This window comes from Pipistrellus kuhlii, unplaced genomic scaffold (assembly GCF_014108245.1).
Source record: "Pipistrellus kuhlii isolate mPipKuh1 unplaced genomic scaffold, mPipKuh1.p scaffold_m20_p_1, whole genome shotgun sequence".
Lineage (NCBI taxonomy): Eukaryota > Metazoa > Chordata > Mammalia > Chiroptera > Vespertilionidae > Pipistrellus > Pipistrellus kuhlii.
Window position 1 is genome coordinate 17334491 of NW_023425404.1, and position 70441 is coordinate 17404931.

Consider the following 70441-nt stretch of genomic DNA (forward strand, 5'->3'; position numbering starts at 1 on the left):
ATACCTTGTTTGATCTTCCGCTGTAAATCACTGTGGACATTGGAGGTTCAGAATGTGCCTGAGGTGAATGAATGCCTTAACTTCCACAGACCTCAGTTTTTCCACCTTGACCATGGGGCCAATGAAAACAACCTTGCCGGCGGCTGTTTCCATGGACGAACTGCACAGGACACAATGCTGGCACACAGTGGGTCATGGCTTGCAGGGTACCTACCGTGGATGTTTGTGCACGAAGTCAGTCCCCACACCTCCTGTGAGCTGGGAGGTAATGCTCTCCTCCGGGGGTTCCTGCAACACCTCAAACACAAGGGGCCTTGAGGGCCCGGGAGCTCCGCGCTGCAGCCACCTGCGCCGCGGCCCGGCGGGGGGCGCGCTTCCCGGCGCCCGGGGCGCGGCCGCCGGACTCCCGGCTGCGAACGGCGGCTGCGGGGCCGGCGAGGGAGCGCACCCGGCGGCGGCCGACAGGCGAGCAAGGAGTTAACGGGGCCGGAGGCCGGCGCCTGTCAGACGCGAGCATGTGCAGTCTGCCCGCATCCGTACGATGGGTGAGTGCCGCCGCCGGCGCCGCCGGGGGCTCCGATCAGCCCGGGCTGCGGCGGCTGCAGCCTCCGGGCCCCGCGGCGGGCACCGGCCCCCGATGCGGGACTGGGCGCGGCGCCCGGGCCGGGCGGCGGGAGCGGGGGGGGGGGGGGGGGAAGGCCGGCCACTCGACGCGGGGGGAGCCCCAGCCCGGCGTGGGGGCGGGGAGCGGGCGGCGCGGAGAGCGCCCCGGTCCGGGCGCGGGAGGAGGAGCGGGAGCCAGCCGGCCGATCGGCGCTCCCGGCCGCACCTGCCCGCACGCGGCCCGGCCCGGCCTCGCCCTGCCCCGGCCCCGGCCCCGGCCCGGCCCCGCACGGGTAGGTGCCCCCGATGCCCGCAGAGAGGCCGGCTTTTGGCCCCGCGGGGCGGCCGGCGCGAGGGAGCGGTGCGGGCGGGTGCGGGGATGGGCAGACCGGGCGGGAAGACCGGGCGGGGGGCGCTGCCCCGTCCCGCTGCTTCCTCTTTGCTTTCGGTTTCGAAGCGGCTGCCGCCCCGGCGGGAGGGGAGCGCCGGCGGCAGAGGAGCGGTGCGCCGCCGGGGCTCGGCTCCCCGGGGGAATGGGCGCCCAGGGGGGCGTGTTGGGAAGGGGGTGCGCGCCGGCAACTTTCCCCGCCGGAACACAAAGGGGCGCGGAGGGGATGCCAGGGGAAGGGGCCGGGCCGGGAGCTCTGGCTGCAGAAGGTGGACACCCCTTCCTCTGGGAGGAGGAGAGCACCCCACGAGGCGAGGCCACCTCGGGATGACAAAGGGGGGAGGTGTGCCAGTCTGTTGGAAGTTAGGGAGCCAGTGCTTGGGAGTGGAAATCACAGACCTTCCTTCGTGGGAGGCGGAGGACTTGGCCGAAGGGAACCGTCCAGAAGGACCCTGCTGCCTTCTCTCCGGGGTGCTTGGAAAAGATGGGTGATGATGGACTGCACACCCTGGGGCCCAGCCCGGCCCAGCCCCCTGGCTGCCAGCTCTCTCCCTCCCTCTCTGATCCCCAGGCATCGGGGCGCGGGGGTGTGTGTGTGTGTGTGTGTGTGCAGGGCTGAGATGAAGACCGTGCATCCCTGCTCCTGGCAAGGGCAGAGAGATGCTGGCCTCTTTCCCAGGTGTCTTTCTTCCCCTCTTTCTGTGTGTGCCCAGGCACAACGGACCCTTTCCCCTTCCTTCTCAGGACTGTGTCTCCCTCTCCCCCCAGTTTCCTTGAGGGGGAAGTCTAGTTGCCTCGGGCACAGAGCCCGGGGTGGCAGGTGGTTCGGATGCTGCTTCCTGCCCTCCCAGGAGGGAAAGAGCGGGACCCCGGGAGATCGGGGCCAGTGTAACCTTGGGGGCTCTGCTCACCCATGCTACCGTGTTCACAGCACTTAGTAACAACACATGCGCTGTTCCTCTGGCCGTCCGGAGGCCTGGGTCCTGTCTTTGTGTAACCAGGAAGAAGGATCAAGGGGCGGGCTGAATGGAGGTGGTACAGTGTCTTTCTAGAAAAACAGTGGGCCAGGTCCCAGGTCCCTGGTCCCTGAGCTTGTGTCTTCAGGGATGAAGGTACCTCCAGCTCTAAGCCGCTGGCATGTGACCATCAGCTTCTCTCCTGCGGCAGGACTGCCCATTGCCTTTCTCTCCCTCAGAAAGGATTGCCCTTTGAGAGGTGAGTTTTCCCTCCGGTTGCAAGGCCGAGCTACATCCGCATGCCTGTAGAGACCGAAGATATTGGGGCAGGGGTTGGAGGGGTAGCTGGTCTGCTGGGATTCTCTCCTGCCTGATCCTGTGAGTGAACCAATGATACAAGGGATTGGGCCAGCAAGCGGGGTGTGTGTGTTTGTGTGTGTGTGTGTGGGGGGGGAGGGGCTGCAGGACATCTTGGTCTAGAGAGGCATGGAGGGGTGGGCTGAGATGAGGCTTTACAAGGTTTTGTATTTGGAGACAGAGATGGGTAAGTGGGAGACAGCGGGGGCTGGACCAGTGCATTTCAGATGATCCTTGGAGGGAGATAACTTGGGTCACTGGAAGGGTACAGGAGCAAGGGATGTTTCAGGACCACCACGGAGCAGCAGGAGAAAAAGACGTCTCCTGAGCTCTGGACCTGCAGACCTGGAACTGTGGCGAAGGTCAGGTGCAGGTTCTGGACAGAGAGCACCCCCAGTCCCACTTCTAGGGCCCTTTCCCCGCTACATGGGCAGGGCGGCTTCTGCTCGCCTCCCCCCACCCTTGGGCTTTGTCCCAAGCTCCTTATTTATAGCTGAGGGTGGCTCCTCCGATGTACAGACTGTAACAGGAGGATAATGGTACAGAGTCCCGACCCCCGCTACCCCTGACGATAACAGAAGGGGGTTTTCCGTGGGTTGTTCCTCAAACGTACCGCCTGTAACGTGGGAAAGTGACACTTCCCCTGACTCCCTCCTTTAAAGTGATGAGGTGTGAGCTTTTACATTTACAAAGCGATTTAAGAGCCTCGGGTCATGGCACGAGAGATGTCAGATGCGTTCCGGAGCCTTACCCTGTCTCTGTTTCACTGGTGTCGGGTTTGCATCGTGTCTCTGAAGGGAAAGGTGTCAGTTTGGGGGGAAGGGCTCCGTGACAGTTTTGGGGATAGGGAGAGCGCGGTGTGGGCCTTTAAAAGGGTAGTTTTTCATCAGAAGGGGGCTTGTGGCAGCACACGGGCAGCGAGTGTCTCTGTGTCTGCCTCTGCTCCCAGGTGTCTGAGAGCGCCTCCCTAGCAGGGCTCCCCGGGACAGGGTCCGGTCTGGCCAGCAGGACCAGCGCACCCTCCACGCCTCTGAGGACGTGAGGGACGCTGATGTGAGACGCGGAGACCTGGGTGAGGGCCGTAAAGTGAAGCAGCTTGGTCTTATCAGCAACCCTAGGAGATCTGGCTGTCCTTGAGGGAAGGGAAATCGAACCCTCCAACGAGAGCCAGGCTGTTTTCAAATTTGTGTCTCTTTTACTTTCCTCCTCCCTCCTCCCCCTCCCACCCTCCCAATGTACAGACAAGGCTGCTGGGGCTTTATGTTTTTCGTTGCAGGAACATTCCTTTTAAGGTGCGGGCAATTTCTTAACTTGGCAAACGCTCAGCGCTTTTTGTGGCGACACCTGGCCGAGGAGGGAGTGCTGGGAGGGATTCCGGGCAGGAAGAGCCAGCCTTCCTGGTCAGGTCTCCTGCTTTCTCCACCACCGCCTCCCTCTCGGGAACCAGAGGCTCCGTGTTTGCAAAGGCAAGTGTGGCTGGTTTCTAGGGAAGGCCTAGGAGCTGGCACTCTTGTGTACCATTTCCTTGGGGGGAAACTGAGTCACGTTGAGCGTTAGCTCCCTGGCTGTGGTTGGACCAGATGCCTCTGTTGGGGAAAGTTTTCCTTTCCTGGGATTTCAGAATGTTTGGACTCAAGCGCTGGGAGAGACCGGTGTGTGTGTGTGTGTGTGTGTGTGTGTGTGTGTTATACTTTTTCTTTATCTTTCTTTCTTTCTTTTTCTAAAATATATTTTATGAGTTTTTTACATAGAGGAAGGGATAGAGAGTTAGAAACATCGATGAGAGAGAATCATCAATCAGCTGTCTCTTGCACCTCTCCCCCCCTACTGAGGATGTGCTTGCAACCAAAGTGCATGCCCTTGACCAGAATTGAATCTGGGACCTTTCAGTCCGCAGGCCGACGCTCTATCCACTGAGCCAAACCTGTTTCGTCGGGGTAATACTTTTTCATTCAGTTTAGGGGCTGACAGCATTCAGGCACCCAGATGCTTGGTTTCAGGTGGATGCTAGCCTGGGACTCTGAGCTGTGGGGAGCTGCGCGCTGCCGTGGCTTAGGGAAACGGTGCGGTTTTTCACCCCTGCAGCTCCCATCCATGGATAGGCCTGAGGCCGAGTAAGGGATCACATTTCCGGGCCGAAGGAGGCCGGCTCCCTTCCCTCCGCTCTCGTCCATCCCGCAGGTTGGACTCCCGCTCTGTTCCACCCTGAGGCTGTCCTCGAGGCTCATTCTAACATCAGCTCCCCCGTGTCTAATTCAGTGGGGCGGAGGTCACATCGGGCCTTGGCCCCCTGCTCCTTTGAAGGGTGGCTCCAAAAGGTGACTTCCAGTTGGCTGCTGACATTGGTGCTTCTACGTTGGCGTCGGTCATAACCCAGTGTGACAACCTGTCACCAAGGGCATTGCCGAGCCCTGTTTCTGAACATGGGGCTCCCCATTATTCTTTCCTCTGCTGGCTCCCCTACAGGGAGTTTGATATCTGTACAAGGGCTCTTGGCTCCCAGTGTGCGTGGTGTTGTAGAAGGGACAGCGTCCTTGATGTGAGAGCACACCGTCTACACGGACATGCCCTCAGATGGTGCTTTCCTGCTGCTCCATCCTCTAGGTGTTTCCCAAACTTTTGACATATGTGTACCCCTTCTATAGTTTTCGTAAGGCTGAGTACCCCTCGTACTCATGAGAACGTAGAATTAGGCGCAGCTAAGCACTGTGCAGTGCATATCCCCACCAAACTCCGGTGCAATGCGTACCCCCACCGGACTCTTCCCGTACCCCTGGGGGTACGCGTATCACACTTTGGGAAACACTGCTCTAGAAGCACAATGGATTAAAAAGGAAAAAAAAAAGGACTTGCATGGCCAAATACGAACTTGACGTAGGGAGATGCAATAGATGGGGGCTGAAATCAGAAAGTGCTCTTTCTGCTGTGCTTCCCACTCCAGAGGCCCTGCAGCCAGAGCGCGCCAGCCGTTTCTGATTGGACGTGAATGACAAATGCCTCCTCGCTGGTTCATTCATTCATTGTTTCCATTTTTTAAGAGACACCCGTCACATGAGTTTCTGGAATGTTTCATTTCTATCAGAAAGGTCACTCGGCCTGCGTTTTCGTAAGGCCTTGAGGAAGGAGGGATGGCAGCCAAAAAGGAGATGGAAGGGCCACAAAGAGAGGATTTTTTCCTGGGCCTCCGAGGGTGACTCATGCTTCAAGATCAATGTGCTTCCTGGGGCGTCATGGTTCCGTGGCTTGTGCCATCCCTGGAGGGGCAGGTCCTGACGGGGCACGAAGCCCACCTTGCAGACAGTCGCTGCCATTCTTCGGAGCAGTGGCAGGGGCCTGTATCTGGCTCACTGCTATCCCCTTCTTTTTCCCTGCTGTCCTTAGCCAGGCCCCATTTTAGTCCTTGGCCCCTCGGATCTCTCTCCCTCTTATTCCCCATCAGAAGTGCCTTTCCGAAGCTGGGGAAAAGGCATCCAGGGCTTGGTCTTACTGTCATCTACCTTCTTAAACATGGACCAGAAGTATTGTTATCACTGGGCAACACAAGCAAGCAGCAGCTCTAGACTAAAAAAAAAATAAAAATGTTTTGTTGAGTTTAGAGAGAGAGGAAGGGAGAAGGAGAGCAACATTGATGTGGGAGAGAAACATCGAAGCGGCTTCCCATATGAATCCCGACCAGGGATCGAACTCACAACCTGGGCACGTGTCCTGACCAGGAATTGAGCCAGCAACCTTTCAGTGCATGGGACAACACTTAACCAACTGACCCATCAACCTTTCAGTGTATGGGACATCACTTAACCAACTGACCCACACCGGCCAGGGCAACAGCTCCAGATATATATATATATATATATATATATATATATATATATATATATATATATATGACAGTTCTCTCTTTTTAAGAAACATGTTTTTTATTGATTTCAGAAAGGAAGGGGAGATGGGGAGAGGAGGGTGAGGGGAGAGAGAAAGAGAGAGAGAGAGAGAGAGAGAGAGAGAGAGAGAGAGAGAGAGAGGTGACAAGAATCATTGATTGGCTGCCTCCTACTGGGGATCGAGACTGCAACTCAGGCATGTGCCCTGACCAGGAATTGAACCGTGACCTCCTGGTTCATAGGTCAGTGTCCAACCATGGAGCCACACCGGCCAGGCCATATTTTTGTATTTTAATTGTGTTTTTGCCTGTCATAACAGGAGATGACTTTCCTGCCTTGATTTGTAGAAGCCTTAAAGCTTTCATATAACCTACACGGTTTCTAGAACGTGGTGAGGGCTTATTAACCAGGTGTGGTCCTAGGATGTGGTCAGACACCCAGATTTCTAGGTCATTGGGCAATGATGTTGTTTGTGTAGGAGCAGACAGGTGGCAAAGGCTTCTGGAATGAGGACATCTGGATTCCTTCCTGTCTCACTTGTGTGACCTTGGACAACCCATTTCGGCCCTCTAAGACTTAATCCCACAAATGGAGCTTCAGCCTGTTTCAGTGCTCTTAGCAATAATAGCAGCCACAGCCGTCATTTATTAGATACTTACTATCTACCAGGCACTGGGCTAAGCACTTGATATATGTTCTTCTTTCATAGCAATGAGATAGCTACTTATTTGTCCCCATTTTACAGCTAGAAAAACTGAGGCTCGCTGAGAGTTAAAATGATTGCACGTGTCACACAGCTAGCACTACTCCCACTTTTGCCTTCTCCCCAACATGCAATTCATAGAACACAATGGAATCAGGCAGAATCCCAGTTCAAATCCCAGTTTAGACACTTGCCCCTTCTTATCATTTAACTAACACTACCTCCACTTTTGCCTTCTCTCCAACATGCTGTAAAATGGGGACAAATAAGTAAGGAGGGCTTATGTGGATTAAACACAGCTAGTTAAAAGGAGTTGGCATTCCAGATTCTTGTTTGAAAAACATCCCAGTGAATGTCCGGGAAGAAGAGAGAGGTCAGTACCCTGCCTGGGGAAGCAGACCAGATGGCCTGGGTGTTACTGTAAGGAGAATAGAATGTACAATATCTCATAAACCCCGTTTTATTTTGATGCCAAATTTTTTCTCTTGCTTAACAGGCTCTCCGGGCAGCGTTTTTCTTTCTATTACTAGTCATAGCAACTTATCTTTTCAGATTCTTGACTCCAGTCCTCATCCTCCAACCTCATTTCTGGGCCTTCTTCCCCTGCCCACTGTTACCGTTCAGCTGTGGAGACCTATCGTGACTCTGGGTCCCAGGAACTCTCTGCAGAGTACAGCCGGCGATCCTGTTCTTCAGAGAAAGGATTTGTGGCCACTGGTTAGTCTCTTCAAGGGTGACCAGCTAGTTCGTTGAGATGATTCTCATCTTGTCCATCCCGGTTTGTTTCGGGCACGTTAACGCGAAGGCTCTCCTACCATTTTGAGGTCACACAGCTAGCAAGTGTCTAAACTGGGATTTGAACTGGGTTCTGTCTGATTCCGTTGTGGAAGAAGAATGAAGGTTGAGGGGGTGGCCTGGTGGCGGTGAGCTGGCCCCTTGGCGAGTCAGCATGATGGTGTATTATGCAGTATTGTGCTGGGGGTCAGGGGACTTGGGCTCCTGCCTCAGCTCAGTGACTCTGGGCATGTGATCTGAGACCTTTAGTTTGCTTGTGAGTAAAATAATGTTGGCACAGTAATGCTGGATGATCCAGTAGAATCTGATTAATTTGGCCCCGAATCAGGGAATAACTCAGAAGACAGAGCTAGGGAAACAGAGAGTTTGGGTTGAAGGAGAAACCCCGGAAGAGAGAAGCCAAATTGGATGTGAAGGAGCAAAGTGGGAGCTGGAGTAAGGACCTTCTTGCAGAAGGGGGCTGGGCCAGGTGATTTCTCCCCTGACTGTGTGCTCGAAAACAGGGCAGCTGCGAGGTGTGTACACTCCGTCTCCTAAACCAGTGGTCGGCAAACTCATGAGTCAACAGAGCCAAGTATCAACAGTAAGACGATTGAAATTTCCTTTGAGAGCCACATTTTTAAAACATAAACTGTATAGGTGGGTACATTGTTATTCACTTAATTAGGGTATTCCTAAGCTGGCCTTTGCTAAAAACTCAAGGGGCCAAAGAGCCGCATGTGGCTCTCGAGCAGCAATTTGCCGACCACTGTCCTAAACCATGGGGAGCAAGCACCCCTTGTATCTTATCTTAAACGTAAACTTCACCCCCGTGTCCCCGCACGTTCCAGCCGCCCGGTGAAGGCAGCAGGGAAGTTGTGCAATGGCGTGTTTTACATTCTGCACTTGGACGTGGCAGACTCCAGGGACCGGTTTGGCTCCAGACCCCTCCAGGGCCTCAGGCTTCAGGGACATTGGCTGATGCATCCCAGGTGACTCCGTGTCCCGAGAGCGTGCTGCTTCTCTGCTGCCTTGGCTTTGGCCTAAAAGAGCGAGATGGTATCATAAACTCATTTGCGGAACCCAGGGGTCACAGCTTCTCTGTACATGCAGTGAGGCCACCCGGATTTCCCTGTGAACAAAGCCATTTGTCTAAGGACTCCTGGGCTCTGCTACGCATTGATACGCTTCTATTTTTATTCCATAATATTCATAGCTGAGGAGCAAATGAGTTCCCACTGAACCCGCCAAACTAATCTTTTCTGCCTCTGCCTGCCTTGCTTTTTCCCCCCCTTAGTTCCTTTTTACCCTATACCAGTTATTTCTAATGGTGGTTCCTATGCCGGTGGGGATATGAAAGATGATTTTAGTTGGTACAGGGACACACATCCCGTTTTAATAACTGTGTTTCTAATTAGTGTAAAGAAACATGACTCATTGGGATGTGTTCATAAAGTGACTTAATTTTGTCTTCTACTGTCCCTTTATGATTTTCCAGCAGGATTAGTCCTTTCTCTGTCCTGGGATGAAAACTCCATGAGTCCCCATACCTTTATGGCGTTCTCAGGCAGTAGAAGGTCTTGTGGTCACTTTAAGTCCCAATTCAGCATTTCATGTGTCCAGTCCTTTGCCAGTGGGCTGGGGAGGGGGACAGAAAAGGGTTCACTTGAATTAGCACTGCTTCCTGGGCCTGGAAGTATATATTTATTTTTTGTTTGATTGTGTGTTCATTTGTTGTCCATATAAAAAATATAACTGAGGTGTGTGTTTTTAAAAATACATTTTTTACTGTTGATAGTATTGCAGATATCTCCCCCACCCAGCTTTCTCCCCTCCTCCCAGCCCCCCCCCCCCCTTCCCGGCTCAAGGTCTTCAACACCCCATTGCCTGTGTCCATGGGCAATGCATATCTATATATATAAAAACCTAAGCAGCCAGCTGACCGTCCAACCTGTAGCTATGATGTGCACTTACCACCAGGGGGCAGGCACTCAACTCAGGCAATGCTGAGCTGTGGTGACTTGGCAGCTGAGGTTCTCGGGTGATGCACCTGGAACCCGAGAAGAGGGAGCCAGATTCCCACCCAAGAACCGCCCTCCGCAATCTGGAACCCCTTGGGGAACGTTGGAGAGCCAGTTTTGGCTCTGCAGGCCGGGCCGAGGGCTCCAGGCCTCTAGTAAGTATATAATTTCTTTGGTTTAATCTCTTCTTATCACCCTAACCCCACCTCAAGGTACATCAGTCTTCCCCCGATTCTTTCTCTTCTGGCCACATTCATAGTTTCTCAGACATCTCTCCCAACTGCGAGTTGCTGAGATCATTCACTTCCATTTGTCTTGAAAAAAACAAGTTATCCTTTATTCTAAATCAGTCTTCTTTCCTTAGCCTCTAAAATTTAGAGATTCACCTTCAGCTTCTTTTGGCTAAGGTCCTTCCGTCTGTCGGAGGGGCCCTTTTGGACAAGGGGGTCTCTCTTGCAAGTGGCCCATATAAATCCAAGGAAACAATCACACATTTGTTGGCACAGTGAACCTGGGCATGCAGGCTGACCCCCCAGCTCAGCCATCTCCCTCGGTTCCTCCAGTAGCAGTGTCGAGGCTGTGTCTCATACCTTGGGTGTTCCAGGCAGTGGTCAGAGGCCGGTCTACCCCATCCTCCCCATCGCAGGGTCAGGCATCAAATTTCTTGGTCCTGAGGAAGCCTCTCTTGTCAGCTTGGGAGTGTCAGACCCATTGTGCTTGGTCCCTTAGTGAACACTTTTGATTTGACCTCTTGTAATAGGTGTATCATCAAAGCCATGACTGTCCTGAGAAGCCCATGATTTCTTGGATATTATTGCTTAGGATAAGGCTACAGTATATACTTAACTAAAACTTTAACTTCAATAAAAAGTGTAATGACATCTAATCTTAATTTATTTATTTAATATATTTTATTGATTTTCTACAGAGAGGAAGGAAGAGGGATAGAGAGCTTACAAACATCAATGAGAAACATCGACCAGCTGCCTCCTGCACACCCCCTTCCAGGGATGTGCCCCACAACCGGAATCAAACCTGGGACCTTTCAATCCGCAGACCGACGCTCGATCCAATGAGCCAAACTGGTTTCGGCTCTAACCTTTAGTACTTAGAATACTAGGTACTGTTTTCAGTACAATCAACATGCTCTTGCATTCAACCCTCATGAGGGAGGCACCTGCATTGGTCTTGGTTTTACAGACCAGTAAACCGAGGCAAAGAGAAGTGAAGCAGCTTGTCCAGAGTCACAGTTGGCAGCAGAGCCTGGGTTCAGAGGGCAAGGCTCTGACCTCAGCATGGACGGCTGGAAGCCACCACACTCCAGCTCCTCCCTCAGGGGTGGTGGGCAGGCGTGGCCAGGCGTGGAGTGGGAGGCAGATACGTAACTGGGAAGTGCTGCCTCGGACGTAGTCATCAGTTCTCCATTCTGGCATGTGAGCTCTCCCTGCATCGGTTTTACCTGCTTCCCCAGCTCCTTCTATGCCCTTTGCCAGAGCCTAATCCACAGGCCTGGCTAAGCTGCCACGTACATGCCCACCCTGGATCTCATATCATTCTCCTGCCCGGACAGCCCTCGCCTGCTTTGCTGGCTCCCCAAACACAAGTTCTTTTTCAAGTCAGAGGCCATGTTCGCTTCAAAGGTACATTTGACCCAAACTTCTTGAGCTGGCATCTTTTACTCCTCTCGTAATTTCATCCCTACGTGGGCAGTGATTATGCAAGACGCAGGTGGAAGGAGCAGTGAAGGCCCTGGCCCGGTACCTCAGTTGTTGGAGCATTGTCTCCATACGCCAAGGTTGCAGTTTCGGTCAGGGCACATACGAGAAGCAAACAAGAAATGCACAAATAAATGGAAGAGGAAGTTGGTGTTTCTCTTTCTCTACCTTTCTCTCAAATCTATATCTATCTATCTATCTATCTGTCATCTATCTACCTTTTAATAGGGCGTTTAGCTAATCCAGATTCTGTTCTCCTTCTGCCTGGTTTCATCATTTCTAAAGTGTGAGTGTGGATTAGTTCCTTTCAGTTGCCAGAATTGTATGGCTTGTGTTCTCCTTCTTGTCCCTACTACCTGTAAGCTCTTGAGGCCCAGGACTCTGCACAGGCTTTAAGCACGGATGGTATTTAATAACAGTGGTTGCTTGGCGGGTGGGAAATGCCGCTGCGAGTCTGCTCTGGGCGTGACTAGCTTTTAGAAAGTCCTTCTTAGAGGGTCACTGGTGAGGACGTTGCAGTTTTCTTGTCTCCATACGTTTATAACAAAAGATTTGGGCTAAGCTGCTGCCTTTTTTTTTTCTATAAGAAAACGAATGTAATGCTATTAAGACTCACACTCCTTTATAGTTTTCAAAATCCATGATGGTCTAAAACGGAAAGCTTTTCTTTAAGCTCTCGTGTCGGCAAAACCCGACCTGGACTGATGTGAGGGCTCTGGCTGTCTATTCTGTGGATGTGAATATTCCTAGATGTGGCCGAAGAAATGTTCTCTCATTTGATGGAGGTCGGGGGTGGGGAGGGGGCAGGAGGGGTTTTCTGCCCACACTCTGCTGTGGGACTGTGTAATCTGTGAGATGTACTCCACGTTCCCTTTTTAAAACATCCCGAATTATAGCACGAGCTCAGTGTGTGGCAAACCGCGGCTCGCGAGCCACACGTGGCTCTTTGGCCCCTGGAGTGTGGCTCTTCCACAAAATACCACGCCCTGGGCGAGTCTATTTTGAAGAAGTGACGTTAGAAGACGTTTAAGTTAAAAAAAAAAAAATTGGCTCTCAAAAGAAATTTCAATCGTTGTCCTGTTGATAGTTGGCTCTGTTGACTAATGAGTTTGCCGGCCACTGCCATAGACTAAAGGTTCTCAGGTTTGATTTGGGTCAAGGGCAAGTACCTTGGTTGCAGGCTCGATCCCTGATCCTGACCCTGGCGGGGACTCATGTGAAAGGCAACCAGCGAACCAGCGGGAAGTGTCTCTCTCACATCGATGCTTCTCCCTCTCTGTCTCTCTCCCTCTCCCTTCCACTCTCTCCAAAAACCAATGGAAAAATATATTCGGGTGAGGATTAACAACAACAACAACAACAAAATCCTGAATTGTAAGGGTTTTGGATAGGGTGTTGTGCCTTGTTCCTCCACAGAGGTGTGATGGGCACCAGAGGGGTGGGACCGGGCTTCGTGATGTGCAACGCTGTCAGCATCACAGGACCTCGCCTGACCCTGCCTCACTGGCCTGGCCCCGTTCCTGGCCCTGGTTCCCGTACACCTACAGCCTGCACCTCAGCTGACCAAGTTGATTTTGTAAAATATTGCATTGCGATATCATATATCTTGATTACTAAGCCTTTTTTTTTTTTTTTTTTTTTTTTGGCACATCTTACATTAAAATTCTGTGCCTGAAGCAAATGGCTCTCTTGCTTCACCCTGGCCCCGAATGACTCTGAATCCTGGAAGGGTTTTCCGCTTCCCGTTGCCTCATCTCGGAGATGAGCTGGTGGGCCCTCGGAGGGAGGTACCGGCCGGCGTCCCTGTTTCACGGGTGTGGGCCCTCTCGGCCCCTTGGCCGCGCCAGCTCCCCGGAAGGACTTGTGCACTGATTCCTGGTTGTGCTTCCTCCTGTGGGTGTGCCTTGCGAGTTCCTCTGAGCCTCGTTCCTCTACGCTCTCCTGGGGTGGGAGGCAGCTACTCATTTATTTGAGAGTCTGTCTGCTTGTTCATGCCTACAGCTGCTTTGACCTGATGTTTAAAAAAAAATTTTTTTTTTAAATATACAAGTGCTTCTGGAAAAATACGAAAACAATGGGAAAATGATGGAATCTAAAGTGTTTTATTTATTTTTTGATGAGGAAAGCGAGAGGAGAGGAGAGGAGAGGAGAGGAGGAGAGTGGAGTGGAGGGGAGGGGAGTGGAGGGGAGTGGAGGGGAGGGGAGGGGAGGAGACAAGTGGTGAATGTAGTGGAAGAGCCTGCTCTAGACCGCCCACATGCACTCCACGCTGTCAGGCCACCCCTTCCTCTCTCCCCAGGCCCCCTGCCCTCCGTATGGAGATGCCACAGGAGTCAGTTAGCTGCCTGAAGGGCACATGTATTTCCCCTGTGTCCCTGCTTGGCAGTGCCAGGCACACCCATGGGATGCCTCCTTATCCCCACCATTAAATAACCAGCCCCGCTCAGAATCTGAGCCCTGAGTATATCCGGCTTGCCTTGTTAACTATCGGAGGTCCTCTGAGATGATGTCTCTCTCCCTCTGCCTGTCCGCAGTTCCTCACGCAATAGCATTTTCCATAAATACACCTCCGTAAGCATCCTTTTCCAGACTGTGTGCTCTTCTTTGCGTCCATTAGGGAGATATTCCCCAGCCCGCGCCTGGCACCTAGTGCTTTGGTTTCTGGTAAGTACATCTTCGCCTCTGGACGTGGAACCATTTCCCATGGCCCTGGCCCCTGCAGGTTGACTCGTGGTCTTTTACCCGGTGTCCTTGGGCTGGAAAAGGCTGAGACAGGGTGTGATTCAAGTTAATCACAGAAATGAAGTTTCCCAAAGGTGCCCAACGGGATAGTTTTCTTAGGCCCCATGCATTTGCCTATCGCCAGGAGACCCACCCTCCAGGAGCTTCAGGTAGGTCTCTGTCCGAGACCGCTGAACCTGTTCTGTGGGGTTGGTCCTGTGAAGCCACTTGGCTTCTGCTCAGCCCTGCCTTTGCCTCACCCCACAGTTTCTCTTGCTTCTCGGGGTACATGGTGCGAAACGGTGTCCCCTTTTTATTTAGCAAATATTTGCAATGCCTCCTAGTTACCCTGACTAGAACTCCTAGATACTATGACCTACCTGCTTATATAAATGTAAAAATATCAACAAAATGCCTCCATTGTAATATAGTCAGAGAGAAATAGAGGACAAGTTAGTTACACAACATCTTGTTTCTTAATGTCCACTTGCTCGAGCCGTGCCTGCACGAAGCCAGAAGGAAGGCGTCAGACGCTTGACCCTGGGCACTGAGGAGGGAGCAGCCACAATACCCACAAGACACAGGTGTGCTGTGTGGGTGACTCAGATTCCCAGGCAGGAGCTGCTGACATCAGGGCGATTTTCCAAACGGGGGAGCCACTCGGTAAAGTTCCAAAGAACGTCACGTGCGGCACCCCCTCCATGTGTGCTCTGGTGGCCTTCCCGGACGGTTCAGTGCAGGCAGTCCTCGGGCCGCGTCGGGCTCGACGTACGTCGTTTCATGGTTCCGTTGCCATCACCCATTTATTGTTTATTTTTTTAATTCCTCCCCCCCCCATTTTTTAATTAAGGTATTATATGTGTCCCATTTATTTATATATTTAAGAAAGTTCTGTCATTTCGATGTACGTACCTATGTGCTTTATGTTTATCATTATTTATTTACCACAAGTAAAGGCCAGGAATTATCTTTCTTTTAAGTTTTTTTTTTTTTTACTGTTTCACTGCATTACTGCTGTGTGTGTGCTCCATGTGAGTGACGCAGGTGCTTATGTAGGTGGGTTCCGACTTAGGGCGAAAACTGCCTTACATGGCGCCATAGGAACTGATCTCCAATATAACCCGAGGACTGCCTATCTGTGTGAAAACCCAGCAAAAACCCTCTGTGCTTATTTCAGAAAGGGTGTTTGGCTCTCGGTGCAGATCATTGCAAAGGGCTTTTCGCCTCTGATTTTTCCAGGGGGCCATTCTAAAGTCCCGTGAGAGTCCTCTCGTGGGCTCGTGTGCCCTGGAGGAAGTCTGGCAGTCCCCGGAGCACTCCCTCCTCCCCTGGGGCTGAGAGAGGGTCCCCCACTGAGAACTGCTGGTCAGGAACGGGGAAGCCTGTGTCCTAGGTCTGGGCCCCAGTGCCCCGATATCTATGTGTCCTTAACACGGCATGTTAGGGTCCCCTCTCTTAGAGGGGAGTTAATGACACGCGTGTCCTGCTGGCCCTCGGGATGGTGGCTCCTCGTGCTCTCGTCCAGCGCCTCAGGGCAGCCAGAGCATCCATGTGCACCCCACAGTCCGTGTCCCCCCGCAGGCTCTCCCTCACTGTGGTTTATCTTAGCATTTGAGCATCCTGAGGTCTCTCTTACTTGAGAAAGGAGAGGGGGAAGGAGGGAGGGGAAGGACAGCCCTGTCACCTCTCCTTCTTCAGCAGCTTTCTGGCTCCTTTCCTTCACAAGCAAATTTCTCAGGAGCAGTGGTTCTCAACCTTTCTAAAAAAAAATAAAAATAAAAAAAAAATAATAATAATAAAATATATATATAATTATTGATTTTTTTTTTTTTTTACAGAGAGAAAGGGAGAGGGATAGAGAGCTAGAAACATCAATGAGAGAGAGAAACATCAACCAGCTGCCTCCTGCACTCTCCCCGCCTCCCCCCCCAACACACACACACACACACACTGGGGATGTGCCCGCAACCAAGGCACATGCCCTTGACCAGAATCGAACCTGAGATCTTTCAGTCCGCAGGCCGACGCTCTATCTGGTCTTAGGCGACCCTGCTAGCAGTTCTCAACCTGTGGGTTGTTACCCACAGGTTGAGAACTGCTGCTGTAGAGCCTAAGACCATTGGAAAAACACAGATATTTACATTACAATTCATAACAGTAGCAAAACTACAGTTATGAAGTAGCAAGAAAAATAATCTTATGGTTGGGGGTCACCACAACATGAGGAACTATATTAAAGGGTTGAGGCATTAGAAAGGCTGAGAACCACTGCTCAAGAGTCTCCCGTACACACTGTCTCAGTCACCTTCCTCTGCAGTCACTGCTCTTCCCAAAATGGTCCCCAGTGGCCTCGGCTGCAAAATCTCTTCATGCCCCGTCTGCCTTGCTTCTGCATTGACCACCACCCCAAACCCTCCTGCCCCCTCTTCCCGGACAGGGTCCTTTCCGGGGTGTCCTCCTGCCTCCCTGCCCTTCCTCAGGTCTCTGCCAGCCCTGGATGGAGCCTCTCCCTCCTTCTCCCCAGCTCACCCCTCCTCTGTGCTGCTCCATGCTGCTGGGGTCCCAGACCTGCCCAGCCTGGGACCCCGTGGGCACCTCAGACTTAGAGCATCTGAAACACAGCGGCTCATCGTGAGTCACCTCCGCGCCCTCTTCCTGTGTCCTGCTCTCCGGGGATGACACCGCCATCGCCCAAGTCAGAAGTCAGGTGTCATCGCCACTCCTCCCTCCCACCCCCTCCGACGCATCCCTCACCCAGGCCTGTCAGTCCTGCTTTCTTAGTAGCGCTCAGGACTTCACTGGTTCGAGGTGCCTGCCTGACCTGTGCTGGCATTTGGGATTGCAGCCTCTGCTCTGTGGGCTGCACGGACACCTGTAGAGGCCCTCCGCGCTGACCCGGTCAGGGTCAAACCGTAAGTAATTAAAAATACATTAGTAGCGTTCTAAGTTGTCACAGAAAATCATGGTTTTAGAAACCACGGAATGTACTTGCACGGTGAAGCCACAAAGCCCCTTTTGGATGCTCTCTCATCTTCTCTTCTTTGAAATAGTTTTCTTCGGTGCCCCATCCCGGGTGGTGCCCTAAGCCGGTGTCTAGTGGGCCAGATGGGCCATCCAGGGCCACTTAGCACGTCAGCCTCCTGTGGCCAGGGCTTGGGCCTTTGCATGTACCTGGAAACATGGCATAGACACTCGTTACTTAATGAACATGTGAATGAACGTGCACGGATAATGAGATGAACTTGAGAGGCCTCAAAAGGCACTGTCAGAATGTACGTTATCATTCTTATTCGCTTTTTGGTGTTTGATAGAAGAGTAGAATTTCCAAGATTTTATATGTTTCCACTGTGTTAAAATCAGCCAGCCCCGCTGTGGTGCTTCAGCTTCCAGACTCTGGCCTGCCCACCGTTGCGTAGTCTGCACGTGAAAGGTGCAAACGCACATTTCTGAATTAATAAGTCAGTGACTCCCTTCAGCCCGCTGTGAGGAGGCTCTCAGAGACTCCGGCTGTCTGTGAGCTGACGTGACCACACCCAGCGGTGACAGACAGTGAACCCGGGGAGGGAGGCGTGCCTGTGTGTGGATTTGGGGATGGTGGTTTACTTTGGGGTTACTCTGGTGATGGTGATGGTGGTGTGGGAACCGGGGCATCTGAAGAGCCTGCGTGAGGTCTCAGAAGGGAGGAACATGGCATAAACACCTAGACTCAGGCCGTGTGAGTAGCATTGGCCACAAAATGGTGTGTGTGTGTGTGTGTGTGTGTGTGTGTGAGAGAGAGAGAGAGAGAGAGACAGAGACAGAGACAGAGAGAGATAGAGAGAGACCTTATAAAACCTAGAAAGCTTAATAAACAGAAGTTGCCTCATTAGGAGGGGCTTGTAGACAAAAGAGGTGCTGAAACATTTCCAGGAAATATCAAGTATATGTAAGAATAGACCCAAAGGGTTACCAACCCTGGTATCATGGGGAGGGTTCCAGAAGGTTGCTGGCCCTGGGAGAGAGGGAGTGGCCCGATGAAGAAGTACGAGGAGGAGGAGGCCATATTGGGAGAGGAACTGTGTCCGTGAGGGACACGTGGGCAGCACTGGATCTTCTGTGTCTGGTGCAGACATGTGAGGACAGTGTCCGCCCTGGCTTCACCCTCATGTCTGCCCCACCCTCACCCCAGCCCTGTCGAATGGAAGGGGCTCGCTTGTTGTTATTCCCCCAAACTTTTCATTTGGAAATGGATTTCAAACTGACAGAAACGTTGCCAGGCTAGTACAAAACACCCATATATTCTTTATCCAGATCCACTGTTTTTAATGTGCTGCCTCATTTTGCTTTATCGTTTATGGTTTTCTTTCTCTTTCTCTCTTTTGAGCCTTTTAAGAGTAAGTTGCCTGCTTCATAGCCCTTTAACTCTAAACATTTTAGTGTGGCTTTCCTAAGAAGAGGACATCGTTCTGTCTCACCTGCAGGACCTTGAACATTGCATGATCCTTTCATCTGCTGCTGGTGTTTCGGTTTTGTCTGTTGACCCAGTCACGTCCTTTACAGCCTGCTTCCTCCCCGCACAGGATCCAGTCTAGGCGCCCGAACGGCATCCTGTTGTCATGTCTCTCATCTCCTTTCATCTAGAAAGGTCCTCGGCCTGCCTTTGTCTTCCATGACATTGGCATTTTTTGAAGAATGTAGCCTCCCCCGCCTGCCCCTTTTAAAAAAATTTCCTTCCCTCCGCCCTTTATGTGCGACGTGCGATCCCTCCATCGCGGTGTGGTCCAGCTTCTGCACTGTACGCTTACTGCCTTCCCTCGTTCCTAACACCTACGGGGAGACACTGTAAGACCGTGGAAAGAGCCTGCTCCTCATCAGCGTGTCACCCCCGGGTTTTCCAGCCCCCCGCTCCGGGTGTGCAGGTATTTCTGGAGCCCACACGGGTGTGGGCGTGCAAAGCCGTCTGGGACCAGGTGGATCGCTGACGAGGGCCTCGCCCGGGTGCGATGGCGGACACAGCCCTGCTGAACACTGGCATTTCGACAGTCGTTTTCCTCTTCCTACTCCCACCAGGAACAGACGCTCATGCGTCATCCGCTCGGCTGACACAGGAGGATGTGCTTGCGAAAGTGCCTCAGGTGTATTGGGCACAGGGGGGTATAAAGAGAAGGCCGGGGCCCTCTCGGTGTCTTGAAGGAGACAACTGCAGAGTTGGGGAGACGAGGCTTGAACTCCCTGGAAGGTAAACGTCATCAGTGAGGTGACCCCACAGCACAGCTCAGCCACAGGTGCCTGGAGAATTATCGATAGGTGCATTTGGGAGTTTGGGGTAAGAGGGGTCGGGTGGGTTTGGCAGGATGCAGAGACCTTTCCTTAAAGAGGCTAATCTTTGAGCATTGAAGAGCCGGCAAGTACGGGCAAATGGGGAGGAGAGACCAGGGCATTCCAGGAGGGGGCCCGTGTGCACAGAGACCCAGAGATGGAGCACGAATGGTGTGAGTTAGGGACCAGCCTGGGTAGGGCCAAGGGCCGTTGGAGGGTTAGAATCCACCCTCTTTTTGCTTTGCAGAACAACTACTTTGCAACCAAATCTCACTGAGCACCTACCTCGGGCTTTAAAAAAAACTTTCCCGATTCTAAAGTAATACATGTTCAGTATAGGGAGTTTAGAAAGATAGAAATATGTAGAGAGAAATTTTAACCAAGTCCCTCTATTTTTGATCCAGAGGTATTACGCTGCGTAGTTCCTTCATTTCTAAGATCTTTAATTTCCCCCCCCTGCAAATAGCTTTGTTTTTTTAAAATATATTTTATTGATTTTTTACAGAGAGGAAGGGAGAGAGATAGAGAGCTAGAAACGTCGATGAGAGAGAAACATCGACCAGCTGCCTCTTGCACACCCCAGACCGGGGATGTGCCCACAACCAACATACATGCCCTTGACTGGAATCAAACCTGGGACCCTTCAGTCTGCAGACCGACGCTCTACCGCTGAGCCAAACCGGTTTCGGCACAAATAGCTTTGTTTTGTTTCATGGATCCAGTAGCCCTTCTTGCCCCTCCAAGGCGATGAATTGAACCTTTAAAAATAATTTGTTCTGTTGACTTGGTTCATTTTGTTTTCTAGCGAGAACTTCTGTCCTTAAATCTGGTGCTTCTTTCGAGGTTTGGTTTTAGTCCCTAGCCCAGTGCCCAGGGCACGAGCCTGGGTGGTGAGGTGGTCAGTGGCCCACCACCCATTAGTATGGACTTGTGGACAAAAGCCCGTTCACGTGGCTGAGGAGAGTCTCTCCACTCAGGACTCCTCCGGGGCCTCTGATCTTCGGGCTCCAGCGTTGGAGGCCCCGGAGCTGCTCACCTGGCTGAGCACAGCGTCCTCAGCTCCCCTGCCTGGGTTCAATCCCAGCCCCGACACACTCGCTCTGTGCCTTGGGAAAGCCGTGTGATGCAGAGTCTTATTGATAAAGTAGGGATAATAATATTCTCTATCTCAAAGGGTTTTTTGTGAGGTTTAAATGAGATAATACATGCCAAAGTTCTTAGAGCAATGCCTGGCATATATGTGTGCTATAGGATAAGGTGACCAGACATCCCGCTTTTGGTCTGGTCACCTTACTATAGGAGTATCTATTATTATTATTCTATCATGATTTTGTTTTGGGGGGTTGTGGTTTCTCCACGTTTATTCCCATCGATCTTCCATTTTCAGGGAATCTATACGGTTCCTTCCTGTTTCCTAGGATGGATTTATTCTTCCTAGAAAAGGCCTTTTCTGTCATTTTCTAGGTCTTCCGGGAGGCAGGTATATGGCCCTGGCCTCCCGTCTAGAAACAGCCATGCATTTCCTCCCAAGTTCTTTTCCTCTGATTGTGTACAAGTGTTATTGGTATCTGTCGTGCATACATCAGGGCACGTGAGCACCAGCTTGCCCTAGAGCCCGGCCCAGGCCGGCCCAGGCTGCGTCTCGCCTCTGGGCTGTTACCGGATGCTGCCTCTGTCCTGCAGGGGCCTCGCCGTGGCTGCTCTGTCCTAATGAATGCAGTGGGCCCTCTGTTTCCTTTGTCAAAAGGAACGTTAATTATTTTCAGCAGTCTAATTACGTGGCTAATGAGGTAACATTCCCTTTAATTACTCTTGCCTCCGTGCTGCTTGGAGCCATATTTTGAGCATGTTGCCAGGCTCCCTTTGTTAGAGGTAGATGGAGCTGTCTGGCCGGAGACGGAGTGAGGAGCCGGGCTCCCTGGCTGAGGCCCGTGGTGCGAGGGCCTGACTGCAGCCAGTGCCCAGCCCCGTGGATGCTGCTGTTTCCTCTGTGCCATTCCTCTGTGCAGGGGTGGGGAACCGTTTTTTCTGCCGAGGGCCACTTGGATGTTTTTAACATCCTTCGCGGGCCATTCAAAATCATCAGCTTAGAAGTCAGCCTGCAGTACGTGGTCAGTTCATCAACTCACCCCGAATGCCTTGGCAGGGCATCAGCGCAGGGGACAGAAAGGGACAGTGGGATTGGGCTCAAGTGTAGGGCAAACAGCGTCCGTCACGGCTCCCCCAGAACAACTCGCATTCCTCAGCCCTTCATCCGGCGCACTGGCCCTCTGGCGCTCTTGGCCAGGCCCCCTCACCCATGGATCCTGAGGCTCTCCCGTATGCCAGGTGTTATCCAGAGCTCGGGTGCGGAGACGAGGAACAGATTGCCTTCGAAGACAGAAGTGTGATCACGCCCCTCCCCTCTTTGCCCAGGATAAACACCACATGTCCATGCTCTGACCCCCTACCGCCGTCCCAGGCTGGTCCCTGCTAGGGCCTTCCTGTGGTTCTGATGGGATGGATGTCTTCAGTGCCTGGGCCTCCGTGAGCAGACCCTTGGAAGGCGGCTCTCCCGTGCCCCTGGGTGGACTCAATAAGGCTGGGAGGGGCAGCTCCCGTGAGACTGACTGTCTGCCAGGAGAACCTATCGCCACTTATAAGTGCCCATTGCCACAGGTACATGAAGTCTCTCAGTTTCCATCCACACGTCCCCATCTCATGAGGGGAAAGTGCTGGCCCTCCCACTGACGTCTTTGAGCTTCTCGTGCCTCCTGAGTAAAGTCAGAGTTAATGTCTGCCTGGTAGCCTTGTGGAGGGGTGGAGGGGAGTGATGAGATGACCTGGAGCATAGATGCCCAATAAATGGTGTGGAGTTTTTAACACCCCAAGCAGCACCCCTAGGCTGAGTGTCAGCCAGAGACCTAGTGGCTGGCCTCATTCTCCAGTGGGCAGGACCCCCTCCTGGGCTCTAGGATGTACGTCACTCCTCAGGCAGAGGACAGTGACTTTCATGGAACCCCCCCTCCATCGCACAGTGACAGCCTTGGCTCCCGTGGCCTGAGCTTGAGGAAGAGCCAGGGCAGGGGTGTCTGTTCAGAAGGGAAGGATTTCCAAGAGCAAGGAAACGGAGCTCAGCTTTCGGGCTGTGTGCCGGGCAGCCTTCTGCTCAGCCTTGGTCAGGCCTGGAGCGGTGCAGGCCGGTAGAGCTCTCTGAGGTGATGGGCATGCTCTGCCTCTACACAGTCCCGTCTGGTAGGCACCAGCCGCACCAGTGCATCAATAGCTGCTGAGCACTTGAATGTGGCCGGTGCCGCTGAGGAACGGACTTCTTTATATTACCCACGGTGAGTTAGTTAACATTTAAATACAGTATCCAGTTGTAGGCGGTGACTATCACATTGAATAATGCAGCTCTGGAGTTTGTAGAGAAATAATGTATTGGTGCACTACCTGCTCTTGGCTTGTGCCTGATCTCCAGGCTGCTAGTTTTCATGTATCCTGTTCACAGAAGACAGTCAGGGTGTGCCAGGGTCCTGCTCTCACTGGTCCTGATGGTCCTGCTCTCACCCGACCAGGGCCTGGCCTTCTTGGGGTCTCAATAAGTATTTGTTGACCACTGGGACACAATTCCTCGAGTAAATAACCAGCCCCTAGGGCACATGTGTCAAACACAAGGCCCGCGGGCCAAATCCGTCCCGCCAGGCCTTGCAATGTGGCCCGCACCGCGCTGTCATCACTGCACACCGCTGCGTTTCCATCACAATGACAGTTTATGACTGTTCAGTAAACCATTCGGCCTGCGATTTAGGCTGGATTTTAGATTTTGGCCCCTTCTCTGATTGAGTTCGACACCCCTACCCTTGGGGATTTCTGGGACCAGGTCTCCTGGCGGTCGGGAGGTCTCTGGCGTGGCCTGGCTGTAGAAAGCCGTGGAAAGCAGGCCACTGGTGCCATGCTGTTGAGGCGGTCCCAGCTTGTCCTCTGAGAGACCCCCTGGGCTTCTTCCTGCCTCCACTGGTGAGGAGACTGAGGGAGTGGATCCCGCTGCCCCAGGGGCATGGTGTGGAGGGGTAACCTGAGGACGCCTTTAAGGACATGGCAATAACAGGGAGGGAGCGCCCAGATAAACAAATGTCTGGTCACTTGGTCAGCGAGTCTGTGAGCGCGCGGCTGGCAGGGGAGGCTTGCTGGTCTCATGTGACAAGGATTGCTAGGGCCCTTCAGCGGCCACCTGATGGGAGCTGCACGGGGGGTTATTGATGAAGGGGAGGGAGGCAGCTCTTTACAGTAACACATGCCTCGCCCTGGGACGGCGGCCAGGCAGCTAATTAGAGAGCCCAGCAGCTGTCCAGCCTTTCAGGCAGCCAGCAGCGGTGACCAGTGCCAGGAGTCGGGAGGTTGGAGGGGGACGGGAGAGGGGCATGGGACCAGACCACCCTCTGAGGTATAGGGACTGGGCTGTCAGGGCTCCTGCAGGGGCATGTAAGTTAGAGTGAACTGGAGGGGAGGTAGAGGGGACGGGGGAGGAAGAGAGGACGGGTGGCCTCAGGTGAGACAGAAGGCAGGGTGGCGAGGTGTCCGGCCAACGGGGAAACCCAGATTCCGAGCCCTGAGGGAGTGGGCCCACAGCAGAAGGCAAGGTCAGGTCGAGTCCACTTTCTGTCTTCACCCACCTTGTCTATGCCAGCCAGGTGCCCAGGGCCCAGGTCTCGCTGCCCAGGGGATTTGGAGCTCCAGTTACAGCTGAGCAGTGTGTGGTCACTCTTGGGTTGGGGAAGCTGCCAGATCCACTTGTGTTCAGGGCCGGTCTTACTACAGGACAAGGACAAGCATTCGTTCTGTGCCACATGGGAAGAACCGGGAGGACTGAGTAACCAGAGGGCTCAGGAATCCGGGGTGAAGTAGAGTTGGGGAGAGTTAAGGAAGAGGCGAGTGGGAGAGAGAGAGGGATAGTGTTTGCCTGCTGCTTCCTGGCTCCAGTCTCGGGTTCTGGGCCATGTAGGTGTGGGCGGTGAGTTGGGGAAGATTTGTTGTTGGTCTTTTGTTTGCTTGTTTGCTTATGTTTGTCTAATCCTCACCCGAGGATATTTTTCCATTGATTTTTTAGAGAGAGTGGACGAGAGGGTGTGAGAGAGTCACATCCATGGGTTGCCTCCTGCATTTGCCCCAACCGGGCCCTGGGGGTCAAGCCTGCAACCGAGGTACATGCCCTTGACCAGAAATCGAACCCTCGATCCTTCTGTCAGAGGGCCGACACGCTAACCAATGAGCCAAACCCGCCAGGGCTAGATTTGGTTTTTAGGTTCCGGTCAGAGAAGCAGAGATTCAACCCTGCAAACCCAGCTTACCCTACATAATCACAGGGGAGGAGCGAGAGTGATGCAGAGGGAATTTCCTGCCAGCAGCCGGGGGGTAAACCTCTTTGGGAAATGAATTCCACTTGCATGAAAACTGCATGTGCCCTTGGAGAGGGCCAGCACGTTGTAGAAATAACAGAGTGGGCATTGTCATTCTCCTGCCTGACCCTGAGCTTGGAGCCAGTGGCGTCCCGGGGGATGCCTGGGACGCCTCAGTCCTGCCCCAGACTCTCTCTTCAGGTGACACGTCTTCTGGACTGTCCAGAGCCGTGTTCGGCAAACTGGGACTCCCAAACCACACGCGGCTCTTTGGCGCCTTGAGTGTGGCTCTTCCACAAAATACCACGGCCTGGGCGAGTCTATTTTGAAGAAGTGGCATTAGAAGAAGTTTAAGTTCAAAAAACTTGGCTCTCAAAAGAAATTTCAACCGTTGTACTGTTGATAGTTGGCCCTGTTGACAAATGAGTTTGCCGACCTTTGGTCTAGTCCCAAGGCCCCCACCTCGTCTGTCCACGCCGCTCGGTCCAGGCGATGGCTCTGGAGGTGGGAGAAAGGAGCATGAGCATCCTTTCATTCCTCATCTCCAGAGAAAGCCCTTCCACGATGAGAGCCTGAAAGTGAGGGACGATCCCCAGCCACCAGTGTGTTGGGTTGATAACACCGGACGGTGCAGTCCCCCAAGAATCTAGCTGGGCCCTTCTCTTCCTGGTTTGTCTGGCCATCGAACAGAAAGCTCATGGTCTTGGAATTCATTATGCGGAGGGGGAAACAGACACATGATGATTTTAAAGAGGGAACAGCGTTTCTTTTTGAAAACTTATTTTTTAATTTAAGTATTTATTGTTGAACTATTACATATGCCCCCCCCCCCCCTTTTCCTTCATTGACCCCTTCTGGTCTGCCCACATCTGCCGCCCCAGGCCTGAGGTCTAAGGTCTGTGTCCATGGGCTTTGCATATAGGCATACATATCCTTAGGTTGATTTCTTCCCACTCATCCCCACCTGCCCTCTGAGATTCCACCGTTTGGACAATGACGTACCTTTCTTCCTTCCTTCCTTCCTCTTTCTTTCTTTCTTTCTTTCTTTCTCTCTCTCTCTCTCTCCCTCCCTCCCTCCCTCCTTCCCTCCCTCCCTCCCTCCTTCCCTCCCTTCCTTTCTTTCTTTCTTTCCAAGGACAATGATGTTTCTTTCTTTCTTTTCTTTCTTTCTTTTTTTTTTTTTTATAAGTGTGGCTTTTTATTTTATTTTTTATTTTTAAAATATATTTTATTTATTTATTTATTTTTACAGAGAGGAAGAGAGAGGGATAGAGAGTTAGAAACATTGACCAGCCACCTCCTGCACACCCCCCCCCCCCCCCCCCCCCCCCCAGCTCCCCGGGATGTGCCCGCAACCAACGTACATGCCCTTGACCAGAATCGAACCTGGGACCCTTCAGTCCGCAGACGTACACTCTATCCACTGGGCCAAACCGGTTTCGGCTGGACAATGACGTTTCAATAGAAGGATGTTCCAGGGCCCGTGGGGACATTGGTGACGGGGACTATGGGAAGATGGCAGCATCCTCGAAGGGATGAGGTGGGAGCAGGGCCTTGGAGGAGGGGTGGGTGCGGCGGGCGGCGGAGGAGGGCAGGTAGAGAGGCTTGAGACCATGTCAGGGTCTCTGCTCCTCAGGCTCCCAGCAGCGCCTGGCCTGTGGAGGGGAAAACCGCATAAGCAGACTCGGCTGCATGTTTACAAACACGAAGCTTCCAGAACGGACTAAGGAGGTGACACTTAATGACGTGCAGACGTGTGCCTGAAGAGTGAGGTTGGATCGAGAGCATTCGGAAGGCATGCTGTGTGGGGGAGAGGGCTGGCTCTAGAGCCTAGGACCAGGGTTTGAATCAAATGTGTGGATGTGGCCCAATGTCTTCATATCCGGAGACTCAGTGTTTTCATCTCTAAAATGGGAGTGAGTGGTGATCATCCCTGCCCTCCCTGCAGGGGTCTCAGCAAAGTCATGAGAGACGATATGCTCCAGAAAGGCTGAGTTCCACGCACACATTAGTCGTTTTCAGGGCTCCTCACACATGCATGTACTCTCAACACTGTTCAGGCCACGCAGTCCACAGAGGAGCCTGATGCCCTGTGCACCCTGGGACCTACTCTAAGAGGGCAGGAAGTGTTGGAGGGACTCCCCCCCCCTCCACTATACCATCACCTCCTCATCCAGCCTCACCAGCTCCCTGGGGAGGGCTAGGGAGCAGGAGGTGCCCAGCAGGAGGGAGCTGCTCTGACAGCCGCGGCTTCGTCTGCCAGTGGTACCTCGGCCCGCCGTGGGCTGGGCTCCGGGGCTGACGGCAGCGACCAGCAGGCTCTGCTGCCAGGATGTGGGCTTTGCTTTCTGTTTCTGTCTTGGTTTTGTCTTGTGCGGTGGATGGGGCCTGCGGAGGGCCCCGGGAAGGGGAAGTGCCCGAACCCCGGGGTGGCATTGAACTCCCCGGGCACAGGGTCATGGTGGTGCTGGGGCGTCGAACATGCCCCATTCAAGCCCTTCCTCGAGGGGATAGGTATGTGCTTTCGTGACCTCTTGCCCCCCATCAGGCAGGCAGGGCGACGGGGGTGGGGCGGGAAGAGGGGGAGGCTGGTGGGGGGGTCAGGGCTGGAGACTCCTGTGTGTGGAGGAGCTGGAGGGACAGATGCAGAGCACAGTGCCCAGTGCCCAGTGCCCAGTGCCCAGCACAGCCTCTGCCCTTTATTTCTCGGTGCAGGGGAGAGGCCCTGGGGGAGTACACATCTCCGCCCACCAGCCCAGGTGCACACTGTGACTTTCAGGTCCCGCTGCCTTGCACATTGTCAGCTCAGGGAGCAAAGGCCTGAGGCCCCTCTGCTCACAGGGCCGGGTGGGGCAGGGGGAAGGTGAGCGGAGGTGTCAGCAGCGGGTAGCCCCTCCGTGGCCCACCCTGTTTGGCCGTCCAGGCGGGATGGTGCTAGCTGCCCTCCACTCTCTCCCTCCCCTCCCCAGGCATCTCTGCTTCTCCGCTTCCGCGTGGCCGGGGCATCCTCCCGTAGGCCGTGCTGCTCCTGGCCTTGGACTTGCGCCGATGGGGCTGCCTTCAGGGGTTTTCAGGGAAGCTTCCGCAGCTTCCTATTAAAACAAAACACCTGGGAAGTCTCTGGCAAACGGTCATGTCCTGGGGATGTATTGGAAATACGTGGCCAGGGACGTTGTTGAGTTAGATGTATAGCGGCTGTAGTCAGTTACAGAAGGTAATAGGAAGGCCTCCCCAACAATAATGACAAAACAATGGGATGAAGTAAGTGTCAGGGTGGTGGGGTGATGGGTAGAGGGGCTAGCACCTATTTTGATGGTGTGCTTGTTGTTCTAACCCCCTAAATGCTAAACTCAGCATGTGACATTGCCCCCCGCCCCCCCCTCATGGGGCTCTTGACCACCTTGGGAACAGATGTGCCCACTACAGGGTGGAGGTGAGTTTCGGCAGAAGCTCAGTAAGAATGGAGCTGGATTATAACATTATATCCGCTCTCTGATTTACGAGTGAGCACATTCTTGCTCATGGTAAAAGGAGTCCTAAGTCCCGGTGCCCCTGGGGATGTGACTTGAGAAGGATCCAGGGCTCTCGTTGCTGCATTAACCAGACCCGAGCAGACAGGGCCTGGAGGAGGAGGTGGCCGGTTCCAGGAGAGGGGTCAGGGTGTGGGCAGGACGAGCATCCAGTGCTGAGCTTGGAGTTGGGCCTTGTGGTGTTTGCCTTGAGGCTGCCTCTCTGGCTGGCCCCGGTGGCTCTGAGCTGGGGGCAGTTGAAGCTAACGAACTCCTTCTCTTTTATCCCAGGGACACATGGAAGCCACCTGCCCACTGGCCGAGGATCGGCTAAGCCCTGGGACTGGTGCTTGCCCACGCTGCTGAGGATGGCACCGTCGCCCAGCCAGGCACCAGGACAAAGGTGAACCCAGGACACGCCTGGACAGCAATCCTGATGTCTGTGCTGAGCTGCGCACTGAAGGGTGTGATAAGTGAGTCTGTCACAGGATCCCCGGGGAGGGCCAGCCCTCGCGGCCGGGGCAGCATGAAACCAGGCCTGGATGTCCTGGCCTGAGCCCGCTTTCTGTCCCAGGGCCTGCCAGGGCCCCGTAACCCCTGTCCGGGGGCCCCTTCTGGGATTGTGCATTAAGAAGTAGTCCCAGAGGAGAACAGGGCGGGAAGGGGCGGGCAGGGTCCAGCAGTGTCAGGCCATGTCCCTTGCTGGAGTCATGGCCTCTAAAAACAAGGCCAGACTCAGAGGCAACGTGAGTGGCCTGAGACACCCAGCCCCCAGGAGACGATCCTTGTCTGCAGGCTCACGGATGCTTTGAGCCTTGGCCTCCCTTTCTGTCCATAGGAACCGTGCCTCCGCTGAGACTTGGCCTCTGCCCAGAGTCCACGGCCAGTTTCTGTGACTCGGGTAGAGCATCCAGGGCACCGGGAGGCGAGGGACTTGTGGCACCTGAGCTGCCGTAAAACTGGCCATCGGGGCGCCTGCCGCTTTTGTCCCGTTCCCGGCGTCTCTCTTCAGTCCGGATAAGCTCCGTGTAGGGCGGGCGAAAGGCCCCCCACGGTGGAGCGCCGCCTGTCCTCACGTGGCCTTTCTTCCCGGCCTTGGCCTCTGGCTTTTCCTGGACGATGCTTTTAAACATGGCAATGGTCAGCACTTCCAAGCCCAGAGGCCTGAAGGCTGTTCTGTCTGTGGGGCCCCTAACTCTCTATTCCTCTCCCTTCGTCTCTGTAAAAATCAATAAGATATATATCTATATATCTATATCTATATCTATCTATCTATCTATCTATCTATATATATATATATATTTTTTTTTTAAAGAAGGCAGGGCAGGGAGAGGGGGTGCTTTTGCACTCCTGACGGGACAAGCGTTCAGGAGCTGGAGCCTTAGGTTCCACGGAGGAGCTTGCAGGGAAAAGAGTAACCAGGTGTTTCTCAGCTTTAGGTGGAGCTCGACTCTACTGGCAGCTGAGAGGATAAAAGTCAGGGCTAGCATCTGTGCTGACCGAGTCTGGGCTTGCGGAATCAGCCTGTGCTGGGAGGGTCTTTCAGGAAGCGTGCTCTTGGGTTGCTCTGTGGCCGGCGGGCGGTGAGTTGCCTGGACCGTGGGGGTGGCGTGGGGGGGGGGAGAGGCCCATGGAGGCCACTGTGGGAATGCGGTGACTCAGTCCGGAGACCTCTTACCCACAGAGCACAGATGTCCCCAGAGCCGTCGGCATCACCAGCCTTCACACGGTGGTGCCCTCTGTCCTGTGAGCCCACTTCCGGAATCACTCATTAAGGGAGAGTCCCAGAGAAGAAAAGGGCTGAACTGTTTTGTTACCGGCATACAACAAGATGTTTCTGGTGGGGCCGGTGTGACAGTGGCGATGGGAAACAGGTGCCCTCCCTTTGTTGAGCATCTGTGTTAAGCAAGTTTTCTACTCGTGGAATATTACACAGCCATTATCATAACGAGCACATAGGCGATACACCGATGTGAAAAAAAAAACAGTGATGGTATAATAAGTGCTAATGTCAGGTTACAGAACAAGTCCATTAGGGTAACTTGTAAAATAAACTTGTGAGAAAAGATTGCAAAGAGGAAATGACAATGGCTGCCGGTTTGGTGGAATTATGCATGCCTTTTCTTTTCTAAGATGCCTGGATTTTCTCCCAAAACAAAATTTAATCTGGCTGAATACACAGCACACCATTAGGGGGGACTTTCTTTACGGTGTGGGGGGATGGGGGACTTCGTCTTCTAAGTCATTCCTTTCTGTAGTGTTTACATTTTAGCCGTGAGCATGTTACATTGGTAATCAGAAAAAATAAAAAAGATATTTTAAAATGATAGCATTAGAGACTAGAGGAGAAAGAGGAGAAAGCAGTTACTCTTTTCCCTTCAGAAAGAGCTGGGCCGTAACTGGTTTGGCTCAGTGGATATAGCATCGGCCTGCGGACTGAAGGGTCCCAGGTTCGGTTCCCGTCAAGGGCATGTACCTTGATTGTGGGCCCATCCCCAGTAGGAGGTGAGCAGGAGGCGGCTGATCGATGTTTCTCTCATTGATGTTTCTAACTCTCTATTCCTTTCCCTTCGTCTCTGTAAAAATCGATAATATATATATATATATATATATATATAATTTTTATATATATATATATATATATAATTTTTTTTTTAAAGAAAGGTTAAGCTGGCTAGCTGTTTATATCTGCTCTCATCAGTGTTTAAGGGGCTGTGCCTGCTTGGGCCCATTCATTCATCCATTCATTCATTCCATAGGCAGTAGTGGGTCTTATTGCCAGGCCCTGTCCTATGCACCGGACAGAGCCCCCCTATCCTGATGGAGCTTTTTCTCTAACGAGGTGTGGGGAAAATAAGACAATGAACAAGTGGCAAAATATCAGAATGTGAGAGTGCTGTGAAGAAAACAAGATGGGGTGATGTGAGCGATAGAAAGGCCATTTTGGATCGGAGATCAGAGGTCTGAGGGGTGACGGTGAACTGAGACCTAAGTGACAGCAGGGAGGCAGCCACATGAGGTCTGGGAGAGCCTGGTGGCACCGCACAGGATGCCCAGCCCCCGGGCCCATCGCTAGCGCCCTTTGTTGCTTGAGCCCTGTAGAACCGCTGTGTGGGGGCTGGCTGTCCCTCAGGCCCACTCCCCCCTGCGCCTGCCCGCTGGGACTTGCTTAGCATCTGAGACCCTTCCTTGCTTGCTGGCCTGTATGGTGTGGTTGCCCCTGACACTCTGGCTGCTGTTGGTCCAGGCACAGGGCTTCTCTGGCTGGCCTGCGCGTTGGCCGCTGCTCCTGGCGGGCAGGGCTGGGCCATCTGAGATTCCCAGCAGCATTGGGGCCGCTGGCAGTCAGGGAGGCTGCAGGTAATAGGTGTCCTGGTAGGGCATCTTGAATGGCACATGCCTTGAGGCCCCGAGAGGTGGCTGCCCTGGTCCTGAGAGGGTCAGCGTGTGACCCTGGGGGACCCTTTGTGCAGATCCTGCCAGACCGTGGCCTCAGAGCAGAACATGGTCTCCCACACAGTCTGAGAGCCTTTGGTAGCTCTGACTCCCGGTCTGAGCTTCACTGATGATCTACCTTAAATCTCATATCCTTCTTGTTTCCTGGTGTCTCTCCGTATACCGTCCAGCCTTCCGGAAGCAGAAACTCGGAAAATGGCAGTGCCCTCAGAGGAACCTGTAGTCAGCTTCGAGCAGTGCAGTATCCTGGGGGGACTGAAAGGCTCTGGAGCTGGACTCGAACCCCACCTTTGCCTTGCTTGTATGGCTGTAAGAACTTAGGTTAATTATTGAGTCTTTCTCTGCCTCAATTTCCCCATCTGTAAAATGGGCTTGAAGAGTACCTGAGTTAATACATGAAAAGTGCTGAGAAGAATGTCCAATTTTTAATGTTACTAGAGGCCGGGCGCATGAAATTCGTGCACGGGAAGGGTCCCTAGGCCTGGCTGGCGATCAGGGCCGATTGGGGCCTTCTGGCTGCTGGCCGGGGCCTCCCTTCTCCGGCTGCCGCTGCTGGCTGCCAGCTGGGGCCTTCCTTCACTCCACGCCGGCCCCTGGTGCTCACATCATAGCAAGCGATAGAACTCCCAGTCGAACTCCCATGGGGACCCTTTGCCTATTAGCCTTTTATATGCATAGAAGATTGTGACTGAGAGGTGGAGGGAGGACCATCCTAGGGGACTTTCCTAGGGGATGCCCACAGCAAGAGAGGGTGGAACTCTGGCATCTGGGCTGAGCAGGTGTTTCCCCCCACTTGCTTCCCTCGGGTTCAGAAGCAAGGTCATGTTGTCCCCTCCCCCACAACCTGATAACCACAGGGGAAGCTCAAGATGGTTTCAGACCTTGCATCTTGCACCCAGATGCCCAGATGCAGGAGCAGCTCATGGGTTCCACTCGCCTGCAGTACAGGGTCTGTCAGGGGCCTGGGCTCACGGTCACTCAAGCCCCACCCCCACTGCCTTGCTCTCAGGACTGTGCCCCCCCACCCCACCCCAGAGCATAAAACTGTAGTGATTTGTGTACCTGGGGATGGGGAGTGAGATTTGGGAAGTAAACGGGGTGAAAGAGGAAGGCTTACGTGGCCTGGCTACATGGAGGGGAAGCACGATGTTCTAGCACGGGGCTCCTCTGGACAAAAACTCCCGGAGCCCTTGTGTGTGGCACCTCAGCTTCCTGGAACAAGATGGGAGTTTTTATCAAAACCAAGGACAGTCATCTCAGCTGGTTCTGCTCCTAGCCTGCCCTGGGCTCTTATGCATTCTCTTCGCGCCTCTCAGCGGCTCGCTCTGCTCTCCGGCGCCCTGAGGAACAGCTCAGCAGGCCTGGTGCGCAGCAGGGCAGACACTCCTAGGGAGCAGGCTCTGCAGGCAGCCCTCTCCCCTCCCATCGCCCGTCCTTAGCGGAGCAGAGGGCTGCCGGGAAAGTCCTTGAGTCCCGGCCCTTTGCTGGAACTCTGTGTTCCTGGGCTCATGGACCAACAGGTCTGAGGAGTTTCATCATCACTTGAACTTAAACTTGAGGGCTGTTCCTCCAAATCCCTCTTGGGAGACCATCCAGATTTTTCTCCTGCCTTCAGTCTTGCCCACTTTCTCCTCTTTATTCCACCCTGCACGTTCTTGTTCGGGCTGTTCCATTTTGTGCCCTGGTTCTCAGGATGGTGTGTTTGTCACCGAAAGAAAGCGGCCAACATCCAGTGTGCTCAGTGGCGGGCTCTTCCGATCCATTTCTTCCCAGGACGAGCAAGGAGGTAGGGGAAGCGGCCGGAGGGGGTGGGGAGGCCAGGCAGGGAGAGGTGTCTGTTGCGCCCAGCAGAGGGTGGGTGATCTCAGTCTAAGCTCGGCACCTGTGGTGATCAGACATGGGTTTGGGGAGTGGGGCTCTGAAAACCCACCTGAGCCACTGCCTGCCTCTAACCTTGGTGTCTGTCCCACCACACGCCTGTCCCATCCCAACTGACTACACTGTCTTCACCCCCATCTCCTGGCCCCAGCAGGACTTCCGGGTTCTCCCATTTGTCTTGCAGGAGCCAGGCGAGTTCTCTGGCAGGACACCTAGAATGCGGTCTGGCCTTGCTTAGCCATGCTTCCTCTCCACCTACCCTGCTCTTTCAGGCACAGAAGATCCCGGAAACACAACCCAGGCCTCTGGCACCCGTTCTCTCCCTCATCCTCTCTTCTGTTCAGCAGCTTGCCCTCTCTCTCCCTGTGACAGCTCTCTCTCTCTCTCTTTTTTTTAATTATATATTTTATTGATTTTTTTTTTTTTTACAGAGGAAGGGAGAGGGATAGAGAGTTAGAAACATCGATGAGAGAGAAACATCGATCAGCTGCCTCCTGCACACCCCCTACTGGGGATGTGCCCGCAACCAAGGTACATGTCCTTGACTGGAATCGAACTTAAGACCTTTCAGTCTGCAGGCCGACGCTCTATCCACTGAGCCAAACCGGCTTCGGCTCTCTCTCTCTCTCTAATCTTGCTTCTGCTCATAAGGCTTGGGAGTCCAGCTCTTCCAGGTGGCCTGCTCCTCTGATTTGTTACCTCCCGGGAGCCCACGATTGGCCGTCCCAATAGGTGAGACCAAGAGGCCAAGCGAGCAGGATTTAAAAATCAGCATCAAGGTGGGAGCCGACGTGAGTGAGGAACGTAGTTGTGTGCTCGGCTGAGTAGGAAGCCGCTTCCCGGATCCTGTGGAATGGAGGAGCCTGGGGCTCAGGTCGGTGGACAGACCAGAGTTCAGGGGCACGCGTGGGGCCGGAGACGGGGGTCTGCTGGGAGCTCAGGATAAGAGGAGGGTGTGAGGAGCTGTGCCCCTTCCCTCCAGCCGGGCCTCCCCCCTCAGCCAGGTGGAGATCGTGACCCTCCTCACCTGAGGAGGCGCTCTCCCTGCGGCTGTCTGTGCGGTGACTGTTTGCACGGGGTTATCTGGCTGCCAGGTTGGTGCTCGGGGTGGAGAGAAAGGCCTGGCCTGCTTGGCAGAGAAGGCTGCCCAGCTGCTAGTGAGGGCAGGGGCGGAGGGCCCTGGCTCAGGGGTGGAGGGCCCTGGCTCAGGGGCGGAGGGCCCTGGCTCAGGGGGAGGGGCACTCGCAGTGGGAGAAGCTGACCAGCCAGCCTGGCTCTGTGCCGGAAACGACCGCCACCCTTTCCCGAATGTTGGCTGTATTCTTAGCAGTGCGCTCGCTCATGCATCCACACAGGAACCTCAGGGGTAGCCCCTCTTGGTATCTTCTCTTCCCCTGCAGGGAAACTGAGGCACGGGCCCTGGAGGTGGAGGGTGTCCGCCAGGAGGCACACCCAGGCTGGTGGGATATAGAACTCCTGCGCTGAACCCCCACCCCTGATCCAAACCTGGGCACGGCTCAGGGCGGCTCAGGAGGGAAGAGCCCGTGTTCGTTTCACACGCGTTCAGGGTTCCGAGGCTCATCTGCCTGGCAGGTGTATTGAGCAATTTTCTCCTTACAAGGCACAAGGATGAGTAATACATATTCATGGGACGATTTTTTTTTTTAAGAGAAAATGTATTTTTATAAAAATTACGCATTTTTTGTTGGAAATATTTTTTCGTCTCTACAGAAAACTACAAAGAAGGAAGCAAGGGCCGCTCATATCACTCACCATCTAGAGTTGATTGTGGCGAAATTCTTTGTATATTTACACGTGTGTGTGTGTGTGTGTGTGTGTGTGTGTGTGTCTTTGCCAAATCAAAATTATATTAACTATTCACTTTTGAATCCAGCCTTTTCTCATCATTTTAGTCAATGTTCATCAAGCGGCTACTTGTGCCGGCTCCGGGCGAGTTCTGGCAAAGCTGAGCGTGACGTGCCGTCACGGATGCCAGCTGTTGCCGAGGTGACGGCAGGGCAGTGGGCAGCTCTGGTGGTCGAGGGGCTTAGGGAAGTCTTCCCGGAGGAGCTGGGTCTTGAGGGACTGAATTCACAGGCTGTGGTGGGGATGGGGGTGAGGGGCTCCCCAGCTAGCAAAAGCAGCCATGTAAAGACCTAAGACAGAATCCGAGGCAAAGCGGGGGTCACTTTGCCAGCCATCCCCAGGGGTTTGGGCCTTATGTTCAAGACCCAGTAATGGTTAAATGGGGATAAACATTGGATTTGCATTTTGGAAAGATTGCTATTTGTACACACTCTTTCATCTTTTATGAGTGAATTGGAAATGAAAAGCATATCTTCCTCCAGTGAGGATTAAAAAAAAAAAGTGGGAGTAAAACTACCTGCCCTTCACAGGAATCTTCTTTTGTTGTTGTTAATCCTCACCAGAGGATATTTATCCCCACTGACTTTTAGAGAGAGTGGAAGGGACAGGGAGAGACAGAGAAACATCTATTGGTTGCCTCCTGCATGTGGCCCAACCAGGGCTAAGGATCAAGCCTGCAACCAAGGTGTGTACCTTTGACCAGAATCCAACCTGAGACCCATGAGGCATTGGCTCTGTCCACTGAGCCAAACCAGGTAGGGCCACGTTAATCTTAATTGCGTAAAAACCAATGACAAAATGTGAATGAAAGTGCTTGGAAGACCTTTCATAAAGCGATGCACAGGGGTGTGTGTTTTGAGACCAGGCTGCTGAAAGATGAGACTGGAGTTCCTAGACAGGTGGGCAGACTGCAGATGTCACCTTGTTAACCTCTGACCCCTCTCCCACCTTGGAGAGGGGGTTGGCAGCGATGCCAAGCCTGGTGTCCACTGGCAGCTGGCCCTGCTGGGATTCATGCTCTCAGGCTTGGTCTTCCTGTTCTCCATGAAGCCCTGGGCTCTCCCATCCCACCACCATCCCTGTAAACAACACGTGTCATCTAGAGAATGCCTGTTTGGGAGAGGCCTGTGCCATCCATGGCTGCAGAAGAGAAGACCGGAAACATTTGCTGCCCTCAAGGAGTACACAGCCTCCTTGGACCAAAAGGGCTTGTGCCTAAAATAGTAAATAGGGTGGCATTTGGTAAAGGGCCAATGAGTGGTCTAGACAGCTGCTGGGAAGGGTGAGGAGAAAGCACAGAGGCCTGAGGGCTGGGCCTTGAGGACTGGGCCTTAAGAGAAAGGAGGGGGAGGGGAAGAGGAGTGGAAGGAAGATTCTGTCCTCTGTCAGCTCACTGGCTTCCTTTCATCACTGAAACCAAACACCAGACGCCTGCTTAAGGGAGCAGTTAAGGACAAATGTGATCACAAGGAGCTACCACTTTCTACCCATTAGGATGACCATCCTCAGAAAACCAGAAAATAACAAGTGCTGGCAAGGATATGGAGAAATTGGAACATTTGTGCGTGGCTGGTGAGAATGTAAAAACGGGACAGCCGCTATGGAAAACAGCAAGGCCATTCTTCAGGAAAACAAAATTAAAATTAAAAAATGGAATTACTTCTACTTCTGAGGATATCCCCAAAAGAGTTATTCACAATAGCCAAAAGGTAGGAGCAACCCATTCATGGGTAAATGAGTAAACAAAATGTGATATGTCCAGATAGGTGGATCCCAATGCAGCCTTAAAGAGGGAAAGAAATTCTGACACAGGCTATCATATGGATAAACCCTGAAGACACTCCGCTAAGTGAAATAAGCCAGACACAAAAGGACAGATATTGCATGATTCCATTTAAATGAGGTGCCTAGCGTGGTCCTAATTTATAGAGACAGAAGGTAGACTGGTGGTGACCGTGGGCTGGGGAGGGGAGGAAAATTCATGTTTAATGAATATGGAGTTTCAGTTTGGGACGATGAGAAGGTTCTGGAGACATGGCAGTGGTGGTTGCACAACAGTGTGAATGTCCTTAATACCTCTTAATTGTACACTTAAAAATTACTAAAATGGTAAATGTTGTTATGTACACCTGAACACGTGCATGGAAGACAAATGCAACGGCTTGCTTAGAAAGATCTCAGAAACAGGAGAAAAAGTGAGGGAAGAGATGGGGACCCCAGGGGAGCCTGGTGAGAAACCAGCACGTAGCCTGGAAATGGGTGTGATTGACCGGCCAGGCCAGCTGACCCCCTCACAGACCACATCCAAAACAGCTAGCCTAGGAAGGCGAGCACACACCGTCCTCCAAGAAGCATTTGAGTAGAGTCACTCGGAGGAAGCCAGTGGGGTGGTTTGCTCTCTTTTCTTTTTTTAAATATATTTTATTGATTTTTTTACAGAGAGGAAGGGAGAGGGATAGAGAGTCAGAAACATCGATGAGAGAGAAACATCAATCAGCTGCCTCCTGCACACCCCCTACTGGGGATGTGCCCACAACCAAGGTACACACCCTTGACTGGAATTGAACCTGGGACCTTCCAGTCTGCAGGCCGACGCTCTATCCACCGAGCCAAACAGGTTAGGACTGGTTTGCTTTCTTCATTTCTCATGCCCACGGCTCAGGTAAGGCCTATGGGATAAAGCAATGACTGTGGGATAAGGCGGAGCTTCTGGTTGGTAACCAAAGAGAAAGGCAGAGGCGGGCTTGAAATCCACTGGGCCTTGTTACACATCATCAGAGACCTGGACTGGATGGTGGGATGGGAGGCAGGAGAGGCGCAGCCCTCCCTGCCTCCGTCCCTCCTCCCTCCCTCCCTCCCCATCTCACCTGTCTCCTCCGTGTCCCAGCAGCTGGCTCCCGTGGGCGCCATGGCTTCGGTGGAGCCGCTGACGGCGCTGTCCCGCTGGTACCTGTACGCCATCCACGGCTACTTCTGCGAGGTGATGTTCACGGCGGCCTGGGAGTTCGTGGTGAACTTTAACTGGAAGTTCCCGGGCGTCACGAGCGTGTGGGCGCTCTTCATCTACGGCACCTCCATCCTGATCGTGGAGCGCATGTACCTGCGCCTGCGGGCGCGCTGCCCGCTGCTGCTGCGCTGCCTCATCTACACGCTCTGGACCTACGCCTGGGAGTTCACCACCGGCCTCATCCTGCGCCAGTTCAACGCCTGCCCCTGGGACTACTCGCAGTTCGACTTCGACTTCATGGGCCTCATCACCCTGGAGTACGCCGTGCCCTGGTTCTGCGGGGCCCTCATCATGGAGCAGTTCATCATCCGCAACACGCTCCGCCTGCGCTTCGACAAGGACGCCGAGCCCGGGGAGCCGGGGGAGCCCGCAGCCCCCCTGGCCCTGGCCAACGGCCACGTCAAAACCGACTGAGTGGGGGGCCCGCGGGGGAGGGGCCGGGGTCGCTCACGGACCCTGTGGAGAGAAGTGCGGAGCTGGTGGAGTTGCCCCCTCTGTACACAGCACAAACCCTGCCTCACCCTGGTCTCAGCCCTGCGGGGTGCACCCAGCCCCATCCCTCCACTGTGGGCTGGTGTTGGGGGCCGGCTGTCAAGGCAGCAGAGGGACTTGGGGGTTGGTCTGTGGATCGCACCCCAGCTCAGAGGCTGTGGGCAGGAGGCCTGAGGCTTCCCAGGGACTAGACTACATAGGTGACTTTGGAAGCAGCAGGCCCTGCCCTGCCCTGGCTAAGGGACTCTGAGAAACGGGCAAAAGGCGAGGGGCAGGGCTGAGGAGGCGTAGGGCTGCTGCCTCGGCCACCTGGTTCCTTCTCACCCGGTTTAGTTGGGCTTTGGCTGGTTCCGTTAGGCAATATTCAGGTGCTTGCTTGCAACCAATACCTCCCCGGGGGCCTGCTGAGTGGCAGCCTAGGGAGAGACTGGGTGGCCGGACGCTGCTTTGGAGCCGTGCTAGGCTGCAGGGCTGGGAGGCCTCCCCTTGGCTCCTCTCCCTCCCCCCAGGGCCCCACGCTGCTCTCTCGGCCTCCTGGGGGCCCCCTGGTGCTGGATTCCCACCAACCTTAGGCTTTTGGAGGTTTTAGTCCCTGTGCTTTTGGTGGCGTTTCTGTATCTCTCCCCCCCCCCCCCCTTTCTCGCTTATTTTTTAAGGCCTTTTCCACTATCAGCCCTTTATCCATGTCAGTTACCCACCAAGCCCCAACTCCCACTCCCCGGCCAACACAGCAGCTGCCAGAGATAGAACCTGAGACACCCCACCCGCCCTCTGCAGCCGTCCCTCCACTGTTACCCAACCCGGTGGGCGGTGGCAGTGCCCTGGTGCTCTTCTCCATCCATGCCCCCTCCCCGCAGTGGCCCAGCGAACCGTGAATGGCACCCACAACACCGCCAGGCCAAGATGGGCCCCGCAGATCCTCAGTGGGGACCCAGAGACAAATCAGTGTATGTGTGTGGGGGTGCTGTGGGGAGGCCGGTAAAGTCACGCCTGATGGTTTATTTTCGGGGCAGTCCAGCATCCTAGGGGATCCAGCGTTGCAGACCATGGAGAATGAGTGAGGGAGACTGTCCTTAGTGGGAAGGGATCAGTTCTGGATCTGCCATAGCCCCAGCCCTGCAGCAAAACCTCCTCAGGGCCACCCCTCCTCACCCTCCCCTGCAAGACTGACACTTGGAGCTTGCTCCTCAGAACAGTATTAACCCTGCCACGCTCACAGGCGCTGTCATCTTGGGTGCCCATGGCAGGTCCATTGTTGGCAGTGGACGGGTGAAAACCTCCCTCCAGCCCACTTCCGGCTCCTCCCCCACTTGCCAAGGGGAGGGTCCATCAGAACACAGCCTTTCCCGTGGTACGTGGTCTCTACTTGACCACACGAGAACTCTTAGGTAGAAATTAGCCCTTCCCTTTTTGTAGAACATTAAAAACTGATCATGCCACCTGCGGAGAGCATCTCCTCTTCCTTGCTGTGTTGCTGACGGTGCGGGCAGCACCGGGCCAGGGCCGGCGGGCAGGCGGGTGTGGGCAGGAGTGGTGTCCCGGATTGGGGGAGGGGCGGGGAGACTCTGGGAGGGTCGCTCTCTGCAGTGGACCTTGTCCGGGACGGGACGAAGGGCCTTTTCCAGTCTCTGTGTCCTGGGCAGGCTTGTTCTATCCAGGCATGAGCTGCATTCTGCAGGGGCCTGGCTTTGGTTTACCTGTGGCCCCAATTCTAGGGCTTTGGGGCTCCCAGGGGCTTCTGGCTGCCATGGGGGTAGATGGTGCTCCATGTACAGCTGTGGGGATTCCAGAGGAAGAAGATTGGCTGGCTTCCCTGTTCCCTCTAGGGAATGGCTTCCTTGGTCCTCTCCTCCGGCTCCATGCTCAGTCTCTTGGACCCCCACACCCTTGCAGGCTCCAGTTGGGCCCCTAGACCCTACCACCACCACCCCTTTGCTTTCCCTTTCCACGATGGCCTCTGGTGGTCCGCTTGTTGGTGTCTCCCAGCCTAAGGTTCCACAGTTCTCAGCCTGGCCAAGCCCTTGGATGGCCCACTGGATCTGGCCTTTCCAGACGTTGCCCTGTGGACATGCCTCGGCACCCTCTCTCCTCTGTGCAGGAGGTCCTGGGGTAACAATGTGCAGACTGTGGTGTGCCTGCTTCATGGAGCCCCCTGCACAGGGAGGCAGTGAGCCAGGGCTTGGCCACAGAATCTGCAGGCTCAGAGCTCACTCCTCTTTTTTTTTTTTTTTTTAATCTCCAGGGCCCCCATTTCTTAGTGCCCAGGGCCTCAAGGTTTAGGGTAACCCCATGCCTGCCAAGCAGTGGGGGTGCTGGCGGAGAGCGTTGGCTTGCTGTTTACGAGCCACTGGTGTCCTGGGTCTCTCCGCTGGACACCCCCGCACCTCCGAGTTACAGATCGCCTTGTGCTGTCTGTCCTGCATGGTTAGATGCTTCCGTGTCTGCTGGCTGTCCTGTCCCTGGTGCCCTGTTTCCCTCGGATGCCAGTGAGTCATAATGGCATCGCAATGGCCTGTGCTTATTCTCAGCAATAATACCGAGGGCGTGGCCATGAGTCCTTCTGTCCCGGTCCCTTGCCCTCTGCATGGGTCTCCCGGAGAGGCAGCCGCTGAGGGGGTCAGTTTGCAAGAACCTGTGTTTATGGAGCTCTGGGCTGTGCAGACGCCTTCTCAGGGGATGCAGAGACACCCCCCCCCCCCCCAGGGGCTGCGGTAAGGCAGGAAGCTCACCTGCCACCCTGAGGCCACCCAGACCTGGAGGAGGGGCAGGTCCTGGCTCTGAGCCAGGGGGACTGTCTCCCAACTGCGGCAGCTCCTCGGCAGGACACACGACCGGTTTGTGCGCCCATTGCCTGTTCTGTCTCCGTTAGCGTCTCTGTCTTCTCTTCACATCCGTGCACATGAAATATACTAGTGTTTGTGTCCCAGGACTGGCTCCGACCCATGTCTGTCTCCTTCTGTTTTGGAGCCCCTTCCCCAGGGCTGCTGGGAGCCAGGCCCTTCATACCTGGGCTTCACCGGACCCTGAGCCCAGAGGGCTGCTGGGTGGGGCCGCCCTGTGGGGAGGGCAGGTGGCACTACCAGCCAGTCCTTTTCACTGTCTTTGCTCTGACTCTCTCTGGAAACCTGAATTCTCCACCCAACCCCTGCCTGTCCACCAGGAGCATAATCTGGTTCGGGCCTTTCTTTGGTCCCAGGATACAGGGCAGATGGGGGGGTCCCAGGCGTATCCAGAGTGGCTACAGGTTGGCTGTTTCTGCCCATGAGATGAGCTTCTCTCAAACATGACCTGGGGTGTCTTGGCAGGGTGGCAAGGCACAAGGGAGGAGGCTGAGGATGCCTCAAAGAGCCGGAAGACCAGACACCCTACTTTCCACTGTGCTGACAGTCACATTTGGAAGACACAGAATTCTGCACTCTCTGTGCTGTCTTCCCTCCCTCCCTCCTTTGTGTACCTCTGCTCTACTAGTGGCCTTTGTCCCTTCTTCCCACGATTCTCCTGACCACTTTCCTACTTCCAGGAAGAGGGTGGAGGGTTCAGAATTTGCTCAGTCAGTTCCACTAAACACCCATGGCATGACCCCTCCCACTCCAGCCCTCACCCCTGCCGCAGCCTGGCTGTAGCACCCTGGCTGGTTGTCTGGATGAAGTAGGCAGTGTGCTTTTTGAATCACTGAGACAGCTCTCGGCCTCCCCCACTCACCTGAAGTTATTTCTTTTTCTTTTTTTTTTAAAAAAAATATATTTTATTGATTTTTTACAGAAAGGAAGGGAGAGGAATAGAGAGTTAAAAACATCGATGAGAGAGAAACACCAATCAGCTGCCTCCTGCACACTCCCCACAGGGGATGTGCCCACAACCAAAGTACATGCCCTTGACCGGAATCGAACCTGGGACCCTTGAGTCTGCAGGCCGGCGCTCTGCCCACTGAGCCAAACCGGTTAGGGCTGAAGCTATTTATTTCTTTGACTGAAAGCTTTCCCCCTTATAAAAATGAGCAAGTATAAAGTCCTTTACATGTTAGTGTACATAAATCTATAAGGCTATTCCTTAGAGCAGGTTTCTATAGAAAGAAGTAAGCATAATGAAACGGTCTTCGTCATGGAACTCCAGAGACGAGTAATGAGGTGGGGCTCAGAACAAGAAGACTGAGGGCACTCAAAACCCTTCTTAAATTTTTTTTTTCAAAAAAATTGATTTCAGAGAGGAAGGGAGAGGGAGAGAGAGATAGAAACACCAATGATAAGAGAGAATCATCAGTCAGCTGCCAACTGCACCCCCCTCTCTGGGGATCAAGCCCTCAACCCAGGCATGTGCCCTGACCCAGAATCAACCATTAACTTCCGGTTCATGGATTGACCCTCAACCACTGAGCCACACCATCTGGTTCAGCCACACCAGCTGAACCTCCTGTCTTCTGCTCCGCTGGTGCCTTTCTTTCTTGATTCTTTCCTTCTAACAACACTACATTGAGCGAAGTTCTCTAAGAAAGCTAAGGTCAAGGCCCTTGGCTGCATCTTATGAAATCTGCCCAAAAGCCTGCAAAAGCCTGATGCCTAATTAATAGCAGTGAATGAATGAATGACCACAACCTTGCCTTGCCTGCTGGGGGTGCCTATCTCAGAAGGGTGTATTGGCTGGACGGCCCCCTGGTGCACTCCAGGGTCGGCTGCTTGGTGGGCAGGGAAACAGGCCCAGCAAAAGCGACCAACCATCGTACTGCAGGTTAGAGGGAGCGGGCTGAATTTTACCAACAGCCGTGCTTCCTACCTCGATGCCGCGAACTGCAGTGGCCAGGTGCTGCCATGAATGGTCAAAGGCATCCGCACATTGTCTTCCATGAGAGGTGGGCACTGTTGGTTTCCTGTCCCACAGAGGAGGTCTGGTGGCAACTGGTCTGCAACCCCTACTTACCGCATCACTGTTTCAACGTGAGCAGTAGACACTACTGGAAGGACTTGTGATGAGTCAGGGTACTCTGTTGTGCTTTGATGAGATTATGAATGTTAGAGACCAAATGCTATTTGCAGAGAAAAATTATAGTTTGAGAGAGGGTCGTAAGGAAGAGTTGGGGTCCTCAGGAAGGAGGTGCGGGAGGCCATCTTAGCCAGGACTTCAACCAATTGCCACGAGGATCCACCCCTGTGAAATTTTGGCCTCTTAAAACCCTGGGCTTAGAGTTGAGACTTGTCCCTCCTACAGATGTTTTGTTTATGCCCTGGGCCTTTCCCCTTTGATTCTGTTTCTATTACTTGAGGTTAAGCCTGGGCCCCTTAACTGTAGGGATTCTCAGAGGGGTTGAAAGTACCAAATGAAAATGTTCTCCTTCTGAAAACTCAGATGGATCTGAGAATTGACGTGGTTAGTTCTTCAACCTCTTATTGGACACCGCAGCTGGGGTGTGTACAGCTGGTCAGGGAGAAAGACATTGTATCATTCCGAAGGAAAAACCTCCAACAGAGGAACCGACTGGTCTACAGAAACGCACCCCAGGAGGTGCCTAAACAGGTGTAGTGCAAAGCACAGCCAGCGCATGGTGGGTGCCCTAAGGAACTCATGAAGTCCTATCAAGGGTCAACCTCAGTAAGCTTACCCTAAAGGCTGGGCAGAATGTGCCAGAGCACCAAGGCTCCTTTGGCACCGGAAGCTAGGAATCCTGTTTGGACAACCTCCCTCCCATATCTTGCTCACCAGTGTAGAGCAACTCACTGTCCTCCCTTCTCTTTCCAAACCACTAGTCTCTGCAGAGCCCCCCAGCACCCCAGCCTCACTCTTAGAGCCTTTGGACCTTGGCCAAAGACCCAGCCCTCCTGACCTGTCCATAGCTTCACTCTGGTGATACCATTTCTCAGTGTGGGAGAAGCTGTCCTTTGAATGCCAAGCAGTGCAGAGAAGGAAGTCTGGTCTGGCTCCTTGCCTCTGTTACAACCACACGTTCCAAATGGAAAGGAAGCTCTCTGGTGTGTAAAGGTCCATCCATGAGGAAGGTTCCTGAGCATGAAGGGTCTTCGTTTGAATGAAGGGTTGTATTCGTTTTCCGGGGCTCCTCCAATGAAGCGCCACAAATGGGGTGGCTTAAGCAACAGAAATGCATTCTCTCGCAGTTCTGGAAGTCAGAAGTCTGAGATCGGGCTGCCAGCAGGAGGCTCCGGAGGCACTAGGGGAGAATTGTTCTTTGCCTCTTTCAGCATCTGGCGGCTGTGACACTTCTTGGTTTCCTAGGCTTGTGGCAGCATCGCTCCAAGTTCTGCCTCCATGGCTACATGGCCTCCTCCTCTTCTGTCTCTGTCTTCTCTCTGCCTCTTCCTGATCCAGCCCATTATCATCAGATTTAAGGCTCATCTACACAATCCAGGATGATCTCATCTCAAGGTCCTTAATTTAATTACACCTGCAAAGACCTTTTTCCCAAAATAGTCTTTTCCAGGGATTTTGATGTGGACACATCTTTTGAGGGGCCACCATTCAACCCTCCATGGGGGTCAAGGAGGGAGATTCCTGCCGAAGCCCTTGCATCCTGTACCATTTAAGGAATTCACTAAGGGTGAGGACTGGAAGTTCCGTGTGGTCTGACTCGAGAGAGAACTCAAGGACTTAGGTTGATGATGGAGCTTTCCATTCCAAGATTCCTCCTGTGGCTGCTGTGATTTTTCTGTTCAGATGTAGATCTGACCATTTCACCCCCTCCTCCAGGTGCTTCAATGAGTTCCCATTACCTTTAGGATCAAGCTCACCACGTTAGCGAGGCTTACACAGCCCTTTGCGGTTTGGTCTCATGTCTCGCCTTCCCCTCAGTCCCACGCGATGCAGGGAAAATGACTTGCTTCCTCACCAGCTCCCTGCTCCCTGCCCCTGGGCCAGCAGCCCCTGTGTTCCCTGGAACACTCTGATTCCTTCTCTTAGCCTAACGAGAGCCCGAGGAGCTCATTCACAGCCAGCAACATCGGTTGTCTGTTTACTTCCAGCCCTCCCGGGCCCCAGCTCTCGATTTAGTTCAGCAAACTCAGGATGGGAGCTGTCTCCCTGGAAACTCTCCATGTGACAGCCCGCGAGCAGCAGGAGCTAAGTTCTTCCAGTGCAGTCGCTGCGGCAGACTTTCAGTTGCCCATGCACCTGCCATGCACCAGGTTTGTGGGACTACAGTGCACAAGGCAGACCCTGTCTCTACCCTCCCTTCCTCTGAAATACAGGGCACCAAGAACTGTGATGAGCTGGGTTAGAGAAAGCAGAATTAACTTGACTTAGGGAATCAGGAAATATTTCTTAGTCTGGTAGAGCCAGGGGAGGGGGGAAGTGGGAGAGGAGGTGAAGAGCAGGTAGAAAGGACAGCACACACAAGGCGGGGGCTCAGAGAGAGCAGGTGCCCGTGGGTCTGCAGAAGCAGCCAGGGGTGAGTGGTGGAGTCCATGAGGAGCCAGGCCTGGATCACAAAACGTCTGTAAAGCCAGGCAGGGAGAGACAGATGGTAAACAAACAGAAGTAACAGAGTGGTATGTGAGTAGGGAGCTCGTTAGATTGGGTAGCCCTTAACAGGTCTTTGGCTCAGTGGTTGAGCCTATGAACCTATGAACCATGAGGTCACGGTTCGATATCCAGTCGGGGTACCTGCTGAGTTGCTGGCTCGATCCCCAGTGTGGGGTTGCAGGAGGCACCCAATTCTCTCTCATCATTGATGTTTCTATCTCTCTTTCCTTTTCCCTTCCTCTTTGAAATAAATTAATATATATATAAATAAATAAATAAATATAAATATAATTTATAATATTTATTTATTTATTTTCAGCGTCTAGTTGAAAGGGATTCTGGGAAATGCAGTTTTACTTATTTATTTTTTAAAGCTCTTTGGCAGGAGAGGATAGTTGGGCTGAATCCTGGAAATGAGGAGGATCGGCCATGTGAAGATGGGGAAAGACTATTCCATGTAGAAGGGACTGCTAGGCAATAGCCCAAAGACTGATGGAGTTTGAGTAGTCTGAGGACTAGATAAAAGGTTGGTATGGCTGGAGCTTGGTGAGAAAGTGGGTGAGGAATGCAGCATGTGGGTGGGAGAGGCGGGCAGGGGTCAAAGTAGGTAGGGCTCTGGAGGCCCGGGTTTGGGGAGGGGACCAGGTGAGTAGATGGATATGAGAGATTTTCAAAAGGAGAATTGGTGGCGGGGGGTGCGCTAGTCCAGCCCCTTCCATGGAACCCCTCAGGAGGGGCAGGGCCAGGCAGGGGAGTTGGTAGGCAGAGTCTGGAGTTCTTTGAGCCCCTGGCATCTGTGCTGTCCTCCTAGAGGCTGGGTCATGGTTTGGGGTCAGCATAATTAAAACTTGGGTCTGTTTGGTTTCTGCAAACCTTTCTCTCTTCCTGTTACATAAGTATTCCTGCCCTCCGGGGCAGCTTACAAACTAAGTCTCTCTCTCTCTCTCTCTCTCTCTCTCTCTCTCTCTCTCTCTCTCTTCTCTGTCACACACACACACACACACACACACACACACACACACACACACAGATGCACACACACACACAAACAGATGCGCACACACATGCACACACACATGCACACACTCTAATCTTTGTAAGCTGGGCCTGCGGAGGTCCCCCTGAAGCTCTCTGGGAACTCTAGCCCTCATCCCACTGAGACCCGTGGAATCCCAGCCGAATCAGGACCCCCCAGAGCAGGGCAGAGGAGGGGGGAACAGCACAGTTATCGACTCAGACTTTCATTCGAACCCTGCCTCTGCCACTTACTTCCTGTCTGACTTTTGACAAGACACAGGGCCCCTCTGGGACTTAGCTCTGTGGATTTAGTGCACATGGAGTAGTTTGGTTTATTTCCTGGGAGCAGTTTCTAGCCTCGCCCCCTCCTCCAAGGCCGAATGTAAAAGGAACTATTTTGAAGGTTTGGAGCAACCAGAGGGGGCACGAGATTCCAGGGGAGCACCGTAAACATCCCAAAGCGGACATTTCTGTGATTAAGTCTTGTGGGAAGTGCCTTGGGAGTTTTCTCCTGCTGAGTCTACCCACCACCCTCCAGGGTCCAGTGACCAGCTGTGCAGGCATTAAGGGGTTTCCCCGAAGGTGGGACTTTCCTGCTGAAACTGGGATAAATCTGACTTAGGAGCGCTGCTCTCCCGCATGGGGTCCCCAGGAGTCCTTCAGAGGCACACAATTCGCCCAGCCTCTCTGGGGACACAGTCAAGGACAGCGAGTGCCCGCTGCCTCCCTGGCTTGCCCAGTCTCACCTGCTGCACCAAAGCCCAAGGTCAAGGCCGGAGGCAGAACCTGGCCTGCACCTCTTCAACACCCAAGGGCAAGCTCCCCCCTGGATCCCTTCAGAAGTGAAATCCAAAGGGCGTTCGGTGTTATTGTGCTGATGTTCCCTCAACCCATGCCCAGGACCTCGGGGCTGCTGACCAGCAGGACCAGATGGCACCTTTGCAGGAATAGCTCATCCCTCTGCCTTTTTGGAGGCTCTGAGCTTCCTGAGAAGCAGCTTCCCTCTCCTTCCGATGGACCTGTTTGTGCAGCCCTTCTCGGTATTTTTTCCCCTCCCTATGACTGCCGAATTACTTGACACCCAGTCCCGGCTTACATTTCACATTCTGGATGACAGCTGACCTTGTCCAGGAGGAGGGAGAGCGGGGGTGAGGGAGGGAGGGGGGAAGGGCATGACCAGGAAACAGAAGGAGTCAGACTGCTTCACGTTTATGACTGTTCGCAACCATCCCCTTTCTCAGTCGTTCCAGAATGTGGCCCTCCGCACTCCACGTCCCCCTGGAAACTTCCTGATAGCCCAATAAAAGATGCCAACGGCTTTCGGGTCATTCATTGGCCCTGACTTTGGATCCAAGGTCCCTGACTCACGTGTGTTACATCACCTGCCTAAGCCTCAGTTGCTTCATCTAAAAACGGGGCTAATAATAGCCCATACCTTCCAGTGCTGTGGAGATCAGATGGGATGGTGCTTATCACAGCTTAGCACGCGATCTATGCCAGACACCAGGAGATGTGTCCTCCTTTGTAAGTCTCAGAAGTCAAAGCTCTAGCAAGGATTCCTGGACTTGGGCCATTTATTGTTAATAGAGGCCTGGTGCATGAAATTTGTGCACTGGGGGGAGGGGGAAGGTCCCTCAGCCCAGCCTGCACCCTCTCGTAGTATAGAGCCCTCACTCAGACATCCCTAGTGCTGCTGTTGGGCACTAGGGGGAAGCTCCTGCATCGAGCATCTGCCCCCTGGTGGTCAGTGTGCATCATAGCGACCAGAAGTTCAGCTGTTTGGTTGATTTGCATATTAGCCTTTTATTATATAAGATAGGAAAGCAAAGTAACCTCTATACATACAAGTTTTCTCATCTATAAAATGCGAATGATAGAACCTATTCTATAGGATTACTATAAAAGTTAAGTTAAAAAATACAATATGTCTAATATGCTTAGAACAGGTCCATGATTTCTTATTCTAAACCCATAGGACTTTGCAAGACTTTTTGGATTTAAGAAAAAAAATTTATATGCTATATATATGTATTATATTTATATTTATATTTATATTTATATTTATATTTATATTTATATTTATATTTATATTTATATTTATATTTATATTTATATTTATATTTATATTTATATTTATATTTATATTTATTATTTTATTTGAAATAAATATATTTTTATTCATTTCATAGAGGAAGGAAGAGGGAGAAAGCGATAGAAACATCAATGATGAGAGAAAATCATTGATCGGCTGCCTCCTGCACATCCTCTACTGGGAATTGAGCCCACAACCCAAGCATGCATGTGCCTTTGACCAGAATCAAACCTAGAACCCTTCAGTCTGAAGGCCAATGCTCAATCCACTGAGCCAAACCAGTTAAGGCATATATGCTGTATTTTGTAACTCCTGAACCAGGTGTGAGTCAGCATGCCATAGTCAAACACATTCTTATTTCTATAATATAACCTTTGAATATCACGCTAAGTGAGGTAATAAAGACTTTAGTGGCTTTACATCCTTACCTTGTGAGAAAGGCAGGGCATATAATAAAATTCCCACTTGACAGATAACAAACTAAGGATCAGGGTTGTGGTCTGGCCAAGATCACATGGTCCATGATTGGCAGCACCAGGATCCCTGGGTCTCCAGGCCATCTGCCTCAGGGACTCTTCCCATCATTCCACACAGTGCGATGGACATGACCCTGTTACAACCATTCCCTCTGCTTAATGAGCTTAGGAAAAAAAGAAGCTACTAAGTAATGAAGTTTAGTAGCTTCTTCTCATCTTCATAAGTGTATGTAGGAATTTTTCTTTTTTCCCTTCCTTTCCTTCCTCCCTCCCTTCTTTCTTTCTTCCTTCCTTTTTTATTTATTTACTTTATTTTTAATCCTCACCTGAGGATATTTTCCTATTGATTTTTAGAAAGAGTGGAAGAGAGAGGGGAAGAAAGAGAGAAACATCGATGTGAGAGAAACACATCGATTGGTTGCCTCCTGCACAAGCCCCAACCAGGGGCCCAGGCTTGGGAGGAGCCTGCAACCAAGGTACATGCCCTTGACCGGAATTGAACCCGGGACCCTTTGATCCACACGCCGACGCTCTATCCACCGAACCAGTCCGGCTAGGGCTAGATAGGTACATTTCTACAATCTTTTCATAGTCTTCATTTCCCACTTCGGGAGGTGGTACATGTTTCTCTGTATTGTCTTGTAATGGAATGCAGTGTAGTGTCTTGTCGTTTTTTTTTTTAAAAAACAATAGGGTTTTCCAGAATCTTTAAATAACCCAGTTAGCTTAACGATTCCCCTATGGCTGGGCATTTGCGTGTTTCCAGTTTTGCACCGCTCTGAAATGACGCTCAGTCACGCACTTAAACGCCGCCCTGGGGATGAGCAAGCACATTGATCCGAAAACACCTGTCCCTGGAGCTCCGGGCTGGCGGGCAGCCTTTGGGAGATGGTGTCTCCGGGCACGCTGACTCTATCTTCCTTGTCCTGAATCAACAGATCAATTAGGGCTTGTTGAGTGCCTCCGTGGGGAGCAGGGCACTCTTTGGGGCTTGGAGGAGGCACGGGAGCGTGAGCCGCGTCCCTGACCCTTAAGAAGCTGGTGTGTCACCGAGAGGCCTGTCACCGTCACCCCGGGCCGGGCTGGTGCGCTCCCAGCCGGCGAGGCTTTCTAAGCGGGCGGTGCGGAGGCGCTGGGGAGCAGTTAAGGTAACTGGGCCACGTGAAGGGTGCGGCCAGAGTGATGAAAGCACGAACTTTAAATAGGCCTCTGCTGTGTCCCCCGCCTGCCCAGGGCCTGTGACGGTCAGGAGGAAGGTGCTAAAAATGACCTGGTGCAAAGGGGAAACAGGGCCAGGGGCCGCAGGAAGCCCCTTCCCACCTCACCAACGTACACTGTGTTCACGGTCAGGGGGAGCCAATAAAAGCCAACACGTGGCCGTGGTGCTGTGCACGGAAAGGCTGCCATTCAGCACCCAGGCAGGGCAGAGGCGGGCGTGGTGGGCTCCATCCCCAGGGTGGGGCACAAAGGAGGCAGCCGGTGGATGTTTCTCTTCCACATCCATGTTTCTGTCTCTCTCTCCCCCTCTCTCTCCAAGGCCATTTAAAAATCAGTATAGCCGAAACCGGTGTGGCTCAGTGGGATAGAGCGTCGGCCTGTAGCCTGAAAGGTCCCAGGTTCGATTCCGGTCAAGGGCAAGGACCTTGGTTGCGGGCACATCCCCAGTAGGGGGTGTGCAAGAGGCAGCTGATTGATGATTCTCTCTCATCGATGTTTCTAGCTCTCTATCCCTCTCTTTCTCTCTGTAAAAAAAAAAAATCAATAATATATATAGGGGCTCAAGGAGCCTTAAAAATAAAAATAAAGTAAAAATAAAAAGCAGTATAAAGCACCACTTCCCTGAGTCCCCTTGCTGGGGAGGTGGGTGGGTGGGAGGGGGCAGCTGGCGAAGGACTCAACAGCACCTGGTTGCTGGTCCTGTTTCACTTGCCTTGAAGCAGAGTAGTTCACCTGCTCTGCCTCCTCCTACCCACCCATCAGCTGGGAATGACAGGCCGCTCTCCTAGGACGCAGGGCTGGAAGGAAGGTCATTTAGAATCCTGACAAGTGCTGCAGAAAGAACAAAACGTTGCTCAGATGATCCGAGAGGGCCCTGGCACCACATCTCATTCACCGCCTCCCCCAACACCCAGCTCCGTGCGGGACTGGCATCGTAAGCGTTTGGTGGGTGGACCAGGAGACAACCCGCAGGCGTTACCATGAGCCCATCAAGGGCAGAGAACCCACACATCATCCCGTCAACGCTGAACCCGAGGAGGAGGCTGACACCTCTCCCACCCGACCCCACACCTGTCATCCCGAGAGCAGTCCCCGTCCTGATCCTGCCACCCCCGAATCCACTCTGAGGAGCCCCTCATCCAGGGCAGCAAGGACCCACGCTGAAAGTCACCCCCATTAATGGAGCGGAGGCAGTGCCCTCGGCCCAGCGCCTCGGGTTTCAAGGGCTGCACGATTCACTGTCACGAGAGCCCGACCAGTTCCGCCCTCGGCTCCCGCCCTGGCTGCTGAGTGGGGAAGGTCAGGCCGTAGGGGTCAGCAGCCAACAGCGGCTCCCGGGCCAGCTGAGGACGCCTGGCACCGGAGAGCAGCCGTGCCCTTGCCCACCACCAGCCGGAGTCTCAGACGCTCCGTCCTGGGGCAGCCAGCTTGTTGCTCCTGGGCATTGGGTACCCACAACAGAGAGACTCGCTGGCCAGCCTGTGCGAAGGAGCCAGTTCGGAGTGGCTCGCACCTGGCCCACGGGCTGGACTTTCCCGGGGAGTTTTCCTGTATTTCTTAAGCCAGTGTCATCCTTCTCCTTGTGATACCTTAGACGACAAGAAGGCTGTGAGGTCTGCAGCCGTGGGGCTATGGAAACTGGTCATTTTCCAAAGTCTGATTTCTTCGCTTTCATGCATTTCTCTATTTATTCTCTGTCTTCACACAATGTAAGGTCCAGAGGGCAGGAAATGTGTCTAATTCATCCCCGTGCTGAGATCTGTGCCTTAAGCAAAGCAGGTGCTTAACTAGTATTTGTGAATGAGTGGATGAATAAATGAACCCACAAATGAACTCTTTTGCAATGTTTATTATATACAAGTGACAAGTATCCTATATAAGAAAGAGGGAATATGCACATTGACCATCACTCTGCCACAAAGAGGGCGGCGCTCACAGCGGAGGTGGGGGTGGGGGGGTGAGGGAGTGTGTGTGTGGGGGTCCTATAACACAAGATGGCTGTGCCCACAACGGAGGCCGAGTTCCTGTAACGAGCAATCAGCAGGGCCCTGAGGCTGTGCCCCCCCACCCCCCACGCACCCGTGGGACTTGACAGGGGACCTCAGGCCATGCCCTTCATCCTGGCAGCAGGCGGGGGACCTCAGGCTGTGCTCTCCACCTGGTGGGGCTTGACAAGAATGGGACTGGCCTGGCCTGGATCTCCTGCGATTTTGAGGCGCATGTGGGTGGGTGATGACTTGACCCTGGGTCCCATGGTGCACCCCAGACTCTGACAGGAGGAAGATTTTCATATACATGTTACTAATTTTCTTTCATCTCTGACACTTCTATTATAGAGAAAGGGCACATAGCAATATGAAAATATTTCCTCTAATTAATTCCCTTTTAATGTGCACAAATTCATACACCGGGCCACTAGTTATAAATAATTTACAAGAGGCTTTAAAAAGGAGGTAGTCATTTTCATTGTCCATAAGGAGTAATAACATATACAGTGTCCTACCTTATTCATTGACTATTCATTCATTTTTTTTATTCTAGCTTGTGTCTGATCTGTGGTCACATAATGTGCATTGTGAGAGCTACAAAACAGGAGCCCGAAGTTCTACAAGCAGCTGTGATGGGGGCAGTTGACCCAGTCAGAGGTCAGCGGAAGCTACCTGGGTTAGTAACGTGTGAACCAAGATGCGAAAGAAGAGAGTCCTTTACTGAAGCCAACGTGGGGGTGGAAGACGCTTCCGGAAGAGGCGAAGGCGTGTGAAAGGCCTGGTGATGGGAGGGAGTGTGCTTGGAGGAGAGAGCGGGGCGGGGGTGGGGGGTGAGGGGAGGTGGCAGCTAGGGAGTGAGGAGGGCTGTGGAGACGGGTCAGCCCCCTTGGTGAGGCCGGAGCAGCAGCAGATGCCGGCAGCATCTAGATGTGCTCAGTCGATGCCCTGGGCCAGGAGAGATGTCACCCCCTTCAGGAGCCTGTTCCTAACCCCTCAACCTAGGTTAGGGCTCCTCCTTCCTTCCTACGGAAGCCAGCTGCCCCTTATCAATTAACTTACAAAAGTCTATTTTAATGTTCTGTTGTCTTAACTTTTTTGTCTCTCTGTCTCTCCATTTGTGAGCTGCGTGAGGGAAGGGACCTTGCCTAGTCCTTCTATGCCACCAGTGCCTCACAGAATTCCTGGGACATAGTAGGTGCCCCATTAGTGCTTGATGAATGAATGAATGAATGAATGAATGAATGAATGAAGTCCCCTCAGACCAGGAATGAAGTCCCCTCAGACCTGGACAATATTTGGCTTTCTAGTCAGGAAGCCCCCGCTGAGCTCTGCTACAAACAGGAGCGTGTGGCTGGGGGTCCCCGCTGCCTTTTGGAGGAGAAGGGATCCAGATGGCTGGAGAAAAGGAAGGTCAGGGGTGCTGTGCGGGATGCTGTGCAGTCAGTGCCCCGTGAAGGAAGAAGGGCTTGACAGTGCCTCTTTAAAAGGAAGGAGGGGTGACAGTTTCAAGAAGGATTTGTTTACCAGACGCTTAAAACGACTTTCACAGGTGACGTTACATGTGCTTATAAGGATGAATGAGAACGTCAGCTGGGTACGCAGCAGCCTCTTGTGCAATATGCCTCAAGCCCTGTTCTAAATGCCTTGCAATTATCAAACTACTTACACCACATGTGTCAAACACAAGGCCCGCGGGCCAAATCCGTCCCGCCAGGCCTTGTAATGTGGCCCGCACCGCGCTGTCATCACTGTACTCCACTGCGTTTCCATCACAATGACAGTTTATGACTGTTCAGTAAACCATTCGGCCCGCGATTTAGGCTGGATTTTAGATTTTGGCCCCTTCTCTGATTGAGTTCGACACCCCTAACTTACACCCTCATAACAATTGCATGAAGCATTTAACCATGGCTGTGCCTGTTTTACAGGTGAGGAAACTGAGGAGCAGGGAAATTAAGTACCGCCCGCTCTCCCCCCCCCCCCCCCCCCCCCCCCGTCCCCCCTTCCCAGGACCAAGCAGCCAGGAAGTGACTGACTCAGGAAGCCAATATCTCTTACCCCCTACCCTGTGCTGCCCTCCAGCTATCTTTTAAAAGATCTTCCTGAGAGGGAGAAATGATTCTTTCTCATTTTGCAGATGAGAAAACTGAGGCTCAAAGAGCTTAACTTGCCAAAGATCAGCCAGCTGGCAAGTGGCAGAGCCGGGATCTCTGATAATAGCAGCCCTCACTGCCTCCTGTGTCCCCCGGATGCTCTCGGCTGAGCTCTGAGCCTGGTATTTTCTATGCCTCTCCCTCCGCAGGCCTGGCAGATGGCGTGCACATTTCCAGCACGGCGGCCCCTCCTCTGCTCCCCACCTAGCCATCCCAGCTCCGAGCTGCTAACCACAGTGACCGGGCAGGGACACCATCTCAATCTGGCACGGGATTAGGAACAACTAATTCCATCAGCAACTTTTGGGGGCGGGGGGGAGGGAATAGGTGCAGTTAAAATTATTTATACACCCCTGCAGGACTGGAAGGCGACAGCCTGACCTAGGGGAAGGTGATTAAGGATTCAGCGAGTCAGCATCCCAGGGACCTGCAGGCCAGTGGGAGGCCTCCCAGGCAAGGCTTGGAGCCTCTGTCTCACCGCTTGGATGCCAGGATGTTTTTCCTGGGGCTGCCCAGCCCTGCTCCCCCGCTCCATTCCTTTGCGCGAGGGCTGACAGGTTCAGGATGCACCTGAAACCGGGGACGGGAGGATTGGATCCCACTCAGCCTCTCTGACCCGGAGCCCTGGGGCCAAGCACATACGCAGGCCTGTCAGGGTCATCTGATCAGCTTGCGAACACGGGTCACTTTCCCCTCAAGAACCCAACTCGAAAGACATCGGACACAGGCTTCACTACTCATTTCCCCTTCCTGCAGGTGACACGCCACTGTGGCAGCCCGTACCTCAGTTTCCCCACGTGTGAGAACAGAAGTTTTGCAAGCTTCTAGCACACACAGGCTTGACCAAGGGTGTCCTCCCTGAGACAATAACAGGAAAAATTTCCATTTGTGGGCTGAGGAAGGCAGCAGGGTGAGGGTAGGGGCCAGGAGGAGCGTGGTTTTCGGGATCAGGCAGCTCTGGGTTCAAGATCTGCCTCTTCCTGTCTACGTGAATCTCTGGGCCTTGGAAATGATGACCAATCCAATCCACAAAACAACCTCTGAGGTAGGTGCTATCTCTAGGCACATCTTATACTTGAGACACTGGGGCACAGAGAGGTAAATTAACATGCCCAAGGTCACACAGCTTGGAAGTAGCAGAGTCAGGTGAGGAAACTTTGGAGCAGGGAGGTTAAGTACACCCCTTCCTCTGGCCTGCGCTCCTAATCACCACCCTACACTGCCCTGCTTCCTAGGACACCCTGAAGAGCAGAATTCTGATCCTGGACCTGACAGTAACTTAGGTCACAGCGTTGCTTGAGCCTCATGTGTAAAATGAAGAGTGAAGACTCCTGACTCTACACCAGACGTTTCTGAGAGTGTGTTGTCTCTGCCCATTGGCCCACAAAGTGGAGATTGCGCCCCCTTTGCCCCACATTGCCATTCCTTGCCTTCTAGCCATGTCTTCAAGGGTAAGCAGTGAGGGGCAGTGAGAGCGTGTTTCCCAGGGCAAGCATGTCAAACTCAAAGGCTAACACGGGCCAAATAAACAAGGTTTAAGTTTATGTGGGCCGAAAAAAAAAAAAAAAAAAGCTTCAATTTTCATAGAAACGTAAGTTTATTTCGATAGAGACATCCTGAATACAAAGGGCTGAAATAAATGAGTGATCGTTAACATAAAATAATAGAACATTTTAATAAAAATTAATATTTTTTTTCTTGAACATTAACTTGCCAGACACTGAATAACTGCAGCACAAATTAATAAGCATAATGCAAATAAACCTATTTTTCTTGTTCTCCAAAAGCGAAATATTTCCTGTTGCCCACACCAAACAAGTCAGTCCAAGACTAATGCCGTGGCAATCGGCTGTTAAAATACTTGCTGCTAGTATCAGTGGAGAGAAATGGTGCGCCTGCGCGTAAGGTGCGTAAGGGAAATGAATGCAACACGATTATAGTAATCAGTCATTAGTGAATGTTGTAGTTTGTTATTAACAACTAGAGGCCCAGTGCACGAAATTTGTGCATGGGAGGGGTCCCTCGAGGCTGCCAGCTGCTGGCCAGGTACTCCCTTCCTTCCCCCGGCCGGCCAACCCCGACCCCTGATCGAACTCCCGGTCGAGGGGACAATTTGCATACTGTGCTTTTATTATATAGGATTGTGTATAACAGGATATTGTAAAAATTAAGTTACAAAATAGTTATTAAAATGTTTCTTACATACCGTGATATTGGCTGGGCCGCAGAAATATTTGTTGTGGGCCACATGTGCCCGTGGGCTGCGAGTTTGACATGTTTGTCCCAGGGTTTCCCATGCATCCTCCTCTGAATCTTCAGCATCTGCCTTCTGGACAATGCGGACCAGGCTGATCGGTCACGTCCTTCCCCACATTAGAGTTTTCTTGGCCTCTGGGTTGCACTGGGACCAGTTTAAAGTAATTCTGAGACTCTTGGTATTGGAGGGGCAAGTGTGGCTAACCAGGACACCAGAATCTCACCTTCAGCAGCTCTAACCAAGATGGCTGGTGTGCCCTCCGATGGCCAGCTCAGTCCCTCCAAGAGAGCCTGAGCCCTCCCTGGCTGGCCAGTTAGGAGTTCTTTCTGGAGTTGGGCTGCAACCTGACTCTCCTGTCAGGTCCACCTTCTGGGCTTAGTGTGGCCGCGTGCGGGAGCGTGGGGTCCCTCTCCTGGGACAGTCCTCTGCCAAGTTGAAGAGAGTCCCTGCCAAGTCTTCTATTTTCTAGATTAAATATCCCCGCTTCTTTCAGTTTTGCCTCTTAGGCAAGAGTCCTTCGAGGCTTCTTCCTCCTTACCTCCCCACTCCCTCTCTTCCCAATTTGTTCTAATGGATTTGTCAGGAATCCTGACTCAGGGCCCCTTTCAAAATGCAATGAGCCAGCCCTCAGTAGGCCAGCACTATTTTTTAAAAAAAATTTTTTAAATATATTTTTATTGATTTCAGAGAGGAAGGGAAAGATAGAAACATCAATGATGAGAGGGAATCATTGACTGGCTGCCTCCTGCATGTTGAACCGAGCCCCCAATCCAGGCATGTGCCCCTGATGGGAATCAAACCTGGGACCCTTCAGTCCACAGGCTGATGCTTTATCCACTGGGCCAAACCAGCTAGGGCACCAACACTATTGCTTATTGTCTCCCTGTGCCGTGCTCTCCTCCCTTCCCTCCAGCTCTCCAGGCCTTCTTCTGGAAACCACACCCCCAAAACTTCATCCGTGTGGCCCTTGTAGGGGCTGCCACATCCACCTGTGACTCTGCCCTCAAGGAGAGTTGATTGGTCAAGACGTTGGCATGACACGTGAGCCACCCCAATCCATTCATTTTCTGGAATGTGGGGGCTTGAGTGCCTCTCTGGTGATTGAAGCTGTGAGATATAAAACTCAGTGGCTATTGCCAGGTACATTAACCAAGATGGAGTAGGCTAGGCTGTGGAACCAACCCTGAAGTGTTAGTGGCTTAATCAAATAAAATATATTTCCTTCTCATGCAAGGGTTAATGGTGTTGGGTACTTCTTCGGGGAAGCTCTCCTCCAACGGGTGACTCAGGGATCTAAGAACCTTCTATCCTGAGGCTTTGTCCTCAAAGGATGCATTTTATTTGGAGCTGTGAGGAAGGGGAGAGAGGAGGGAGGGCTGGGGGAGGGCGTGGAGCAGGCCGCTGCTCTGAATGGCTTCTGCCTGGAGTGATGCACATTCCTTCCACCCACATCCCCAGTCAGATTTCAGTCTACAGCTTCCCGTAACTACCTGGAGGGGAGGCTGGGAGATGAATATAGCATCTTCCTACATGCTGAGGAAGGAGAGAAAAAACAAAGACTGCTGAAAAGTAGCAAACTAACCCTGACCAGTTTGGCTCAGTGGATAGAGTGTCAGCCTGGGGACCGAAAGGTCCCAGGTTTGATTCTGGTCTAGGGCATGTACCTTGGTTGTGGGCACATCCCCAGTAGGAGGTGTGCAGGAAGCAGCTGATCGAAGTTTCTAACCCTCTGTCCCTCTCTCTTCCTCTCTGTAAAAAAAAAAAAAAAAAAAAAAATCAATAAAATATATATGTATATTTTAAAAAGTAGCAAACTATTCAATAGCAACAGCAAACTTGTAGGCGCCATGGTTTTTGCCACTAACAGAAAGCAGGTCTAATTGCGGGGAGCAAATACAGGCAGAAGAGGTGAGAGGTGGAGAAAAAGTCCCTGATGAGTCTGTGTCCGAGGCTCACCCGCCTTCCCTGGGACTCAGCTGTCTGTGAGATACCACAACATACATTCCGCCTGACATGAGCTCATTTTGCCTTAGTTTTGGTCATTGACATCTAAAGGAGACCGGTATAATACGTTCATTGTCTTAACACTATAATGTTCTTAACAGACTAAATAATCACAAATTTAAAATAAACAAAAACCTTTCCCTTCAAATCTTCCCATCTGGACTTCCTTGTCTAGTCAGGGGTCAGGCAAATGGCGACTATTTTAAACTCCGTGGACCACACAACCCCTGTCCGCTGCAGCATGGAAGGCGACTCAGACATCCACAAACAATGTGCATGGCTGTTCCAGGAAACCTGGCTGCACTGTAGGCTGGACCTAGCACACAGGCCTTGGTTTGCAAACTCCTGGTCTAGTTAATAACTTTTTATCTGAGCTTGAGATTTTCTAGTCTCCCTATCAAACAAAACTTTGTTAGCATCAACCCATCTTTCAAGTCAGCAGGCATATTTTTTAAAACTATATTTGTTATTGATTTCAAAGAGGAGGAGGAGGAGGAGGAGGAGGAGGAGGAGGAGGAAGAGGAGAGAGAGAGAGAGAGAGAGAGAGAGAGAGAGAGAGAGAGAGAGAGAGAGAGAGAGAGAGAGACATCAATCATGAGAGAGAATCATGGATGGGCTGTCTGCTGCACACCCCCTACTGAGGGGGGTGGGGTTGGGGTGGAGGTCAAGCCTGCAACCCCGGGCATGTGCCCTTGACCCTAAAGGAACCTGGGACCCTTTAGTCCGCAGGCCGATGCTCTATCCACTGAGCCAAACTGGCTAGGGCAGCAGGTGTGCTTTTGAAGCTTGATTCTACCATCCAGCGGAGAAGCTCTGTGTCCTGTGCATATCGCATGAGCTTTCAGCGTCTTAATGGTCCATCAGACTTGCAGGCCCCGGAAACTGCCGTGGCCAGTGACTATGCCGCCCCTCCTGGGAGAAGCCAGGGCCGCAAAGGGTGGGATGCTTGACAGGGCACCCTTCGGACCACATGGAGCTCGGCCTCTGCTGACCCAGGGCCAGCTCGCGCACATGCTCGCTCTCTCTCTCTCTCTCTCTCTCTCTCTCTCTCTCAACACTCAGTATTCAATGTGACCATCGAATAATTACCATCCACTCTTCTGCTTGTCCTCAAACAACCTGAGCTCCTCCCTGAGTCCGAGCCAGGAATCCCCCTCTGAGGGCGGAGTGGACCTTAGCCTCATCCATCTAATCCAGCCTCTCCTTTTACAGAGGAGAAAGCTGAAGCCGAGGTGGGAGCAACTTGCCCAAAGGCCCGGAGGGCATCTGTGGGAGAGCCAGCCTGGAACCCCAGGTCCGGCTGCTTTTTTCCGTGTCCTTCTGGAGGGACCCGGCTCCAGTGAGGTTCCAGGCCATGAAGTCCCTGGAGCCCTGCTACTCCAGTCCAGTGAGTGACAGGGAGGACGGGGACTGGGGAGCTTGTGTATCTGGGCCTCCTCACCTGCCAATAAAATGAACAGAAGACCTGGTTTTTCCGGGAACCCCCTTTTAGGTGTGTGGACTGTTTCTTTAAAGCCGTAGCCAATGCCAACTGTGAAGTGCGTGAGCTGCTTTGTAATGTGTCTCTGTTAAACCTGGTTAATGGTGTTTCCTTATGAATTGCCATTCCTATATGCATTTTTTCTCCCTGACACAAAGTGCGGGGTTTTTCCCAACACCAAATATGTGTTGTTTTCCCACATCAGTTCTCCAAGGGAAGAGAGGGGTCCCCCTCTCCTTGCCTGCACCACCACGAGGGGTCCAACAAGCCAGTTCAATTCAATTCTGACACTAGCTGCCTGGGGTTAGCATCAGATCCCACAAGTTAAAGACTCAGTCCTACAAGACTGGCCTCTCTTTAGATGCCATCTGCAGGTCCGGGTCCCCGATGACCCTTACTTCTGCCTGACCAATTACAAACAGGGGGTTCCCACAACTCCCCACCTCAAAGTCGAGAATTCACTGGAACGGTTCACAGAACTCAGGGGAGTGCTCCACTGTGATGACCGCTTTATTATAAAGGATGCAGCTCACGGAACAGCCCAATGGAAAAGACGGCAGGGGGTGAAATGGGGGAGGGGAGGCGCTTCCATGTCCTCTCTGGGTGTGTCACCCATCCTGCGGCTATGGCCCGCCCCAGGCCACCTCATTAGCATAATGCCGGTGTGTTCAAAGGGGCTTGTTATGAAAAGCAAAGTACACAGGTGTCAAATTGTAATCTTGTACACCAGAAAATCACATAATATTATTGACAATGTAATCCCAATACATTTAAAAATAAATAAATAAATGGAAGACACTCTTATCAAGGAAAGCCCAAGGGTTTTAGGGGTCTGTACCAGCAATCAAACTGGTGGCCTCTTTTTTAATAAAATATATTTTATTGATTTTTTACAGAGAGGAAGAGAGAGAGAGTCAGAAACATAAATGAGAGAGAATCATCGATCAGCTGCCTCCCGCACACCCCCTACTGGGGATATGTCTGCAACCAAGGTACATGCCCTTGACCGGAATCGAACCCAGGACCCTTCAGACCGCAGGCCCACGCTCTATCCACTGAGCCAAACCAGTTTTGGCTGAACAGGTGGCTTCTTGATGCACCGGGTGACATGCAATCCACTAAGCCGCACCTCAGACTTTTTCCCCCTTCTTTTTGTTAATGCTCATCCAAGGATATTTTTTCCATTGGCTTTTTAAAAAGAGTGGAAGGGAAGAAGGCGGGGAAGAGGGAAGGAGAGAGAGAGAGAGAGAGAGAGAGATAGAGAGAGAGAGAGAGAGAGAGAGAGAGAGAGAGGGAGAGAGAGAGAGAGAGAGAGAGAGAGAGAGAGAGAGAGAGAGAGAGAGAGGAAGCATTGATGTAAAAGAGACACATGGATTGGTTGCCTCCCTACATGCCCTGACCAGGGCTGGGATTGAACTTGCAATCCAGGTAGGTGTCCTTGACTGGGAATTGAACCCGAGACCCATTGGCGTGCTGGCCAGTGCTCTAAGCACAGAGAAACACCAGCCAGGACAGGATAGACCTTTTCTTAGTAGCCATTTCCTCCCTAGGGGAAGGAGCTCCATCAGGGACACACCATTCTCACACTCCCATTTCTGACTAGACAGGACTTCATGCCGTGCCCAGAACCTGGCCCTCCTCCCTTGCCTGCACCATGCCTTCTTTTTGGAATGCCCTTCTTGTCCCATCAAATTGCAGGTGTATAATAAGGTTACAGAGCCAAAACCGGTTTAGCTCAATGGATAGAGCATCAGCCTGCGGACTCAAGGATCCTGGGTTCGATTCCAGTCAAAGGCATGTTCCTTGGTTGTGGGCACATCCCCAGAAGGAGGTGTACAGGAGGCAGCTGATCGATGTTCCTCTCTCATCGATGTTTATAACTTTCTATTTCTCTCCCTTTCTCTCTGTAAAAAATCAATAAAATATATTTTAAAAAAATAAAAAGGTTATGAGGCACAGAATACTTTATGATGGCGATAACTCTTCTAAGACATGGTGCTCTTATTTTACATTGGGTGGAGGCCTGGAATAAATCATTTTACACAGTCATGGAACAAACAGAGCTGTACATTTTGTTTTACAACTTACAGAACTCGTTTAACCCAATTTTTGTTGGTTCTGTCACCTTTTTGACCATCACCAACAATTTCTTCCCTAGGGGAGGTTGGAAAGATACATATTGACCCTCTCCTTTTTCCTGAGGCTACATTTGTGGTAAAAAAATCCTATCCATTTCCCCAAGCCCTGATCCAGTGCTCCCTCCTCTGTGCAGCCTTTGCGGTTCATCCCCCAGCCCTGTGGGATCTGGGCTCCAGCTGCTTGTTTGCCGGCAAAGGCTGCACGCTTCTAGTTGTTTGTCTTTGCCCTGAGCAGCATCGGACAAACCATGTGGGCTCACTACATAGCTAGTCCTAAACTGTAAGAGAGAGAGGTCTACTACTTAGACGAGAGCCAGGACAGGGCACAGAACTGGTGATGAAACCAAGGAGGGGGCTCCTTGCTGGTCACCCTCTTTCAAAGAAGAAGCTATTGCTATCCTGTGCCTGGTTCTGGTTTACTCTGCCTTCTCCCTGCTAGCCCCATCCCCCATTAGAACACATATATTGAATAGTTCTATTGATAGATAGAACTCCAGAAATAACCTACCTCTTTTCCAAGGTCAATGCAAGGCCTTAGAGACACATGCTGGTCAACCCACTGAACCAATGGGTGGACGTTGGCTCCCAGGTATAAAGACCCCCAATCCTCACGGATGGGGCACTGGGAGCATTGGCAGGGTCATGGTATGATTTTCATAGGCCTTAGGCAGTTGTGTCCTTATGGGCCCATTACTTTATAAAAAATATTTCAACAATTATATTTTAAGACTACATTGGCCCTCGCCAGTGTGGCTCAGTTAGTTGGGCATCCTCCTGTGTACCAAAGGTTGTGGGTTCGATCCCTAGTCAGCGTGAGTGCAGGAGGCAATCAATTGCTGTTTCTCTCACACATTAATGTTTCTCTCTCTAAAATAAAAAATGTTAAAACATTGGTTAAAAAAAAAAAAAAAGACTACATTGGAATAAAGACAAATTTCATCTAACAACTTATTTTTATATATTCACTAGAGGCCTAGTGCATGAAATTCGTACATGGGGGAGGGTTTGTGGATCTGTATTAAGTTTGGGTTTTCCAGAGAAGCAGAACCAATAGGAAACATATAGAGATAGAGATAGAGATAGAGATAGAGATAGAGATAGAGATAGAGATAGAGATAGAGATAGAGATAGAGATATATAAAGAGATTTATCATAAGGGATTGGCTCAAGCAATCTTGGAGGCGAAGAAGTCCCACAGTCCGCAATCAGCAAGCTGAAGACCCAGGAGAGCCGATGGTATAGTTCTAGTTAGAATCTAAAGCAGCGTTTTTCAACCGCTGTTCCGCGGCACACTAGAGATGTTGCCTGGTGTGCTGTAGGTGCAGACAAGACAAGAATTTTATAATTTTTCACTATTTTGTTTACTTAATATTTCATAATAAAGTAATTATAAAATACTTTCTTTGTGTTTATTTGATTCCTATTCAAGAGAATTACTTTATATATAGTCAATATAGGCACAGAGTTAAATTTTTTAACATTTTCTAATGGTGGTGTGCCTCGTGATTTTTTTCATGAAACAAGTGTGCCTTTGCCCAAAAAAGGTTGAAAAACACTGATCTAAAGGACTGAGCCCAGGGGAGGCAATGCGTAAGGTCCAGTCTGAGACTGAAGGCAGGACAAGGTCAATGCCCCTGTTTGAAGACAGTCAGGGAGAGAGAACGTCCCTGTTGTGTTTTATTGAGGTTTCCAACGATTCCATGAGGCCTACCAACACTGAGGAGGGCCATCTGTTCTGCTGGTCTACCCCTTCCAATGCCAATCTTGTCCAGAAACACACAGACACAGCCAGAATAATGCTTAGCCAAATACCTGGGCACCTCCTGGCCAGGTCAGGCTGGCACATAAAATTAACCCTGGCAGGACCTTAGGCACTCTGTCTAGTGAGCCTGCTGGGGAAGGCCACCCCGAGTGCCCAGGGGCCTTTTCTTGGCGTTACCACTTCATGAATGGGCCCCACAGGAGAGACGGCTCTGCTAAGGGGTCTTGCTGCCAGGGATCTTGAGCTTGAGGGGTGGTGCCCAGGCATTTTAATCTCTAGCTGGGAAAAGTGTGTGTGTGTGTGTGTGTGTGGGTGTGTGTGTGTGTGTAAACAGGGCCTTGCAGGATTGGCTTTTCACCAATCTGTCACAAGCCATCTCCACCCCTTGTCAGACACCTCTGGTGCAGGCTGAGCGCCCAGGAGATGAAGTCTGCGGAGCAGGCCCAGGTGGAGCAGAGCTTCCTCTGTGTCAGAGGAGCATGAACTTGGACTGCAGGTTGGTTTGCTTTCTTTGCAGTTTGATCTTTTATTTTTAAAATGTCCTCTAAATTTTGCATTCTATCCCGTAGTATATTCATATTTATTTTCAAAAAAAAAAAAATAATAGTCGAGTAAAAGCTGACGCTCCATGTTTATCCCGTGGCTTCATTATTCCTGGAATATTGGCTCCCTTACTGGGAGAAAAGTGGATTAGAGAGAAGGGCCACTCGGAGGCTTTTTGTCAGAGGCTAATGACACTCCGACAGTGAAGATCAATATCCGGCCGCCTTCCCCACCCTCTCTCCCATCTGCCCATGTGCTGGTGGAGGAAGGCCTAGGGAAGGGGGCCCGTTCGCTCAATGTGTCAAGGCGGGAGGTGAAGTAGAACAAAGGCAGCACCAAGGCGAACTGGAGATCTGCCAAGTGTGTCTTCCACGCTCTAGGCAGGAGCTGGGCGCAGGGCAAGCTGAGGGAAACAGAGATTTCACAGCTAAGATTTTCAGTGAGATCCTACCCACCTGCGTATTCAATCCGAAGATCATAGTCTCTGCAGCTGAGGCCCATGTCGTGTGGCTTTACATCCATATCAAGGAGGTTTGAACTTTGGGAAAATAAACACTGACCCGTCTTCCAAAATGTCATCCTTCCGGCTGTTTATTTTTAGTTCTTTGGATGTGTGCAGATCGTGACCAGCGCAGTGAAGAGAATGCAGATGCTCCCCACGATGACCTGGCTAATAAATCATGGCTGACAGGCTGCTGGGGACAGTGTGTGCTCTGACCTTGCTGGGGAGGTAGCTGTGTCTGAGGAACAAGTGAGAAGGGTTGGAGGTGGAAGTGGACTGTGCACCCTGAGAGTCAGGGTGGAATGAGTCAAAGAATGGGCTTCTCAGAATGAGGGGTGTGGGGTCTCTGTGTGTGTGTGTGTGTGTGTGTGTGTGTGTGTGTGTGTGTGTTTGAGGGGATGCGGTGGGGAATAAGGAAGAGACTGGGGAAATCTAGTCATGGGTTATGAGCCACCGAAGGGAGACTGTGGTCGTGAAAAGGTCTATTCCAGGGGGTTAATGGGCATCCAATGTGTGTGTGTTTTCTTACCCCCTGGCAAAAACCTATTTCTTGCCCAGCTGATGTGGCTCAGTGGTTGAGTGTTGACCTATGAACCAAGAAGTCACGGTTGAATTCCCGGTCAGGGCACATGCCAGGATTGCGTGCACAATCCCCAATAGGGGGCATGCAGGAGGCAGCCAATCAATGATTCTCTCTCATCATTGATGATTCTATTTCTCCCTCCCTCTTCCTTTCTCTCTGAAATAAATTAAAATATATATTTAAAAAATCGATTTCTCCTTTTTTTGGGTTGAAATTCTTTCTTGCTTAAGCCAGTTTGAGCTGGATTTCAATCATGGTAAGTAAAAGATCCCTAAACAGGTTATGGAAGAGCCCAGTGAGGAACATCAGCCCAAAAGGCAGGAGACCCAGGTTCTAGTCCTGGCTCTGGCACAAGCCAGGCTGATTCCTTGGGCAAGTCATTCTTCCTCCTGGACCAATTTCTTCATTTGTAAAAAGATGAGTGATTTTCATGAACCAGTTTAAATAATCATGAAGAACTACATTATTAACAACTGTCTCCAACATTTTATAAAAGAAAGAATATTTTGCCCTAACCAGTTTGGCTCAGTAGATAGTGTTGGCCTGCGGACTGAAGGGTCCAGATTTAATTCCAGTCAAAGGAATTAAAAAACCTTGGTTTTGGGCACAACCCCAGTAGGGGTGTTTCTCTCTCATCAATGCTTCTAACTCTCTAATCCACTCCCTTCCTGTCTGTAAAAAAATCAATAAAATATTTTTTTTAAAAAGAAAGAAAAAATGTTTTAACACCAAAGGGTAAGGGACAAAGCTGAGCATGGAACAAATTTAGATTGATTGCAATGCCCCCCCATAGTGCCCTAGACTGAGAGGAAGCATCATCATAGACTGGCCCTGCTCCGATGCCCGGAGCTTGGTGACTATTGAATTTCATGCACTCCCGGGTCCATCTTTAGGCTCTAATGTGGTAGGATCAATCTCTCAGCTCTGCACCTTTTCCCAAAATTGCCAGTCGGTGCATTGTCAGTAGCCCAGCCCTTAGCCATCCTTCCCCCCCTCTGCAGCGGAGAGAAGGAAGTGTCTACCACAGTACAGAGACAATTCCCCCTAAAGGACACACGCTGATGAAAACCTACTGCTGCTACTGCTGCTGTCCCTACAGCTGCTACTAAAATCCAACAGGAGCCCATTTCTGACATTATTCTAAACACTTTACATGTTTAGTATTTAAAAAGTTAATTCAAATTTCATCTCCAACCCCCCTCACACACACACACAGAAAGGCATAATTATTATTCACAGATTGCCCGGGAGGACTCCGGGGCACGGAGACAAAACAATGAAGCCACATAGTATTGAGTTGATCTTGAACTTTCCTAACTCTGCAGAGGTCAGACTAAAATGTATGTGTGTGACTAAGGCTTGGGGCATGTAGAGTGAGGCTCACTCTCCTGGATCTTATAATTCCACCTGCTTCAGGACCTGCTGCTTGTCCACTGTCCCCGGATGGATGGTCTCCGTAAGTGTCCAACAACAACACAATAGCATTGGTCACCATCTATCTGGATGGTCTGTGTGTGAGGCACTTGGTTTCCATCCTGCCGCTTTATCCTTCTTCCCACAGGAAAGGTGTCATTTCTCTTTCTGGGGTGACCTAACAGCGGCTTAGAGAGGTGATCTGCCCACGGTCACACAGCTGGCTGAGATTTGAACCGAGGTCTTCCTAACGCTAAAGCTCCTACTTTTAACCTCATAAAGAAAGGAGAGATTGTGTCCCATTTTGCAGTCAGAAATAGGAAGTTCTCAGAGAAGGGAAGTAATAGACCCAAGCCAGGGAGGAGCAGAAAACAGCATCAGACCCAGGTATCTCTGTGCTTCCTGGGTTCCTGTCCCAGTGCAGGAGCACCCCACCTTCTGGACGCTGGTCCAGAGCTCCCCATCCTGAGAGCTCTTGCCAAGATGGTTCAGCGTGGCCTTGGTGAGATATTTGTGGGTAGGGAGTCCATAGATGGGCTGTGAAGGGGGGTACGAGGTTGGGTGCAGAAGGTCCCAAGTGCAAACTGGCTTCTTGGTGTTATCTCTCAGCCGCGACTCTATTTTTTTATTATTTTTTTTATTTTTAAAAATTTATTGATTTTAGAGAGGTGGGAAGGGAGGGAGAGAGAGAAACATTGATTTGTTGTTTCACCTACCTATGGATTCATTGGTTGATTCCTGTATGTGCCCTGACCTGGGATCAAACACACAACCTTAGTATAACAGGCAGACGCTCTACCCAAATGAGGTCTTAACTCACTGTGCTTAGCCCTGTTTTCCCAGCCCACAAAATGGGATTAACAGGCTAATGGGAGAGGCTGGGAAGGAATACGAGACCATGACTTCCTTGACTTCGGAGTCAGGACAAGCTTGAAGACCTTGTCCTGTTCCCATCACCCACTCCTGATACACCCTCCCTCCCATCAGTCTTCCTCACTGACATAAATGGCACCACCCGTGGTCAGGCTGCTCCTGCTGGAAGTTGGAGATTCAGCCACAATTCTTCCCTCTTCCTCATTCAGCCCATCAGCAAGTCCTCTAGGTCCAACCTCCCAAACATGTCTCAAGCCCCCACCTCTCTTTCCACTCCACCCAGGAGTCCAAGCCCATGTCCTCCATCACCCACAGCCACAGCGATGCTTGAACATTTAAATCAGATCGTGTCATTTGCTTAACACCCTACTTTGATTTCCCATTTTACTCCGACAAAAACCAAATTCCCAAACTTAGCTTGACTGGCTTGGCCCCTGCCCACTCCTCCAATCATCTCAGTCCATAGGATCCTGCCCTCATCCACTGAACCCCAACCCCAATGAACTGGCAGTTCCTAGAACACAAATCTTTTCCTCCCATTCTCATCCTGAAAAAAATACTCAACCGTCTTCAGCATGCTGTCTGCTCAACTCTCCCTCTACCCCAGTTCAGTGCAAAAATGCCTGGTCAGTAAAATATCCTGGTGAAAGGATTACACCCTGCACTGCGGCTCTAACATGAGGAAGGATGATAACAGTTATCACCTGGGAACTGGGGGTTCAAGGTGAGAAAAATGCGGGGGTGGAGGGTAGGAGAGGAAGGGGGGGGGGGAAAGGGGTGACATTCAAGCAAGTATGACTTGAGACAGGAATCCTGGAGATTTTTTGTAAGTGTTCTTGTTAACTCTTTGAGTGACCTTCCTGGGAATTTGACAAATAGATGAAAACCTGTGTGACTATGATGAATTTCTAAAACAATCTATAGAACAAGATGCAACATGACGGACACCCACGACTTTCCTCTCTCCTGTAGTGGCCCTGGCCCTGGCTCTCCAGTCATCGTTCTTCCCTCCTAAGCTCTGTGCGTGCCCAGGGTCTGTCACTTGAAAACTGTGTCATCCTCCAAACATTCCCACCATCTGCAGTTTGCTGAGTTTAGTGGCTCTCGAACTCCAGTGAAATCCCAAGTCAGCCTGAGAAGATCATGAGCCGCTTGATAAGGTTCTGATCTTCCAGGTCTGATGCACGGCCCGGGAATCTGCATTTCTACAAGCTTCCCCGGGTGATTCCCTTGGAGAAACACTGACTTAGACATCATTGCCCAAGTGGTTGATTTTTAATTTTTAAAGCGATACTGCAGTGAAGACTTTGTAGAAATCATGTTTTCTTTTGCACTGTTTTCTTTACACATCTCCTTCAAAGTAGGATTATGGAATCAGAGGACAGCAGTTGCTTTGTAGTTCTTGCCAAGCTGAGTCTCCAGGGAATTTGAATAATTGAACATTAACTTTTAGCATTTAAGTGGATTTTCATAACAAT

The 70441-nt window shown here is 52.1% G+C and overlaps 1 protein-coding gene across 6 annotated transcripts; it reads left to right on the forward strand.

The window, feature by feature from the left end:
• Positions 1-366: 366 nt before the first annotated feature.
• Positions 367-41929, forward strand: TMEM229B (transmembrane protein 229B). 6 transcript variants are annotated; one of them, XM_045579556.1, is made up of 4 exons: positions 367-545; positions 28593-28774; positions 36552-36724; positions 38392-41929. In XM_045579556.1, exons 3-4 carry the CDS (start codon positions 36608-36610, stop codon positions 38920-38922), a joined length of 648 nt encoding a protein of 215 aa, XP_045435512.1. In that variant the 5' UTR covers positions 367-545; positions 28593-28774; positions 36552-36607; the 3' UTR covers positions 38923-41929. The 6 variants fall into 6 exon arrangements, with proteins under 6 accessions (XP_045435512.1, XP_036289649.1, XP_036289638.1 ...); XM_045579560.1 differs by lacking the exon at positions 367-545 and adding an exon at positions 829-896; XM_045579564.1 differs by lacking the exon at positions 367-545 and adding an exon at positions 14676-14700.
• Positions 41930-70441: the final 28512 nt, after the last annotated feature.

Bases quoted from the DNA above. Each gene is read 5' to 3' on its own strand.
- TMEM229B (XM_045579556.1), top strand. From the start codon at position 36,608: ATGCCTGTTTGGGAGAGGCCTGTGCCATCCATGGCTGCAGAAGAGAAG. The intron at 36,725-38,391 runs GTAAATAGGGTG...GTGTCCCAGCAG, and splicing joins AAGGGCTTGTGCCTAAAATA to CTGGCTCCCGTGGGCGCCAT.